General features: G+C 38.9%; 1 protein-coding gene across 1 annotated transcript; it reads right to left on the bottom strand.

Moving 5' to 3' along the window:
- Window positions 1-44,538: 44,538 nt before the first annotated feature.
- Window positions 44,539-58,014, bottom strand: LOC128642501 (up-regulator of cell proliferation-like). The gene is made up of 2 exons (XM_053695280.1): window positions 57,965-58,014; window positions 44,539-49,279 (listed from the first exon to the last, which is right to left on the bottom strand). Exon 2 carries the CDS (start codon window positions 49,236-49,238, stop codon window positions 44,562-44,564), a length of 4,677 nt encoding a protein of 1,558 aa, XP_053551255.1. The 5' UTR covers window positions 49,239-49,279; window positions 57,965-58,014; the 3' UTR covers window positions 44,539-44,561.
- Window positions 58,015-72,089: the final 14,075 nt, after the last annotated feature.

Here is a 72,089-nt window from a genome sequence, read left to right as displayed (position 1 = left end):
ATACATACACATAACTACACACACATACATATACATACATACACAAACATACACATACACACAAACATACACATACGTACATACACATACATACATACATACATACATACACAAAAGATACATACACAAACACATATACACAGTCACACACCCATACATACACAAAAAAAACATAAACACACACATATACACAAACACATACATATACTTACACACACATTCACACACACACACATACATATATATATATATACACACACACAAACACGCACACACACAAATATACATACATACACACACACATACATACGCAATCATACACATACACACACATACATACACACACATACACACATGCACACATATACACACATACAAACACACACACATATACACACACACACATACATAAACAAACATATACATACACATACATACATACATACACACACATACACACACATATATACATAAATACGCAAACATACACACACACATACATACACATACACACATACATACACAAACATACATACACACACATACATACATACATACACAAACATACACATACGTACACACATATACATACAAAAAACATACATACACAAACACATACACACAGCCGCACACCCATACATGCATACACAAACACATAAACACACACATATACACAAACACATACATATACTTACACACACACATTCACACACAAATATACATACACACACACATACACACATGCAGACATACACACATACATATATACATACATACACAATCATACACATACACACACACATAAATACACACATACAAACACACACATACATACACACACGCACACATATACACACATACATACACAAACACACAAATACACATACACACATATACAGACACATATACACACACACATACACACACACACATACATACACAAATATACATACGCAAACATACACACACATACATACAGACACAAACACATACACACACACACACACACACACATACATACATACATACACAAACATACACACATACATACATAAACAAACACATACAGTACATACATACACACACAAATACATACACACATACATACACACATACATACACACACAAACACATACACACACATACATATACAAACATACACAAACACATACATACATAAACACATACACACATAAATACATACATACAAACACACACACACACAAACACATACATATATGCGAGCACACATCATGAAGAGGATTGTGAGAACAGATCATTTCAGAGGAATGGGAACATTAGCAACAAGAGGTTATGAGTATTAGACACAACTAAAGGAAAATAAAAGACAAAAGGAGGATCCTGGAAGCGTGTGGAGCATAGCAGGGGGGGCGGGCTTTGACCTGAGGAGGAGGAAGCCCAGGGATTGGTAGATAGGTAGGAAGAGGAGGAGCAGTGAATGCAGTATATAGGGGGCTGAGGGGGAGGAGCAGCAAGTCACTGTGAAAAATGTTTGTGACAAGCATCTGGACCTGCGTGCTCTTCCCACTCGCAGCATGGCTTCTCTGTATGATTTGATGAGGATGATCAGGGAGGCAGCTGAGAGCAGGGGTCCTACCTGGCTGGAGGCTGAAATGCATTCCATCCTGGAGGTCCGGCGGGAAGATCCAGTGGTGGAGCCGGTGGCGACAAGGCAGAGGTCTTCGAGGCGATCCAAGCCTCCGGTTCAGCTGAGTCCTGATGGAGGGAGAAATGATGGAGGTAATTGCAAGTGCGGCACGAGCGCAGGGAAAAGAGGGACCAGAGCGGAAGTTGCGGCAGGCACGGCGGGTCACGTGGGCCTGCCGGTAGAGGTCGAAGCTGAGGCTGTGAGCGGTGGTGATCTGGAGCTGGATACCATGAGTAGGCAGGCCACCAGGGGTAAGGAAAGGAGCGGTGTGGTGGTGCACGGCCTAAGTGGGCCCGATGTAAGGAGGGATCAGCCTCGAAGGAGTCATGTGAGAGATGATCCAGCTGGGCCTGTTTAGGAGTTTGGGGGGATAGAAGAGGATAGCGGTAGCGAGGGTGAACAGTCATAGGGTATGGGTCAGGAGCAGGAAATTGGGGTGAGAGTTGATGTTGGAGGCCTTTCTGTAGTTAGGGATAGTGAGGAGGTGAACCTGGGTCTAGGTCAGTTAGGGGTAGTTGGGCAATCAGCTAGTAGAGTTTTGGTGAATGAGGGCTATGGTTTAGGTGAAGAGGAGGAATTTGAGTTTGGCTCTGGGGATATGTCCCTGTGTTTAGATTCTTCTGGGGATGAATTTGTTCCCCTTCCCCTGGGGCTCAGAGAGGGTCTAGGGGTAGCTTCAAGGGGTTCTCTGGTAGAGCCTCTTCTGTAGGTAGGCTGGTGAGTTTCCACACCCCTGTTGGGGTCTATGGCTCTTCAGGGGCGGTTGGGGATTGCAGGAAGGGTACCTCACACACCAGTTTTTCTTTTACAGAATATGGAGAGTCACAAGTATGGCCGGGGGATTGTCCTGGCTTATCCATGGCGGCAGAGGAGGGTGACAGCCTGGAACTGGATTCTTTTGGCCTGCACGGTTCTTGGACGGAGTATATTCGTCTGGAACCTGATGAATGCTTAACACAGGAGATCAGGCCTGTTAGTCTCAAACAGTTGAGGTGGCTGGATATGGCCTGGGAAGGGGAGTTGGCTAGGAGTAAGATTGGGGCCAGGTTACCTACGGCCGCTGCTAGGGGTTACAGGGGATGTGATATACGACCGGGGCAGCCTGGGGAATATGAAGAGGTGGCAAGAGGTAGTTCACGAAGGTGTACAAGGCCTAAAGTTGCCTGGGATGGAAGTCTGGGGGTAGTGGCACCCAAGAGGGGGAGAGGAGGTGCTATGGCTGGGGTCTCAGCTAGCATAGGGGTAGACAGGATGAAGAGGCTTTCTTCCCCTGGATATGTGTTCATGTGTCCCTATTTTACAAAATGATGATGCTTTTGTGTGCCACGCAGCCCTTTGAACGGGAGTCGGCGGCCAATCTTCTGAAGGATCACTGCCGATGGTCAGAAAAGGGTTTTGTTTTGCCTACAATGGGAAATTCTATAAGTGAGGGGTCTCATGCAAGTTTAAACACGAGTGCTCTGGACGCGAGGGTTCCCATCACTATGTAAAATGCTTCCAAAGGGTTAGCCTGGTGGAAGCGATGACTTGGTTACAAAAGGGGGCAACCTCAGTGAGGGTAGGAGCGATGGAGTCTTGGCTCGTCCGGTACGCCAGACATCAGGGTTGTAGGGAGAAAGCAGTGTTGTTATTACACGGTTTTCAGTTCGGTTTTGTGATTCCTTCACAAGGGGGGAGTGTGGTTTTTTCGGGGAAATCTGAAATTGGCTAGGCAATGGCCTGGAGTGGTATGGGAAAAGCTCCAAAAGGAGGTATCCTTGGGGCACATGGCTGGCCCATTCTTGGATCCTCCTCTTGCGGATTTCGCTGCTTGGGGTGTTTCCAAAATGGGAACCGGGAAAGTTTCGGATGATCCACCATTTGTCTTTTCTAAAAGGGGGATCGGTAAATGATGGTATTCCGGATGAGTTGTCTTCAGTCAAATATATGTCTTTTGACCAAGCTGTTCACCTGGTTCGTGAGGCAGGACAGTCTGCTTTGTTGGCCAAAATTGACATTGAGGCCACTTTTCGGTTGTTGCCAGTTCACTCGACATCACATCACTTGCTGGATTGTTATGTGGAGGGTTCCTACTATGTGGACCTTTGTCTACCGATGGGGTGTTCCATCTCGTGCTTTCTATTTGAGTGTTTTAGCACTTTCCTTGAATGGGTTGTTTGGGAGAGGTCAGGCCTCACGTCAGTGGTGCACTATATTGACGATTTCCAGTTTGTGGGTCCGGCTGGGTCAGAGGTGTGTCGAAACCTGAGGGATATGTGCGTTTCGTTCCGAAGTTCAGAGCTTCGAATCGATTCGAATTTCCGAATTACCCTAGCAACAAAACTAACGAATAAATCTGAATTAGTTTGGATTTAACCGTTACATTCGAATGGCCATTGACCAATCACAATTACACTAGAATTGTACAGTATATTAGGTTATATCAACCTGCTAGCTCTGTGCAGGGCACTTATGCTGATTCAGATGGGTTACACCTAATATTACAGTGCATAATACTAGTCTAATACACAGAAAATCCCACCTAACACATACTGAACTTCAGAATTTATTAATCCAATCCAAACCAAACTGAATACATCCAAATTTATTCGAATCTGAATAAATCCTAAATGAATACATTCGAATGTATTCAAATTCTAATCGATCAATCAATGGAAGGGTTGGGGTTATCTTCAAGGGATTTTGAGTCCTATTCTTTCAGTTTTAGGGCGGCTTCAGAGGCAGCTGCTAGGGGTCTGAATGAGAGTGTTGTTAAGAACATTGGCAGGTGAAGGTCTAGGAGATATCGTGGGTACATTCGCCCTGAATTGGGAGTGTAAGGTTGGTGTGTTTTAGTTTTGTTTTGTATTTTAGGTTTGGAGCGGCTGTGGTTGGTTGCCCAGTCTTTCATTTATTGGGCCAGGAGAGCGGTGGCTTTGAAGGAGGATGGCTTGCAGTTTGGTTTTCCCAGATCTCAATGGGAGATCCCTAACATAAACTCTGAGCCTAAACACCCCTAATCTGCCACCCCTGACATCGCCGACACCTACATTACACTTATTAACCCCTAATCTGCCGCCCCCAATGTCACCGCCACCTACATAAATTTATTAACCCCTAATCTGCCGCCCCCAATGTCGCCTCCACCTACCTACACTTATTAACCCCTAATCTGCCGCCCCCAACATCGCCGCAACCTACATTACTGTTATTAACCCCTAATCTGCTGCCTCAAAAATCTCCGCCACCTAACTACACTTATTAACCCCTAATCTGCTGCCCCCAATGTCACCGCCACTATACTAAAGTTATTAACCCCTAAACCTAACCCTAAGTCTAACCCTAATGTAACCCTAACACCTACTAACTTTAACATAATTAAAATAATTCCAAATAAAAATTACAATTAATACCTAAATAAATACTATTTAAAACTAAATAAATACTTACCTGTAAACTAAAACCTAGGCTAGCTAAAATATAGCTAATAGTTATGTTGTAGCTAGCTTGTTTTATTTCACAGATAAGTTTGTATTTATTTTAACTAGGTAGATTAGTTATTAAATATTTATTAACTATTTACTAACTACCTAGTTAAAATAAATACAAATTTACCTGTAAAATAAAACCTAACCTGTCTTACAGTAAAACCTAACATTACACTAAAACTAAATAAATTACATTAATCAAATACAATTAACTAAATTACAAAAAAAAATAAACACTAAATTACACAAAATAAAAAAGAAATTATCAAATATTTAAATTAATTACTCCTAATCTAATAGCCCTATCAAAATAAAAAAGCCCCCCAAAATAATAAAACCCCTAGCCTAAACTAAACTGCCAATAGCCCTTAAAAGGGCCTTTTGTGGGGCATTGCCGCAAAGATATCAGCTCTTTTACCTGGCAAATAAAAATACAAACATCCCCCCAACAGTAAAAGCCAATACCCACACAACCAACCACCCCCCCAAATAAAATTATATCTAAAAAAACCTAAGCTACCCATTGGCCTGAAAAGGGCATTTGGATGGGCATTGCCCTTAAAAGGGCATTCAGCTTTTTTACATTGCCCAAACCCTAAGCTAAAAATTAAAACCCACCCAATAAACCCTTAATAAAACCTAAAACTAACCCCCAAAGATCCACTTACAGTTTTGGAAGACCGGACATCCATCCTCATCCAGCCGGCGAAGTCCTCATCCACACGGCAAGAAGTCCTCAACGAAGCCAGGAGAAGTCTTCATCCAAGCGGCAAGAAGTCCTCAACAAAGTCGGGAGAAGTCTTCATCCAAGCGGCAAGAAGTCCTCAACGAAGCCGGGAGAAGTTTTCATCCAAGCGGCAAGAAGTCATCATCCAGGCGGACAGAAGTCTTCATCCAGACGGCATCTTCTATCTTCATCCTTCCGGCGCGGAGCGGGTCCATCTTCAAGACATCTGGTGTGGAGCATCCTTTAAGGGACATCATCCAAGATGGCGTCCCTTGAATTCCGACTAGCTGATAGAATTGTATCAGCCAATAGGAATTAAAGGGTAAAAAATCCTATTGGCTGACCCAATCAGCCAATGGGATTGAGCTTGCATTCTATTGGCTGTTCCAATCAGCCAACAGAATGCAAGCTCAATCCTATTGGCGGATTGGATCAGCCAATAGGATTGAACTTCAATCCTATTGGCTGATTGCATCAGCCAATAGGATTTTTTTCTACCTTAATTCCGATTGGCTGATAGAATTCTATCATTCTATCAGCCAATCGGAATCTAAGGGACGCCATCTTGGATGACGTCACTTAAAGGTACCTTCATTCAGCTTTAATCGTCGGAAGAAGAGGATGCTCTACGTCGGATGTCTTGAAGATGGACCCGCTCTGTGCCGGATGGATGAAGATAGAAGATGCCGTCTGGATGAAGACTTCTGCCCGTCTGGAGGACCACTTCACCCGGCTTTGATGAAGACTTCTCCTGGGGTTTGTGTTAGGTTTTTTTAAGGGTGTATTGGGTGGGTTTTATTTTTAGGTTAGGGACTTTGGGCTGCAATAGAGCTAACTGCCCTTTTAAGGGCAATGCTCATCCAAATGCCCTTTTCAGGGCAATGGGGACTGTTGGGGGGGTTGTCTGTATTTTTTTTACAGGTAAAAGAGCTGATTACTTTGGGGCAATGCCCCACAAAAGGCCCTTTTAATGGCTATTGGTAGTTTACACCCTGTTCCAAATTATTATGCAAATTCTATTTCAGTGTCACAAAGATTAAATATTTTTTTTTTCAGTTTAACTCATGGATGGCATTGTGTCTCAGGGCTCTTTTGATAACTGAAAACAATCTCGGACGCCTGTGATAATTAGATTGCCAGGTGAGCCCAATTAAAGGAAAAACTACTAAAGGAGGGTGTTCCACATTATTAAGCAGAGCACCATTTTCAAGCAATATGGGGAAGAAAAAGGATCTCTCTGCTGCCGAAAAGAGTGAAATAGTTCAATGTCTTGGACGATTTATGAAAACGTTAGATATTTCACGAAAACTTAAGGGTGATCATCGCACTATTAAGAGATTTGTAGCTGATTCAGAGCACAAACGGGTTTGTGCAGATAAAGGCACATTGAGGAAGATTTCTGCCAGATCCATGCATTGGATCAACAGAGCAGCTGCTAAAATACCATTACTTTGCAGCAAACAGATATTTGAAGCTGCTGGTGCCTCTGGAGTCCCACGGACATCAAGGTGTAGAGTCCTCCAGAGTCTTGCAACTGTGCATAAACCTTCCATTCTGCCACCACTAACCAATGCTCACAAGCAGAAACGGCTGCATTGGGCAGAAAAATACATGAAGACTAATTTTCAAAGAGTCCTGTTCACTGATGAGTGCCGTGCAACCCTGGATGGTCCAGATGGATGGAGTAGTGGATGGTTGGTGGACGGCCACCCTGTTCCAACAAGGCTGCAACGTCAGCAAGGCAGTGGTGGAGTCATGTTTTGGGCCGGAATCATGGGAAGAGAGCTGGTCGGCCCCTTTAGGGTCCCCGAAGGTGTAAAGATGACCTCTGCAAAGTATGTGGAGTTCCTGACTGACCACTTCCTTCCCTGGTACAGAAGAAAGAACTATGCTTTCCGTAACAAAATCATCTTCATGCATGACAATGCACCATCTCATGCTGCAAAGAATACCTCTGCATCAATGGATGCTATGGGGATGAAAGGAGAGAAAGTCATGGTGTAGCCTCCATCCTCCCCTGACCTCAATCCTATTGAGAACCTTGGGAGCATCCTCAAGCAAAAGATCTATGAGGGTGGGAGGCAGTTTACATCCAAACAGCAGCTCTGGGAGGCTATTCTGACATCTTGCAAACAAATTCAAGCAGAAACTGCCCCAAAACTCACAAGTTCAATGGATGCAAGACTTGTGAAGCTGCTATCAAATAAGGGGTCCTATGTTAAAATGTAACGTGACCTGTTAAAACGTTTAAAAAGTTAAAATGTTGTTCAAAGTTTAATTGAAATAGCTTTTGATTTCAGTAAATATGCTGCAAACACAACAAATGACCATTTTCAGTTCTTTACAACCTATAAAGTGTTTTGAAACTTACTCGGCTAGATTTACGGCTAGATTTAGAGTTTTGGGCTACCGCTGGTATTTGGAGTCAGTCATTAAATGGTCTAACGCTCACTTTGCAGCCGCGTCTTTTCCATACCACAGATCCCCCTACGCAATTTGCGTATCCTATCTTTTCAATGGGATCTTCCTAACGCCGGTATTTAGAGTCATGGCTGAAGTGAGCGTTAGAAATCTAACGACAAAACTCCAGCCGCAGAAAAAAAACAGGAGTTAAGAGCTTTTTGGGCTAACGCCGGTTCATAAAGCTCTTAACTACTGTGCTCTAAAGTACACTAACACCCATAAACTACCTATGTACCCCTAAACCGAGGTCCCCCCACATCGCCGCCACTATAATACATTTTTTTAACCCCTAATCTGCCGACCGCACACCGCCGCCACCTACGTTATACTTATGTACCCCTAATCTGCTGCCCCTAACACCGCCGACACCTACATAATATTTATTAACCCCTAATCTGCCCCCCTCAACGTCGCCGACACCTACCTACACTTATTAACCCCTAATCTGCCGACCGGACCACACCGCTACTCTAATAAATGTATTAACCCCTAAAGCTAAGTCTAACCCTAACACTAACACCCCCTAAGTTAAATATAATTTAAATCTAACGAAATAAATTAACTTTTATTAAATAAATTATTCCTATTTAAAGCTAAATACTTACCTGTAAAATAAACCCTAATATATCTACAATATAAATTATAATTATATTGTAGCTATTTTAGGATTAATATTTATTTTACAGGCAACTTTGTATTTATTTTAACCAGGTACAATAGCTATTAAATAGTTATTAACTATTTAATAGCTACCTAGTTAAAATAATTACAAAATTACCTGTAAAATAAATCCTAACCTAAGTTACAATTAAACCTAACACTACACTAGCAATAAATTAAATAAAATAACTACAATTATCTACAATTAAACCTAACACTACACTATCAATAAATTATGCCCCAAAGAATTCAGCTCTTTTGCCTGTAAAAAAAACATACAATACCCCCCCCAACATTACAACCCACCACCCACATACCCCTAATCTAACCCAAACCCCCCTTAAATAAACCTAACACTAAGCCCCTGAAGATCTTCCTACCTTATCTTCACCACACCGGGTATCACACCGATCCGTACTGGCTCCGATGTCTTGATCCAAGCCCAAGCGGGGGGCTGAAGACATCCATCCTCCGGCTGAAGTCTTGATCCAAGGGGGCAGAAGAGGACATCCGGACCGGCAAACATCTTCATCCAAGCCGCATCTTCTATGTTCTTCCATCCGATGACGACCGGCTCCATCTTGAAGACCTCCAGCGCGGATCCATCATTTTCTTCCGACGACTAGACGACGAATGAAGGTTCCTTTAAGGGATGTCATCCAAGATGGCATCCCTCGAATTCCGATTGGCTGATAGGATTCTATCAGCCAATCGGAATTAAGGTAGGAAAATTCTGATTGGCTGATGGAATCAGCCAATCAGAATCAAGTTCAATCCGATTGGCTGATCCGATCAGCCAATCAGATTGAGCTCGAATTCTATTGGCTGATCGGAACAGCCAATAGAATGCAAGCTCAATCTGATTGGCTGATGGATGTTCTGCGTCGGCGGGATGAACTACATGGATCCGGAAGAAAGAAGATTGAAGATGCCGCTTGATAGAAGACTTCAGTCGGATCATGAACCTCTTCAGCTCCCGCTTGGATGAAGACTTCAGCCGGATCATGGACATCTTCAGCCCCCCGCTTGGGCTTGGATCAAGACATCAGAGGCTCTTCTGGATCGATCGTGAACCCGGCGTGGTGAAGACAAGGTAGGGAGATCTTCAGGGGCTTAGTGTTAGGTTTATTTAAGGGGGTTTGGGTTAGATTAGGGGTATGTGGGTGGTGGGTTGTAATGTTGGGGGGGGGGTATTGTATGTTTTTTTTTACAGGCAAAAGAGCTGAATTCTTTGGGGCATGCCCCGCAAAGGGCCCTTTTCAGGGCTGGTAAGGTAAAAGAGCTTTTCTATTTTAATTTTAGAATAGGGTAGGGCATTTTTTTATTTTGGGGGTATTTGTTATTTTATTAGGGGGCTTATAGTAGGTGTAATTAGTTTAAAATTGTTGTAATATTTTTCGAATGTTTGTAAATATTTTTTTATTTTTTGTAACTTAGTTCTTTTTTATTTTTTGTACTTTAGTTAGTTTATTTCATTGTATTTATTTGTAGGTATTGTATTTAATTAATTTATTGATAGTGTAGTGTTAGGTTTAATTGTAGATAATTGTAGGTAGTTTATTTAATTAATTTATTGATAGTGTAGTATTAGGTTTAATTGTAACTTAGGTTAGGATTTATTTTACAGGTAATTTTGTAATTATTTTAACTAGGTAGCTATTAAATAGTTATTAACTATTTAATAGCTATTGTACCTGGTTAAAATAAATACAAAGTTGCCTGTAAAATAAATATTAATCCTAAAATAGCTACAATATAATTATAATTTATATTGTAGCTATATTAGGATTTATTTTACAGGTAAGTATTTAGCTTTAAATAGGAATAATTTATTTAATAAGAGTTAATTTATTTCATTAGATTTAAATTATATTTAATTTAGGTGGGTGTTAGTGTTAGGGTTAGACTTAGCTTTAGGGGTTAATACATTTATTAGAGTAGCGGTGCGGTCCGGTCGGCAGATTAGGGGTTAATTATTGTAGGTAGGTGGAGGCGACGTTGGGGGCGGCAGATTAGGGGTTAATAAATATAATATAGGGGTCGGCGGTGTTAGGGGCAGCAGGTTAGGGGTACATAGGTATAATGTAGTTTGCGGCGGTGTACGGAGCGGCAGATTAGGGGTTAAAAAAATATGCAGGTGTCAGCGATAGCGGGGGCGGCAGATTAGGGGTTAATAAGTGTAAGGTTAGGGGTGTTTAGACTCGGGGTACATGTTAGGGTGTTAGGTGCAGACTTAGGAAGTGTTTCCCCATAGGAAACAATGGGGCTGCGTTAGGAGCTGAACGCTGCTTTTTTGCAGGTGTTAGGTTTTTTTTCAGCTCAAACAGCCCCATTGTTTCCTATGGGGGAATCGTGCACGAGCACGTTTTTGAAGCTGGCCGCATCCGTAAGCAACGCTGGTATTGAGAGTTGCAGTGGCGGTAAATTATGCTCTACACTCCCTTTTTGGAGCCTAACGCACTGAAAATGCAGCCATTCTGTGAACTCTAAATATCAGCGGTATTTAAAAGGTGCGGGGGAAAAAAGCCAGCGTTAGCTACGCGGGTCGTTACCGACAAAACTCTAAATCTAGCCGTTAGAGTTTGGCGTTAGCCGTCAAAACCAGCGTTAGAGGCTCCTAACGCTGGTTTTGGGCTACTGCTGGTATTTAGAGTCAGTCAGGAAAGGGTCTAACGCTCACTTTGCAGCCGCGACTTTTCCATACCGCAGATCCCCTTACGTCAATTGCGTATCCTATCTTTTCAATGGGATCTTTCTAATGCCGGTATTTAGAGTCGTGGCTGAAGTGAGCGTTAGAAATCTAACGACAAAACTCCAGCCGCAGAAAAAAAACAGGAGTTAAGAGCTTTCTGGGCTAACGCCGGTTCATAAAGCTCTTAACTGCTGTGCTCTAAAGTACACTAACACCCATAAACTACCTATGTACCCCTAAACCGAGGCCCCACCACATCGCCGCCACTCTATTAAAATTTTTTAACCCCTAATCTGCCGACCACACACCGCCGCCACCTACGTTATCCCTATGTACCCCTAATCTGCTGCCCCTAATACCGACGACCCCTACATAATATTTATTAACCCCTAATCTGCCCCCCCAACGTCGCCTCCACCTACCTACAATTATTAACCCCTAATCTGCTGCCCCTAATACCGCCGACACCTACATAATATTTATTAACCCCTAATCTGCCGCCCCCGCTATCGCTGACACCTGCATATTTTTATTAACCCCTAATCTGCCGCTCCGTACACCGCCGCAACCTACATTATACCTATGTACCCCTAATCTGCTGCCCCTAACACAGCCGACCCCTATATTATATTTATTAACCCCTAATCTGCCGCCCCCAACGTCGCCTCCACCTACCTACAATTATTAACCCCTAATCTGCCGACCGGACCACACCGCTACTATAATAAATGTATTAACCCCTAAAGCTAAGTCTAACCCTAACACTAACACCCCCCTAACTTAAATATAATTTAAATCTAACGAAATAAATTAACTCTTATTAAATAAATTATTCCTATTTAAAGCTAAATACTTACCTGTAAAATAATCCCTAATATAGCTACAATATAAATTATAATTATATTGTAGCTATTTTAGGATTAATATTTATTTTACAGGCAACTTTGTAATTATTTTAACCAGGTACAATAGCTATTAAATAGTTAATAACTATTTAATAGTTACCTAGTTAAAATAATTACAAAATTACCTGTAAAATAAATCCTAACCTAAGTTACAATTAAACCTAACACTACACTATCAATAAATAAATTAAATAAACTACCTACAATTATCTACAATTAAACCTAACACTACACTATCAATAAATTAATTAAATAAAATACCTGCAAATAAATACAATTACATAAACTAACTAAAGTACAAAAAATAAAAAAATATTTACAAACATTAGAAAAATATTACAACAATTTTAAACTAATTACACCTACACTAAGCCCCCTAATAAAATAACAAAGACCCCCAAAATAAAAAAATGCCCTACCCTATTCTAAAATTAAAATAGAAAAGCTCTTTTACCTTACCAGCCCTGAAAAGGGACCTTTGCGGGGCATGCCCCAAAGAATTCAGCTCTTTTGCCTGTAAAAAAAAAACATACAATACCCCCCCCAACATTACAACCCACCACCCACATACCCCTAATCTAACCCAAACCCCCCTTAAATAAACCTAACACTAAGCCCCTGAAGATCTCCCTACCTTGTCTTCACCTAGCCGAGTTCACCGATCAATCCAGAAGAGCCTCCGATGTCTTGATCCAAGCCCAAGCGGGGGGCTGAAGATGTCCATGATACGGCTGAAGTCTTCATCCAAGCGGGAGCTGAAGAGGTCCATGATCCGACTGAAGTCTTCTATCTAGCGGCATCTTCAATCTTCTTTCTTCCGGATCCATGTAGTTCATCCCGCCGACGCGGAACATCCATCTTCACCGACGACTTCCCGACGAATGACGGTTCCTTTAAGAGACGTCATCCAAGATGGCGTCCCTCGAATTCCGATTGGCTGATAGGATTCTATCAGCCAATTGGAATTAAGGTAGGAAAATTCTGATTGGCTGATGGAATCAGCCAATCAGATTCAAGTTCAATCCGATTGGCTGATCCGATCAGCCAATCAGATTGAGCTCGCATTCTATTGGCTGATCGGAATTCCAATCGGAATTCGAGGGACGCCATCTTGGATGACGTCCCTTAAAGGAACCGTCATTCGTCGGGAAGTCGTCGGTGAAGATGGATGTTCCGCGTCGGCGGGATGAACTACATGGATCCGGAAGAAAGAAGATTGAAGATGCCGCTTGATAGAAGACTTCAGTCGGATCATGGACCTCTTCAGCTCCCGCTTGGATGAAGACTTCAGCCGGATCATGGACATCTTCAGCCCCCCGCTTGGGCTTGGATCAAGACATCGGAGGCTCTTCTGGATCGATCGGTGAACCCGGCGTGGTGAAGACAAGGTAGGGAGATCTTCAGGGGCTTATTGTTAGGTTTATTTAAGGGGGGTTTGGGTTAGATTAGGGGTATGTGGGTGGTGGATTGTAATGTTGGGGGGCGTATTGTATGGTTTTTTTTTACAGGCAAAAGAGCTGAATTCTTTGGGGCATGCCCCGCAAAGGGCCCTTTTCAGGGCTGGTAAGGTAAAAGAGCTTTTCTATTTTAATTTTAGAATAGGGTAGGGCATTTTTTTTATTTTGGGGGTCTTTGTTATTTTATTAGGGGGCTTAGAGTAGGTGTAATTAGTTTAAAATTGTTGTAATATTTTTCTAATGTTTGTAAATATTTTTTTATTTTTTGTAACTTAGTTCTTTTTTATTTTTTGTACTTTAGTTAGTTTATGTAATTGTATTTATTTGTAGGTATTGTATTTAATTAATTTATTGATAGTGTAGTGTTAGGTTTAATTGTAGATAATTGTAGGTAGTTTATTTAATGTATTTATTGATAGTGTAGTGTTAGGTTTAATTGTAACTTAGGTTAGGATTTATTTTACAGGTAATTTTGTAATTATTTTAACTAGGTAGCTATTAAATAGTTATTAACTATTTAATAGCTATTGTACCTGGTTAAAATAAATACAAAGTTGCCTGTAAAATAAATATTAATCCTAAAATAGCTACAATATAATTATAATTTATATTGTAGCTATATTAGGATTTATTTTACAGGTAAGTATTTAGCTTTAAATAGGAATAATTTATTTAATAAGAGTTAATTTATTTCGTTAGATTTAAATTATATTTAACTTAGGGGGGTGTTAGGGTTAGACTTAGCTTTAGGGGTTAATACATTTATTAGAGTAGCGGTGCGGTCCGGTCGGCAGATTAGGGGTTAATTAATGTAGGTAGGTGGAGGCGACGTTGGGGGCGGCAGATTAGGGGTTAATAAATATAATATAGGGGTCGGCGGTGTTAGGGGCAGCAGATTAGGGGTACATAGGGATAACGTAGGTTGCGGCGGTGTACGGAGCGGCAGATTAGGGGTTAATAATAATATGCAGGGGTCAGCGATAGCGGGGGCGGCAGATTAGGGGTTAATAAGTGTAAGGTTAGGGGTGTTTAGACTCGGGGTACATGTTAGGGTGTGAGGCGCAGACTTAGGAAGTGTTTCCCCATAGGAAACAATGGGGCTGCGTTAGGAGCTGAACGCTGCTTTTTTGCAGGTGTTAGGTTTTTTTTCAGCTCAAACAGCCCCAGCTCAAACAGCACGTTTTTGAAGCTGGCCGCGTCCGTAAGCAACGCTGGTATTTAGAGTTGCAGTGGCGGTAAATTATGCTCTACGCTCCCTTTTTGGAGCCTAACGCACTGAAAACGCAGCCATTCTGTGAACTCTAAATACCAGCGGTATTTAAAAGGTGCGGGGGGGAAAAAGCATGCGTTAGCTACGCGGGTCGTAACGACAAAACTCTAAATCTAGCCGATAGTGCGTAATAATTTGGAACAGTGCATTGTAAGTTTTTTATTTTGAAAAAAATGCTGTTATCATTAGGAGGTTTGTTCAATAAAATTTAAATTGTATTCTTAATAGTTTATAACATGAGAATTATGCTGACTGTTGTTTACATAAATTATTTAGGTAAATGAGAAAGATATCATTGGCATAATAATTTGGAACAGGGTGTAGTTTGGGCTAGGGTTTTTTTTTTATTTTGGGGGGGCTTTTATATTTTAATAGGGCAATTAGATTAGGTGTAATTAGTTTAAATATCTGTAATTTGTTTTTTATTTTCTGTAATTTAGTGGGGGGGGTTTTGTACTTTAGCTAATTTAATTTAGATAATTGTATTTAATTTAGTTAATTTATTTCATTGTAGTGTAGTGTTAGGTGTTAGTGTAACTTAGGTTAGGTTTTATATTACAGGTACTTTTGTATTTATTTTAGCTAGGTAGTTAGTAAATAGTTAATAACTATTTAGTAACTATTCTACCTAGTTAAAATAAATACAAACTTGCCTGTAAAATAAAAATAAACCCTAAGATAGCTACAATGTAACTATTAGTTATATTGTAGCTAGCTTAGGGTTTATTTTTTAGGTAAGTATGTAGTTTTAAATAGGAATAATGTAGTTAATGATAGTAATATTTATTTAGATTTATTTAAATTATATTTAAGTTAAGGGGTGTTAGGGTTAGACTTAGATTTAGGGGTTCATATGTTTATTATAGTGGCGGCGACGTTGGGGCGGCAGATTAGGGGTTAATAAGTGTAGGTAGGTTGCGGCGACATTGGGGGCGGCAGATTAGGGGTTAATAAATATAATGTAGGTGTCGGCGATGTTGGGGGCAGCAGATTAGGGGTTCATAAATATAATGTAGGTGGCGGCGGTGTCCGGAGTGGCAGATTAGGGGTTAACATTTTTATTTTAGTGTTTGCTATGCGGGAGGGCCTTGGTTTAGGGGTTAATAGGTAGTTTATGGGTGATAGTGTACTTTTTAGCACTTTAGTTATGAGTTTTATGCTACGACGTTGTAGTGTAAAACTCATAACTACTGACTTTTAAATGCGGTAGGACTCTTGACAGGAGAGGGTGTACCGCTCACTTTTTGGCCTCCCAGGACAGACTCGTAATACTGGCGCTATGGAAGTCTCATAGAAAAAAGACTTTACAAAGTTTACGTAAGTCGTTTTGTGGTAAGGCTAAAGAAGTGTGCGGTGACCCTAATCCTTCAAGACTCGTAATACCAGCGGGCGTAAAAAAGTAGCGTTAGGACCTCTTAACGCTGCTTTTTTAACCTAACGCACAACTCGTAATCTAGCCGAAAGTTATTTAAGGAATAAAAAAAAAAAAGGTTATTTATTTAATAAAGGAGCTGCGGCCAAGTTGCACCAAGCAAGTAGTCTAATGTCTATATTCATAAGGAGTGTTAGGATTTGTGGAAAGGTTAAGGTGGAGTATTTGTAGGACCGGAACTTAACGACATAAAAGGTCAATAATTATTTGAAAACAAAGCTTTATCCTATTCATTACTGGTTATGCAGAGTTCCTATCATTGCTAAACCAGACCCCAACCCTAAGGAGACAATTATTAGATGAGTCATGTAGAGGGTTAACAGCTTGAATACTGCAGCATTATGTGCTCTGCTTCTGATGATACTGGGGAACTAGCACACATCTGTGTTCTATAATTATCATGAAACTGACAACAAACGTGCGGTTATAAGTGTCATTAACTAGCTGCTTTATCAGATCACAGAATGCAGTAAACAACGTATCCTGTAAGAACCAAATAATGCCATAGATGTTATACAAACCTCAATATAAACATTAAAAGGACATTGAAAAAAACAAACATTTTTTTAATTATGTGTAGCAAAAAAATACTTTCATTTTTCTGCCTAAAAGAGGCTCTAGTTTATTATTGCAGGATTCCATACCTTGACCCTACAACATTCTATACAGTGATTGCTTGATCAGTTCATTATTTTCATGTCATTATCATGTCATTGGACACAGCAAATGAGAAAATACTTGCGCATATGAGCGCATAACTGTGTGTAATTCTGTGCATGTGAGCGCATATCTGTGTGTAATACTGTGCATGTGAGCTCATATCTGTGTGTAATACTGTGCATGTGAGCGCATATCTCTATGTAATACTGTGCATGTGAGCGCATATTTGTGTATTATACTTTGGCTCTAGTTTATTATTGCAGGATTCCATACCTTAACCCTACAACATTCTATACAGTGATTGCTTGATCAGTTCATTATTTTCATGTCATTATCATGTCATTGGACACAGCAAATGAGAAAATACTTGTGCATATGAGCGCATAACTGTGTGTAATACTGTGCCTGTGAGCTCACATCTGTATGTAAAACTGTGCCTGTGAGCGCATATCTCTATGTAATACTGTGCATGTGAACTCATATCTGTGTGTAATACTGTGCATGTGAGCGCATATCTGTGTATAATACTGTGCATGTGAGCACATATCTGTGTGTAATACTGTGCATGTGAGCGCATATCTGTGTGTAATACTGTGCATGTGAGCGCATATCTGTGTGTAATACTGTGCATGTGAGCGCATATCTGTGTGTAATACTGTGCATGTGAGCTCACATCTGTATGTAAAACTGTGCCTGTCAGCTCATATCTCTATGTAATACTGTGCATGTGAGCGCATATCTGTGTATTATAATTTGCATGTGAGCGTACATCTGTGTGTGATACTGTACATGTGAGCGCATATCTGTGTGTAATACTGTGCATGTGAGCGCATATCTGTGTATAACACTGTGCATGTGAGCGCATATCTGTGTGTAATACTGTGCATGTGAGCGCATATCTGTGTATAATACTGTGCATGTGAGCGCATATCTGTGTATAATACTGTGCATGTGAGCACATATCTGTGTGTAATACTGTACATGTGAGCTCATATCTGTGTATAATACTGTGCATGTGAGCTCATATCTGTGTATAATACTGTACATGTGAGCTCATATCTGTGTGTAATACTGTACATGTGAGCGCATATCTGTGTGTAATACTGTACATGTGAGCGCATATCTGTGTGTAATACTGTACATGTGAGCGCATATTTGTGTGCATGTGAACTCATATCTGTGTGTAATACTGTGCATGTGAGCTCATATCTGTGTATAATACTGTACATGTGAGCTCATATCTGTGTGTAATACTGTACATGTGAGCTCATATCTGTGTGTAATACTGTGCATGTGAGCGCATATCTGTGTGTAATACTGTACATGTGAGCGCATATCTGTGTGTAATACTGTGCATGTGAGCGCATATCTGTGTGTAATACTGTTCATGTGAGCTTATATCTGTGTGTAATACTGTGCATGTGAGCTCATATCTGTGTGTAATACTGTACATGTGAGCTCATATCTGTGTGTAATACTGTGCATGTGAGCTCATATCTGTGTATAATACTGTACATGTGAGCTCATATCTGTGTGTAATACTGTACATGTGAGCTCATATCTGTGTGTAATACTGTGCATGTGAGCGCATATCTGTGTGTAATACTGTACATGTGAGCGCATATCTGTGTGTAATACTGTACATGTGAGCGCATATTTGTGTGCATGTGAACTCATATCTGTGTGTAATACTGTGCATGTGAGCTCATATCTGTGTGTAATACTGTGCCTGTGAGCGCATATCTCTATGTAATACTGTGCATGTGAGCGCATATCTCTATGTAATACTGTGCATGTGAGCGCATATCTCTATGTAATACTGTGCATGTGAGCGCATATCTGCGTATTATACTTTGCATGTGAGCGTACATCTGTGTGTAATACTGTGCCTGTGAGCTCACATCTGTATTTAAAACTGTGCCTGTGAGCTCATATCTCTATGTAATACTGTGCATGTGAGCGCATATCTGTGTGTAATACTGTGCATGTGAGCGCATATCTGTGTGTAATACTGTGCATGTGAGCGCATATCTGTGTGTAATACTGTACATGTGAGCGCATATCTGTGTGTAATACTGTACATGTGAGCGCATATTTGTGTGCATGTGAACTCATATCTGTGTGTAATACTGTGCATGTGAGCTCATATCTGTGTATAATACTGTACATGTGAGCTCATATCTGTGTGTAATACTGTACATGTGAGCTCATATCTGTGTGTAATACTGTGCATGTGAGCGCATATCTGTGTGTAATACTGTACATGTGAGCGCATATCTGTGTGTAATACTGTACATGTGAGCGCATATTTGTGTGCATGTGAACTCATATCTGTGTGTAATACTGTGCATGTGAGCTCATATCTGTGTGTAATACTGTGCCTGTGAGCGCATATCTCTATGTAATACTGTGCATGTGAGCGCATATCTCTATGTAATACTGTGCATGTGAGCGCATATCTCTATGTAATACTGTGCATGTGAGCGCATATCTGCGTATTATACTTTGCATGTGAGCGTACATCTGTGTGTAATACTGTGCCTGTGAGCTCACATCTGTATTTAAAACTGTGCCTGTGAGCTCATATCTCTATGTAATACTGTGCATGTGAGCGCATATCTGTGTGTAATACTGTGCATGTGAGCGCATATCTGTGTATAATACTGTGCATGTGAGCGCATATCTGTGTGTAATACTGTGCATGTGAGCGCATATCTGTGTGTAATACTGTACATGTGAGCGCATATCTGTGTGTAATACTGTACATGTGAGCTCATATCTGTGTGTAATACTGTGCATGTGAGCTCATATCTGTGTGTAATACTGTGCCTGTGAGCTCACATCTGTATTTAAAACTGTGCCTGTGAGCTCATATCTCTATGTAATACTGTGCATGTGAGCGCATATCTGTGTGTAATACTGTGCATGTGAGCGCATATCTGTGTATAATACTGTGCATGTGAGCGCATATCTGTGTGTAATACTGTGCATGTGAGCGCATATCTGTGTGTAATACTGTGCATGTGAGCGCATATCTGTGTATAATACTGTGCATGTGAGCGCATATCTGTGTGTAATACTGTACATGTGAGCGCATATCTGTGTGTAATACTGTACATGTGAGCTCATATCTGTGTGTAATACTGTGCATGTGAGCGCATATCTGTGTGTAATACTGTGCATGTGAGCGCATATCTGTGTGTAATACTGTACATGTGAGCTCATATCTGTGAGTAATACTGTGCATGTGAGCGCATATCTGTGTATAATACTGTGCATGTGAGCGCATATCTGTGTGTAATACTGTACATGTGAGCGCATATCTGTGTGTAATACTGTACATGTGAGCCCATATCTGTGTGTAATACTGTGCATGTGAGCGCATATCTGTGTGTAATACTGTGCATGTGAGCTCATATCTGTGTGTAATACTGTGCATGTGAGCGCATATCTGTGTGTAATACTGTGCATGTGAACTCATATCTGTGTGTAATACTGTGCATGTGAGCGCATATCTGTGTATTTACTGTGCATGTGAGCGCATATCTGTGTATAATACTGTGCATGTGAACTCATATCTGTGTGTAATACTGTGCATGTGAGCGCATATCTGTGTGTAATACTGTGCATGTGAGCGCATATCTGTGTGTAATACTGTGCATGTGAGCGCATATCTGTGTGTAATACTGTGCATGTGAGCTCACATCTGTATGTAAAACTGTGCCTGTGAGCTCATATCTCTATGTAATACTGTGCATGTGAGCGCATATCTGTGTATTATACTTTGCATGTGAGCGCATATCTGTGTATTATACTTTGCATGTGAGCGTACATCTGTGTGTGATACTGTACATGAAAGCTCATATCTGTGTGTAATACTGTGCATGTGAGCTCATATCTGTGTATAATACTGTGCATGTGAGCGCATATCTGTGTATAATACTGTGCATGTGAGCGCATATCTGTGTATAATACTGTGCATGTGAACTCATATCTGTGTGTAATACTGTGCATGTGAGCTTATATCTGTGTGTAATACTGTGCATGTAAGCTCATATCTGTGTGTAATACTGTTCATGTGAGCTTATATCTGTGTGTAATACTGTGCATGTGAGCTCATATCTGTGTGTGATACTGTGCCTGTGAGCTCATATCTTTGTAATACTGTGAATGTGAGCGCATATCTGTGAAATACTGTGCATGTGAGCGCATATCTGTGTATAATACTGTGCATGTGAACTCATATCTGTGTGTAATACTGTGCATGTGAGCTTATATCTGTGTGTAATACTGTGCATGTAAGCTCATATATGTGTGTAATACTGTTCATGTGAGCTTATATCTGTGTGTAATACTGTGCATGTGAGCTCATATCTGTGTGTAATACTGTACATGTGAGCGCATATCTGTGTATAATACTGTGCATGTGAACTCATATCTGTGTGTAATACTGTGCATGTAAGCTCATATCTGTGTGTAATACTGTTCATGTGAGCTTATATCTGTGTGTAATACTGTGCATGTGAGCTCATATCTGTGTGTGATACTGTGCCTGTGAGCTCATATCTTTGTAATACTGTGAATGTGAGCGCATATCTGTGAAATACTGTGCATGTGAGCTTATATCATACATACCCCCCAACTGTCCCGATTTTCGCGGGACAGTCCCGATTTTAGGGGTCTATCCCCCTGTCCCGGGTTGCTAGCCATCTGTCCCGATTTGCCCTAGGCATTAAAAAAAAAATATATATATTTTTTTAATTCTATTGGGCCCATACTCAGAAGCAGCTGGCTTTTCTCTCACAGTGTTAGATACCTGTTAGATTCCCTGTGGAAAAAGAATGGTGTGTGGGTTAAGCAGGAGTAAGAAGGCTGTATACATAGACCACGGGTAATGGTGACCTCTCTAACCTACCTCTGGTAGTGATTATGTCTAACCCCTGGTGATAATACTAGCATGCCTTCAGTTTTATACAATGAGCAGTGCTAATACCAGGGTAACGAACAGTGGCAGCCGCAGACTGCCAGCTAATGTGCTTGCCAACCCCAGGACCCCAGTAGTGTAGTGTGTGTGTCTATCTGTATCCATAACTGTGTGTGTGTATCTGTATGTATAAGTTTATGCTATGTAGTGTGTGTGTGTGTGTGTGTGTCTGCATGTATAAGTATGTATCTGCATGTATAAGTGTATGCTATGTAGTGTGTGTGTGTCTGCATGTATAAATGTAAGCTATGTAGTGTGTGTGTGTGTATCTGCATGTATAAGTATGTATCTGCATGTATAAATGTAAGCTATGTAGTGTGTGTGTGTCTGCATGTATAAATGTAAGCTATGTAGTGTGTGTGTATCTGCATGTATAAATGTAAGCTATGTAGTGTGTGTGTGTGAATCTGCATGTATAAGTATGTATCTGCATGTATAAATGTAAGCTATGTAGTGTGTGTGTGTCTGCATGTATAAATGTAAGCTATGTAGTGTGTGTGTATCTGCATGTATAAATGTAAGCTATGTAGTGTGTGTATGTGTATCTGCATGTATAAGTATGTATCTGCATGTATAAGTGTATGCTATGTAGTGTGTGTGTGTCTGCATGTATAAGTGTATGCTATGTAGTGTGTGTGTGTCTGCATGTATCAGTGTATGCTAAGTAGTGTGTTTGTATCTGCATGTATCAGTGTATGCTATGTAGTGTGTGTGTGTCTGCATGTATAAATGTAAGCTATGTAGTGTGTGTGTATCTGCATGTATAAATGTAAGCTATGTAGTGTGTGTGTGTGTGTATCTGCATGTATAAGTATGTATCTGCACGTATAAGTGTATGCTATGTAGTGTGTGTGTGTCTGCATGTATAAGTGTATGCCATGTAGTGTGTGTGTGTCTGCATGTATAAGTGTATACTATGTAGTGTCTGTGTATCTGCCTGTATAAGTGTATGCTATGTAGTGTGTGTGTGTCTGCATGTATAAGTGTATACTATGTAGTGTGTGTGTATCTGCCTGTATAAGTGTATGCTATGTAGTGTGTGTGTATCTGCATGTATAAGTGTATACTATGTAGTGTCTGTGTATCTGCATGTATAAGTGTATGCTATGTAGTGTGTGTGTATCTGCATGTATAAGTGTATACTATGTAGTGTCTGTGTATCTGCCTGTATAAGTAAGTGTATGCTATGTAGTGTGTGTGTATCTGCATGTATAAGTGTATACTATGTAGTGTCTGTGTATCTGCATGTATAAGTGTATGCTATGTAGTGTGTGTGTATGTATCTGCATGTATAAGTGTATGCTATGTAGTGTGTGTGTTTGCATGTATAAGTGTATGCTATGTAGTGTGTGTGTGTATGTATCTGCATGTATAAGTGTATGCTATGTAGTGTGTGTGTGTTTGCATGTATAAGTGTATGCTATGTAGTGTGTGTGTGTCTGCATGTATAAGTGTATACTATGTAGTGTCTGTGTATCTGCCTGTATAAGTAAGTGTATGCTATGTAGTGTGTGTGTATCTGCATGTATAAGTGTATACTATGTAGTGTCTGTGTATCTGCATGTATAAGTGTATGCTATGTAGTGTGTGTGTATCTGCATGTATAAGTGTATACTATGTAGTGTCTGTGTATCTGTCTGTATAAGTAAGTGTATGCTATGTAGTGTGTGTGTATCTGCATGTATAAATGTAAGCTATGTAGTGTGTGTATGTGTATCTGCATGTATAAGTATGTATCTGCATGTATAAGTGTATGCTATGTAGTGTGTGTGTGTCTGCATGTATAAGTGTATGCTATGTAGTGTGTGTGTCTGCATGTATCAGTGTATGCTATGTAGTGTGTTTGTATCTGCATGTATCAGTGTATGCTATGTAGTGTGTGTGTGTCTGCATGTATAAATGTAAGCTATGTAGTGTGTGTGTATCTGCATGTATAAATGTAAGCTATGTAGTGTGTGTGTGTGTGTGTATCTGCATGTATAAGTATGTATCTGCACGTATAAGTGTATGCTATGTAGTGTGTGTGTGTCTGCATGTATAAGTGTATGCTATGTAGTGTGTGTGTGTCTGCATGTATAAGTGTATACTATGTAGTGTCTGTGTATCTGCCTGTATAAGTAAGTGTATGCTATGTAGTGTGTGTGTATCTGCATGTATAAGTGTATACTATGTAGTGTCTGTGTATCTGCATGTATAAGTGTATGCTATGTAGTGTGTGTGTATCTGCATGTATAAGTGTATACTATGTAGTGTCTGTGTATCTGCCTGTATAAGTAAGTGTATGCTATGTAGTGTGTGTGTATCTGCATGTATAAGTGTATACTATGTAGTGTCTGTGTATCTGCATGTATAAGTGTATGCTATGTAGTGTGTGTGTATGTATCTGCATGTATAAGTGTATGCTATGTAGTGTGTGTGTGTTTGCATGTATAAGTGTATGCTATGTAGTGTGTGTGTATGTATCTGCATGTATAAGTGTATGCTATGTAGTGTGTGTGTGTTTGCATGTATAAGTGTATGCTATGTAGTGTGTGTGTGTCTGCATGTATAAGTGTATACTATGTAGTGTCTGTGTATCTGCCTGTATAAGTAAGTGTATGCTATGTAGTGTGTGTGTATCTGCATGTATAAGTGTATACTATGTAGTGTCTGTGTATCTGCATGTATAAGTGTATGCTATGTAGTGTGTGTGTATCTGCATGTATAAGTGTATACTATGTAGTGTCTGTGTATCTGTCTGTATAAGTAAGTGTATGCTATGTAGTGTGTGTGTATCTGCATGTATAAGTGTATACTATGTAGTGTCTGTGTATCTGCATGTATAAGTGTATGCTATGTAGTGTGTATCTGCATGTATAAGTGTATGCTATGTAGTGTGTATCTGCATGTATAAGTGTATGCTATGTAGTGTGTATCTGCATGTATAAGTGTATGCTATGTAGTGTGTATCTGCATGTATAAGTGTATGCTATGTAGTCACTGTGTATCTGCATGTATAAGTGTATGCTATGTAGTGTGTGTGTATCTGCATGTATAAGTGTATACTATGTAGTGTCTGTGTATCTGCATGTATAAGTGTATACTATGTAGTGTCTGTGTATCTGCCTGTATAAGTAGGTGTATGCTATGTAGTGTGTGTGTGTCTGCATGTATAAGTGTATACTATGTAGTGTCTGTGTATCTGCATGTATAAGTGTATGCTGCATGTATAAGTGTATGCTATGTAATGTGTGTGTATCTGCATGTATAAGTGTATACTATGTAGTGTCTGTGTATCTGCCTGTATAAGTAAGTGTATGCTATGTAGTGTGTGTGTATCTGCATGTGTAAGTGTATGCTATGTAGTGTGTGTGTATCTGCATGTGTAAGTGTATGCTATGTAGTGTGTATCTGCATGTATAAGTGTATGCTATGTAGTATGTGTGTATCTGCATGTGTAAGTGTATGCTATGTAGTGTGTGTGTATCTGCATGTGTAAGTTTATGCTATGTAGTGTGTATCTGCATGTATAAGTGTATGCTATGTAGTGTCTGTGTATCTGCATGTAAAAGTGTATACTATGTAGTGTCTGTGTATCTGCATGTATAAGTGTATGCTATGTAGTGTGTGTGTATCTGCATGTATAAGTGTATACTATGTAGTGTCTGTGTATCTGCATGTATAAGTGTATACTATGTAGTGTCTGTGTATCTGCCTGTATAAGTAGGTGTATGCTATGTAGTGTGTGTGTGTCTGCATGTATAAGTGTATACTATGTAGTGTCTGTGTATCTGCATGTATAAGTGTATGCTGCATGTATAAGTGTATGCTATGTAATGTGTGTCTATCTGCATGTATAAGTGTATACTATGTAGTGTCTGTGTATCTGCCTGTATAAGTAAGTGTATGCTATGTAGTGTGTGTGTATCTGCATGTGTAAGTGTATGCTATGTAGTGTGTGTGTATCTGCATGTGTAAGTGTATGCTATGTAGTGTGTATCTGCATGTATAAGTGTATGCTATGTAGTATGTGTGTATCTGCATGTGTAAGTGTATGCTATGTAGTGTGTGTGTATCTGCATGTGTAAGTTTATGCTATGTAGTGTGTATCTGCATGTATAAGTGTATGCTATGTAGTGTGTGTGTATCTGCATGTGTAAGTGTATGCTATGTAGTGTGTATCTGCATGTATAAGTGTATGCTATGTAGTGTGTGTGTATCTGCATGTATAATTAATGAATTATTAAATGTCCAATTAAGATAAAAATATTTAGGAATGTCTTTGCAAAGGCTAATTAAATACATAGCTCACATAGCCATACCAGTGGTTTGAGCTTGTGTTTGATTTGCTGCCTAAGAATATTAAAATATATGACTTTATTTAGAATTTTATTTATATTACTTTGGTCTTATGATTTGTAAGCCCCGCCCACCACATTTAAATTTTTTTGCCGCGGGGGGGGGGGGGGTGGTGTCCCTCTTTTGAATTTTGAAATGTTGGGAGGTATGTATATCTGTGTGTAATACTGTGCATGTGAGCTCATATCTGTGTCTAATACTGTGCATTTGAGCTAAGGGTAAAACTTTCTATATCTTACCTGCTATGTGATACAATACCCTTATCCCAATAACCCCAATAAACACATGGACACCAGTTATGGGAGAAAAAAAACCTTCCCCGTCCGGGGACAAGGGTTGCATTTATTAAAGGGACAGTCTACACCAGAATTTGTATTGTTTTAAAAGATAGATAATCCCTTTATTACCCATTCCCCAGTTTTGCATCACCAACACAATTATATTAATATACTTTTAACCTCTGTGATTATCTTGTATCTAAGCCTCTGCAAACTGCCCCTTTATTTCAGTTCTTTTGACAGACTTCAGAAAATAGAAAGAAACAGAGGGGCGCCTCATGTGTGTTATCATCAGATGAAAAAGTGCAAAACAAACAGCAATAGAGCCAAATGAGTACTCACATACTCCAGGAGCACACCTATGTGCTAGTAGGGACGGGCTGCAGATTTATAAAGGTGTAGAAGCTCACCTCTCAAACAGTGCTGTGGTGCTGAAAATGAAGTAAAAAACACAAAGAGAAAGCACTACATGTGCAGACCATTAAAGGTATAACCAGCAGTATTTTCTTAGTGATACAGATGGGTACTCGCATACTCCAGGAGCACACTTATGTGCTGGTAGGGACAGGCTGCAAATTTTAGGCAGGTGTAACAGCTCACCCCAGATGTAGTCTCTTGATGCTGTGAGAGCAGCAGTCCAAATAAACTGCACCAGGTTTCAGAAGAACCTCTTGTATATCAACAGAGGCAGTAGGTAGGTAGAGATATCCACTCAAAACGTATTTATAATAAAATACAAATATTTATTAAAAACAAAAGTAAAAAATACACAACACAACAGTTGTTGTAATGAGTGGATAAAAGGGTTAACAATATTACCCCAATATTGCAACGCGTTTCTCGGTTTCAAACCGTTTCATCCGGCATAAAAAAAACAGACTTGCAGTTTAGCCAATCAGTGCCTGCTCCCAGATAACTTCACGTGCACGAGCACAGTGTGGTATCTATATGAAATACGTGAACTAACACCCTCTAGTGGTCAAAAACTGTTAAAATGCATTCTGAAAAGAGGTGGCCTTCAGGTCTAAGAAATTAGCATATGAACCTCCTAGTTTAAGCTTTTAACTAAGAATACCAAGAGAACAAAGCAAAATTGGTGATAAAAGTAAATTGGAAAATTGTTTAAAATTACATGCCCTATCTGAATCATGAAAGTTTATTTTGGCCTAGACTGTCCCTTTAAGCAGCCAAGCACTTAGACAGTGCTCCAATATGTAATGCTTATCCACAAAGGGGGAGCAGAAAGATTTGTAAGCAAGTTGTGCAGACAAAGACAGTGTCTTAGCCCACACTAAGAGACCATATGTATCCAAGTAGAAGTAAGATATTTCCAGAAAACGTTACATATATTTTAACAGTAAACGACCTGTTTTCCAGTGTAACTTCTTTCGAATTACTTGCTCATTATTCTTTTCCCTGGCCCAAAATGAACTCAGTGTCGGTCAGCCACCGGGAGCAGAGTTTCCCCTGCTATAAGCAACCCTCCGGTGTCTGAATCCAACTGTAGGTCCCTGGGGTTTCACATAATCCACCCTCTGCACAAGTCAGTGTGAGGGCTGTTGGCTTTTGCTAGCCAAACTGTGATCAGCGTGACCTTTTATGTCGTCAAGCTCCGGCCCTTTAAACAAACCAACACCCAATCCCAATCTTTTAACACCAACATAAATAACAGACAACAGACTTAGCTAATGGTATAAATTGGCCGCAGCCGTTTATTCAAATAAATAACTTTGTAAAACTTTAATAACTTAATAAAGTGCAAATAACTGTAAACATTTCACACATCAAAAGACAACCCAGCGGTGCTAGTCCTTCCTGCTTTTCTTCAACTCTTACTATGGCCGTAGCTCCTTTAACTGGACCCAACCGTGCAAGTGGTTGGGCCCGTAAACGATCATCCATCTAAGTTTTCTAAGGAACCCCTTGCCCTTAGAAAACCCCATCTTAAAATCCCCCCATGGGAATTCAACATACCACCACACTTGACAATTGGCCATAATATTCTGTAACTTAAGGGCTAGCACCCCCGCCTTCCAACTGCGACAAAACCTAGAATAACAGAAACAAAAAAAGACACTCCTCTCAAGATTAAAAATGGGGACGGGCGGGTGGGGGATGTTTCTTCACCAATGTAATAAACAGTCTGCTGGTTTTCCCGCTCTGCATGCCCTTTTAAAACCTCCCCTAGGGTTCCACCTCTAATCCCTCCTACCTCCCATAAGGGCCTCTTCCTCCCAGGTCACAGCTCCCTCCGACCATGCTTTGCGGTCTCCAGGAGCCCCTTTCCTTTCTGTGCACTTTCCAAGGCAGAGGAGTGTGGAATAAGAATTTCCCGTAATCCGCAGTTGGTTTGTCCCCCTCACGCAGCACCGGTGGGCGGGGGCATTCAGGGCAACCAGAACAGAACAGAATACTGTTTTCAGCTGGTCGATTCTTCTGGACCTTAATGTAGCTTAGGGGTTTGGCGGTTATCTTCTTCGACGAGATTTACACTGGCAGGCGCCGATATTTTTGCTCCACCTTAGGTTCTCCAGAAGGGTGAATATCTCTGCTGCACGTATTGCCGGGTCACAAGGCACCAGAATCATTCGCCTAAGGCTCAGGTGCAGGGTCTTGGGGAGCAGTGCTACGTGACCTGCACTAAGCTCCTCCTCATAGCTCTAGAGCAAATAACCCTCTGCCTCAGTTTTATTAGTCCTGAGATCTTGACACTTGAACCAGAGAGTTTTACAAAGAGCGATTTATTTAAAGATACAGTAAACACTTTGTAATTACAAGAAATTGCTGTTGTGTTGCTATAAAAAAATCAGCCAAGTCTAAACATTTTGAAAATGATTCATATATTGTTTATTGCATTTTATTTCAATAGCCAAGCTCCACCCAGCACTTGCCTCATTTGTAGGAGCCAATCGCGGCTTGACTCTGTAACTGACAAGGCTAGTCATGGTTATTATGTTAGTATAAATTGCATTGTTTTGTTGTCCTTATCAGTAAAATTCAATTAGGGAGAGATATGTAGCAGGGTTAGCATTGGGAAGTTTGCAGGGTGTTTTTTTCAGTTCAAATTTTCCGAGCTAAATTACAACAAAAGGGGGGCATTATAAATAATGAAAGTATATTGCGAAATTATTCCCTATGCAGAATTGAACAGTTTATAATAAAATCTCAAGGTTTTTTTTTTTGGTGTTGCTTAACTCCATATTTTTTTATTAACAAAATTAATATATTTTTTAATTTCATTTTTAAATGCTGGTTAAATAAAAACATTGGTTTCATCAGATTACATTTTATTAAATAACTAATGGTTAATTATCTGCCATTAGGTTTGTGTTTCAATTTAGTATTAGCTGAAATAGAATAATTTATAAAATATGATTTTATCCATCTGTTTTTCTGTCTATCCCTACTTTCTCCTGTCTTGATATATAGCTATCTGCCTTTGTAAACAAGCACTGTCATATTGTTGTCTATGCCGTGTAAGCATCATCTATAGCTAAACAATTCATCTCTTCCCACCATCTAAATACAATCATTAAATGGTTAACTAAAGTAATGTATACAAAGATCTTTAATATGTTCATAACAAAACCCCTAACTTAAAATCAGACATTGGATGTATAACAAGAGGTCCTTACAGTTCTGTGAGATATCAGCGTTGTTTTCTTTTTTTTTTTATAACTTTATTTGTGGTTAGAATCCAATACATACATGGCAAAAAGCACAAACTAATTCAACTTGACATGACTGTGGTAAAATCCATTTCAAAAGTACATCCATTGTCTGGTTGCATAATCAATGACCTGTCTAAATTCACCATGTAGAGGTTCGGACTCACATTTTCTTGTATATAACATAACAACGCATAAAACAAAAACAAACATAAGTACAAACAAAACAAAAATAATACTTAATACATAATAACTTACCTGGAGCCCTCCGGCCTAGCTCGACCACCCCGGACACGAACCAAGGAGAAAGAAGGGTGAAGGGAGTGGCAACAAAGAATGACACCACGAAGGAAGGCTTTAGGAGAGCCAGATTTGTGTATGACTAGGGTATGATTGTCGACTATTCCTGGGGATATGGGAAGGACCAGTTACCTTTAAGGTTCTCATTTAAGATAAAGAGGCTATTTCTGAATGGGTATATGACTTTTTCCCTGACTGCCTCAGGTAGGTGTAAAAGATAAGCTTCCCACTTGGAAATAAAACGTTTGATACGCTTTTCTGGATCTCCTTTCACGTCTGCCTGTTCAATTAACATCTGCGTATGTACACTTCTAAGAAGCCTCGGGAGAGAGAGGGATTTTTTTCCCCGCCCAACTTGCCAAAATAATTTGTTTTGCCAAAACTATGACTATAGATACTAAGTTATCAAAAGGAAGTGGGTTGTCATTTGATATTAGAAAAACTATACGCTGGGCTGAGAGTGCTATCCGAGTCTTTGTTACTTTAGTGAGCCAGTACGAGGTTTTAAGCCAGAAGCTCTTCAGCTTGGGGCAGTCCCATAGCAAATGCAGCCAGTCTGGTGAGATAGAACTGCACTTGGGGCAGGTATCGCTAGCTCCAGGAGTCCATCTAGAACGGAGATGCGGGGTTATGTAGGTTTGCTGTATAAATTTTAGATGTGATTCCCTTAATTTGGCAGAGATAGTGACTGTCTGTATTTTTTTAGACTTAGATAAGCTCTTCATTGACTGACAAGTCGATGAAGCTCTCCCATTTCAATGTGAGTCTGCGCACAGTAGAGACCTCAAAGTGTCTAAGGATGGAGTTGTAGGTGTGTGTAATATTGTATGATCCCTGTTTTGCCAGCGCACAGAGATTGTCAATGTTGGTGGGTTCTCTGGGGAGACGCCCCTCCGCCCTTAATTTAGTGATATAATGCCTGCACTGAAAGTATGCAAAGCCATGGGAATTTGGGAGGTTAAACCGATCCCTTAGATCTTAAAAGGGGATAATTTCCAATGTCAGGGGGTTAAGAAGCTGTTTAATCATGGAGAGTTTTTGGGTGTGCCATATCTGAAATGCCTTTGTAGTGTATCCAGGTAGGAAATTTAGGTTGCCCTGAATTGGCAGATACTTACTCACTGATTTATCTATCCCCCATAGCCTGCACAACTTGGCCCAGGCCCTAAGCGGATCCCTATATAATATATGTTGCTGTATTTGTGACGGTAATGAAGTGAGGTTCGCGTGAGGTAAAAAGGCCAGGGTCATTGGTTTAATAAAATTATCTTCTAAGGTGGGGACAGTAAAACGGTTGTTACCGACCAGCCAGTCTAATATGAGTTTAGTGAGGGTGGATTAATTGAACCAAGAAATATTTGGAAGACGAAGTCCTCCTCCAGTCAGAGACATAGCTAGGTAATCTTTCCCTATCCTATGCTTCTTACCTCTCCATATAAACTGGCCCAGAGCAGACTGTAGTGACTTACAGCTAGATTTAGAGTTTGGCGGTAGCCATGAAAACCAGCGTTAGAGGCTCCTAACGCTGGTTTTGGGCTACCGCTGGTATTTAGAGTCAGTCAGGAAAGGGTCTAACGCTCACTTTCCAGCCATGACTTTTCCATACCGCAGATCCCCTTACGTCAATTGCATATCCTATCTTTTCAATGGGATCTTTCTAACGCCGGTATTTAGAGTCGTGGCTGAAGTGAGCGTTAGAAATCTAACGACAAAACTCCAGCCGCAGAAAAAAGTCAGTAGTTAAGAGCTTCTGGGCTAACGCCGGTTTATAAAGCTCTTAACTACTGTGCTCTAAAGTACACTAACACCCATAAACTACCTATGTACCCCTAAACCGAGGCCCCCCCCCCACATCGCCGCCACTCTATTAAAATTTTTTAACCCCTAATCTGCCGCTCCGTACACCGCCGCCACCTACGTTATCCCTATGTACCCCTAATCTGCTGCCCCTAATACCGCCGACACCTACATAATATTTATTAACCCCTAATCTGCCGCCCCCAACGTCGCCGCCACCTACCTACACTTATTAACCCCTAATCTGCCGACCGGACCGCACCGCTACTATAATAAATGTATTAACCCCTAATCCGCCTCACTCCCGCCTCAATAACCCTATAATAAATAGTATTAACCCCTAATCTGCCCTCCCTAACATCGCCGACACCTAACTTCAAGCATTAACCCCTAATCTGCCGACCGGAGATCACCGCTACTCTAATAAATTTTTTAACCCCTAAAGCTAATTCTAACCCTAACACCCCCCTAAGTTAAATATAATTTTTATCTAACGAAATAAATTAACTCTTATTAAATAAATTATTCCTATTTAAAGCTAAATACTTACCTGTAAAATAAACCCTAATATAGCTACAATATAAATAATAATTATATTGTAGCTATTTTAGGATTAATATTTATTTTACAGGCAACTTTGTATTTATTTTAACTAGGTACAATAGCTATTAAATAGTTAATAACTATTTAATAGCTACCTAATTAAAATAATTACAAAATTACCTGTAAAATAAATCCTAACCTAAGTTACAATTAAACCTAACACTACACTATCAATAAATTAATTAAATAAAATACCTACAATTATCTACAATTAAACCTAACACGACACTATCAATAAATTAATTAAATACAATACCTACAAATAAATACAATTAAATAAACTAACTAAAGTACAAAAATAAAAAAGAACTAAGTTACAAAAAATAAAAAAATATTTACAAACATTAGAAAAATATTACAACAATTTTAATCTAATTACACCTACTCTAAGCCCCCTAATAAAATAACAAAGACCCCCAAAATAAAAAAATGCCCTACCCTATTCTAAAATTAAAATAGAAAAGCTCTTTTACCTTACCAGCCCTGAAAAGGGCCCTTTGCGGGGCATGCCCCAAAGAATTCAGCTCTTTTGCCTGTAAAAAAACATACAATACCCCCCCCCAACATTACAACCCACCACCCACATATCCCTAATCTAACCCAAACCCCCCTTAAATAAACCTAACACTAAGCCCCTGAAGATCTCCCTACCTTGTATTCACCACGCCAGGTTCACCGATCGATCCAGAAGAGCTCCTCCGATGTATTGATCCAAGCCCAAGCGGGGGGCTGAAGATGTCCATGATCCGACTGAAGTCTTCATCCAAGCGGGAGCTGAAGAGGTCCATGATCGGGCTGAAGTCTTCATCCAAGCGGGAGCTGAAGAGGGCCATGATCGGGCTGAAGTCTTGTATCAAGCGGCATCTTCAATCTTCTTTCTTCCGGATCAATGGTCATCCCACCGACGCGGAACATCCATCTTCACCGACGACTTCCCGACGAATGACGGTTCCTTTAAGGGACGTCATCCAAGATGGCGTCCCTCGAATTCCGATTGGCTGATAGGATTCTATCAGCCAATCGGAATTAAGGTAAGAAAATTCTGATTGGCTGATGGAATCAGCCAATCAGAATCAAGTTCAATCCGATTGGCTGATCCGATCAGCCAATCAGATTGAGCTCGCATTCTATTGGCTGATCGGAACAGCCAATAGAATGCGAGCTCAATCCGATTGGCTGATCGGATCAGCCAATCGGATTGAACTTGATTCTGATTGGCTGATTCCATCAGCCAATCAGAATTTTCCTACCTTAATTCCGATTGGCTGATAGAATCCTATCAGCCAATCGGAATTCGAGGGACTCCATCTTGGATGATGTCCCTTAAAGGAACCGTCATTCGTCGGGAAGTCGTCGGTGAAGATGGATGTTCCGCGTCGGCGGGATGAACTTCATGGATCCGGAAGAAAGAAGATTGAAGATGCCGCTTGATAGAAGACTTCAGTCAGATCATGGACCTCTTCAGCTCCCGCTTGGATGAAGACTTCAGCCGGATCATGGACATCTGCAGCCCCCCGCTTGGGCTTGGATCAAGACATCGGAGGCTCTTCTGGATCGATCGGTGAACCGGGCATGGTGAAGATAAGGTAGGAAGATCTTCAGGGGCTTAGTGTTAGGTTTATTTAAGGGGGGTTTGGGTTAGATTAGGGGTATGTGGCTGGTGGGTTGTAATGTTGAGGGGGGGTATTGTATGGTTTTTTTTACAGGCAAAAGAGCTGAATTCTTTGGGGCATGCCCCGCAAAGGGCCCTTTTCAGAGCTGGTAAGGTAAAAGAGCTTTTCTATTTTAATTTTAGAATAGGGTAGGGCATTTTTTTATTTTGGGGGTCTTTCTTATTTTATTAGGGGGCTTAGAGTAGGTGTAATTAGTTTAACATTGTTGCAATATTTTTCTAATGTTTGTAAATATTTTTTTATTTTTTGTAACTTAGTTCTTTTTTATTTTTTGTACTTTAGTTAGTTTATTTCATTGTATTTATTTGTAGGTATTGTATTTAATTATTTTTTTGATAGTGTAGTGTTAGGTTTAATTGTAGATAATTGTAGGTATTTTATTTAATTTATTTATTGATAGTGTAGTGTTAGGTTTAATTGTAACTTAGGTTAGGATTTATTTTACAGGTAATTTTGTAATTATTTTAACTAGGTAACTATTAAATAGTTATTAACTATTTAATAGCTATTGTACCTGGTTAAAATAAATACAAAGTTGCCTGTAAAATAAATATTAATCCTAAAATAGCTACAATATAATTATAATTTATATTGTAGCTATATTAGGGTTTATTTTACAGGTAAGTATTTAGCTTTAAATAGGAATAATTTATTTAATAAGAGTTAATTTATTTCGTTAGATTTAAATTATATTTAATTTAGGGGGGTGTTAGTGTTAGGGTTAGACTTAGCTTTAGGGGTTAATACATTTATTAGAGTAGCGGTGAGATCCGGTCGGCAGATTAGGGGTTAATTATTGTAGGTAGGTGGAGGCGACGTTGGGGGCGGCAGATTAGGGGTTAATAAATATATTATAGGGGTCGGCGGTGTTAGGGGCAGCAGATTAGGGGTACATAGGTATAATGTAGGTTGCGGCGATGTACGGAGCGGCAGATTAGGGGTTAATAATAATATGCAGGGGTCAGCGATAGCGGGGGCGGCAGATTAGGGGTTAATAAATATAATATAGGGGTCGGCGGTGTTAGGGGCAGCAGATTAGGGGTACATAGGGATAATGTAGGTTGCGGCGGTGTACGGATTGGCAGATTAGGGGTTAATAATAATATGCAGGGGTCAGCGATAGCGGGGGCGGCAGATTAGGTGTTAATAAATATAATATAGGGGTTGACGGTGTTAGGGGCAGCAGATTAGGGGTACATAGGGATAATGTAGGTTGCAGCGGTGTACGGAGTGGCAGATTAGGGCTTAATAATAATATGCAGGGGTCAGCGATAGCGGGGGCGGCAGATTAGGGGTTAATAAGTGTAAGGTTAGGGGTGTTTAGACTCGGGGTACATGTTAGGGTGTTAGGTGCAGACTTAGGAAGTGTTTCCCCATAGGAAACAATGGGGCTGCGTTAGGAGCTTAACGCTGCTTTTTTGCAGGTGTTAGGTTTTTTTCAGCTCAAACAGCCCCATTGTTTTCTATGGGGGAATCGTGCACGAGCACGTTTTTGAAGCTGGCCGCGTCCATAAGCAACGGTGGTATTGAGAATTGCAGTGGCAGTAAATATGCTCTACGCTCCCTTTTTTGGAGCCTAACGCAGCCCTTCTGTGAACTCTAAATACCAGCAGTATTTAAAAGGTGCGGGGGGAAAAAAGCATGTGTAGCTAACGCACCCCTTTGGCCGCAGAACTCTAAATCTAGCCGTTAGTGTCTTGTTGAGTAAGGAGGAGAGGTAGCATCTGCAGGGGGTATAAGAGTTTAGGTAACGCCACCATTTTAAAGAGATGAATTCGTCCCGTAAGAGACAGGGGTAAGTTATGTCATCCCGAGAGCAGAAGTTTTATGTTGCGTATAGTATTTGTCAGATTTAGGTGATATAGTTTATTGGGGTTCACATGTACGTGAATGCCCAGATACTTAAAGGATCCGTCTGTTATTTTAAGTGTGGTGTTTGTCAGAATGGTGTGTTGTCTGTTTTGTAACCAAGTAACCTCCGATTTATTAACGTTAACCTTGTAACCTGTAAAGGTACCGAAGTTTTCAATTACTTCCAAGATGGGGTTCAAGTTAGTAGCAGGGTTGCCTATAAATAGTAGCAGATCGTCTGCATACAGCGATAAATGTTGCTTGTGTTCTAGGACGTCTAATCCGTTGCATTTTTGTCGGATGTAACATGCAAGGGGTTCTATGGCTAAGTCGAATAACAACGGGGAGAGGGGGCATCCCTGTCTCGTACCCCTTTGCAAGATAAATGAGGGGTAAAGCTCTCCGTTAACTATCAGAGACGCTTTAGGGGCTGTATATAACCGTTGGAGAAAAGTCGCGAAATTACCCGAGAGGCCAAATTTTTGTAATGACGTATGTAGGTGGTCCCACTCTATCCTATCGAACGCCTTCTCTGTGTCGAGGGCGAGGAGACAGGCGTCCTGCAGGTCAGCAGGGTTAGAGGAGTGGGAGTTATACCAATAATGGGAGGTGATTGCCAATGTTTTCCTGATGTTAATCACCGATGATCTCCCTTTAATAAACCCGGTCTGATCCGTGTGTATAATTGAGGGAAGAACCTGCGCTAATATGTCAGCTAAAATTTTGGTGAGCAGTTTGTAGTCTCCATTTAATAACGAAATTGGGCGATAAGAGGAAGTGTCTGTAGGATCTCTATCAGGCTTAGGGATAAGGCAGATATTTGCCTCTGTAAATCTGGTATCTATTGGAGAAGAGCCTTCTAGATATTCGCTGTATAGGGAGGACAAGGCCGGGGCTATGTCCTCTACAAGGAGTATGTAATACTCTACGGGTAGGCCATCAGGGCCCGCCACTTTTCCAAGCTTGGCTCTGTTTATGGCTTTAATTACTTCCTGAGGAAGGATACTGGCGCTAAGTAGTGAGTTTTGTTCATCTGAGAGGGTTGGAATATTTGTAGTGTTCCAGAAGCTCTGCTTCGCCTCCGGATTAATCTCTTGGCTGGTGTATAGAGAGGTGTAATATTTAACAAATTATGACATTATTTCTTTGTTGTTCGAAGTTAAGTGTGTTTGGGACTTTATAGCCAGTATGTGTGATTTGGGCGTGTATAGCTTAACTAGATTAGCTAGCAGTTTACCTGACTTGTTACCGTGTCTAAAGTATCGTCCAAATTATTGTTTTGTTGGGCTAGGTAGGTGTCCCTAGCCAGTTTAAGATCATAGTAATTTTTTTTAGATATGGGGTAGTGTTAGACCGGTATCCATTGTACGCCTCGGTAAGGTTTGCTAAGAATGCTTCATCAACTCTTTTGATGTTTTTATAGTGGTGTGCTGTAAAGGAGGTTATAATCCCTCTCATAACTGGCTTGGAGGCATGCCAAAACAGGTTTGGGTTGTTTTTGTGTTGATCATTATCTGACGCGTAGTGTGTCCATGCGGTCTTAAGATGCTGACGGAAATTTATGTCATGGTATAGATAGGCTGGAAATCTCCAAGATTTATTTGGAGGTCTAATGGGTGTGGGTTGGAGTATGAAATGAATTGGGGCATGGTCAGAAATAGTGATGTGTTCTATGGTTGGATGCTGAATTTGAGGTGTTATCCCAGAGGAGGTAAGGAAATAATCTATTCTTGAAAGGGTTCTGTGCGTCTTAGACAGACAACTATACTCTCTCTCTAATGGATTCAGTACCCTCCATACATCTACAAGTCCCAATGTGGTTTTTAAGTTGTTTATCAGAGATATCTCTCTTTTGTATCTGGTGTGCGAGTATTTCGAGGAGCTAGCTGAGGTTGGGTCTTTGAATCTGTCCAGGGGAAGGGCCTGAGCCAAGTTGAAATCTCCCCCCAGGATCACAGGAGCAGTATAAGTGGCTAGTTTGGCTAGCAGTGACGACCAAAAGGGAGGGCAAAATTCATTGGGACCATAGACATTACATAAAGTGTATTCAAGGTTCCCCACTTTTAGGATTGCTAGAATAAATCTGCCGTCTCTATCTATCTCCACTTGTGAAAAAGACACTGGAAGGCCCTTTCTTACCAAGACAGCTACCCCTCTCTTTCTACTCTCGGTAGGGGAGTAAAGAATCTGGCCCACCCATCGGACCTTCATTTTTTCGTGTTCCTCAGAGGTTAATTTGTTTTCCTGGAGCAGCGCTATGTCAGTATGTAGTTTTTTAAGCCAGCGTTGTTTTTTTAATGTAAAAACTGTATGATCCACTAGAGGGCGCTAAGGAAACATGCAAGTGTTTTAGGGATGTTTTTCCCCTTTGTATTAGATTTGATTAGAGTTCATACCACAGTTTCAACATACTTTATACTATTTTTAGTAGTGTATTTTTGTCTTTAATACTTGATTTACAATAGTAAGAAAATAAACTATGTATCATTTAAAATATAGAGGTTCCCCTTAGCATAATAGTTTTTTTTAAACCCTTTGGCTATTTCTACAGGCTTCAACCAGTCCCCATATGCACTCTTAATTACCCCGAAACAATAAGCACTCAGGAGCACTCTGCTAATGGCAATAATGCCTTGGATACTATAACCTCTGATTAGCTGCACCAACCACAACTTTTTATTTATTTACTTCTTCCACGACTCGAGGCTACCGCAAATCCCCTTACGTCAATTGCGTATCCTATCTTTTTAATGGGATTTGCTTAATGCTGGTATTACGAGTCTTGGAAGAAGTGAGCGGTAGACCCTCTCCTGGCAAGACTTCTACTGCATTTAAAAGTCAGTAGTTTTATGGGCTAACGCCGGAACATAAAACACTTAACTAAAGTGCTAAAAAGTACACTAACACCCATAAACTACCTATTAACCCCTAAACCGAGCCCCCCCCCCCACATCGCAATCACTAAAATAAATTTTTTTAACCCCTAATCTGCCGACCGGACATCGCCGCCACCTACATTATAGCTATGAACCCCTAATCTGCTGCCCCTAACATTGCCGACAACTACATTATATTTATTAACCACTAATCTGCCGTCCCCAACGTCGCCGCCACCTACCTTTAATTATTAACCCCTAATCTGCCGACCGGACATCGCCGCCACTTTAATAAATGTAATAACCCCTAAACAGCCGCACTCCCGCCTCGCAAACACTAGTTAAATTTTATTAACCCCTAATCTGCTTGCCCTAACATCACCGACACCTACTTACATTTATTAACCCCTAATCTGGCACCCCCAACGTCGCCACTCCTATTATTAAAGATATTAACCCCTAAACCTAAGTCTAAACCTAACCCTAACTTAAATATAATTTAAATTAAACTAAATAAATTTAACATAATTAAATAAATGAATCCTAAATACTTACCGATAAAATAAACCCTAAGCTAGCTACAATATAACTAATAGTTACATTGTAGCTAGTTTAGGGTTAATATTTATTTCACAGGCAACTTTGTATTTATTTTAACTAGGTACAATAGTTATTAAATAGTTATTAACTATTTAATAACTACCTAGCTAAAATAAGTACAAAATTACCTGTAAAATAAATCCTAACCTAAGTTACAATTACATCTAACACTACACTATCATTAAATAAATTACCTAAACTATCTACAATTAATTACAATTAAATTCAATAAACTAAATTACGAGAAAAAAAACACTAAATTACAGAAAATAAAAACAAATTACATGAAGTTTAAACTAATTACACCTAATCTAAGCCCCCTAATAAAATAAAAAAGCCCCCCAAAATAATAAAATGCCCTACCCTATACTAAATTACAAATAGCCCTTAAAAGGGCATTTTGCGGGGCATTGCCCCAAAGTAATCAACTCTTTTACCTGTAAAAAAAAAGTACAATCACCCCCAACATTACAAGCCACCACCCACACACCCCTACTCTAAAACCCACCCAATACCCCCTTCAAAAACCTAACACTACCCCATTGAAGATCACCCTACCTTGAGCCGTCTTCACCCAGCAGGGCACAATTGGTCATCCGATCCTGCCAGAAGTCTTTATCCGATGTGGCAGAAGAGTGTCCTCTTCTGCCCCATCAGATGAAGACTTCTGGCCGGTATAAGTCTTCATCGTATCCGGGCAGAAGAGGACTTACGGACCGGCAGAAGACTTCATCCAAGCGGCATCTTCTATCTTCTTCCATCCGATGAGGAGCGACTCCATCTTGAAGACATCCGGCGAGGAGCATCCTTCCAGCACGACGACTACTCGACGAATGACGGTTCCTTTAAATGACGTCATCCAAGATGAATTAAGGTAGGAAAAATCTGATTAGTTTCTTTAATCAGCCAATCAAATTGAAGTTCAATCTGATTGGCTGATTGGATCAGCCAATAGAATGCAAGGTCAATTCTATTGGCTGATCCAATCAGCCAATTGGATTGAACTTCAATCCGATTGGCTGATTAAATCAACCAATCAGATTTTTCCTACCTTAATTCCAATTGGCTGATAGAATTGGAATTCGAGGGACACCATCTTGGATGACGTCATTTAAAGGAACCGTCATTCGTCGAGTAGTCGTCATGCTGGAAGAAGATAGAAGATGCCACTTGGATGAAGCCTTCTGCCGGTCCGGATGTCCTCTTCTGCCCGGATAGGATGAAGACTTCTGCCGGTCTGGATGTCCTCTTCTGCCCCATCGGATGAAGACTTCTGGCCGGATCGGATGACCACTTGTGCCCGGGTGCGTGAAGACGGCTCAAGGTAGGGTGATCTTCAATGGGGTAGTGTTAGTTTTTTTTAAGGGGGTATTGGGTGGGTTTTAGAGTAGGGGTGTGTGGGTGGTGGGTTGTAATGTTGGGGGGGTATTGTAATTTATTTTTACAGGTAAAAGAGCTGATTACTTTGGGGCAATGCCCCGCAAAAGGCCCTTTTAAGGGCTATTTGTAATTTAGTATAGGGTAGGGCATTTTATTATTTTGGGGGGGCTTTTTTATTTTATTAGGGGGCTAAGATTAGGTGTAATTAGTTTAAACTTCTTGTAATTCTTTTTTTATTTTCTGTAATTTAGTGTTTTTTTTCATAATTTAGTATATTGAATTTAATTGTAATTAATTGTAGGTAGTTAATGATAGTGTAGTGTTAGGTGTAATTGTAACTTAGGTTAGGATTTATTTTACAGGTAATTTTGTATTTATTTTAGCTAGGTAGCTATTAAATAGTTAATAACTATTTAATAACTATTGTACCTAGTTAAAATAAATACAAAGTTGCCTGTAAAATAAAAATAAATCATAAGCTAGCTACAATGTAATTATTAATTATATTGTAGCTATCTTATGTTGTATTTTATAGGTATTTAGTTTTAAATAGGAATAATTTATTTAATTGTAGTTATTTTATTTATATTTATTTAAATTATATTTAAATTAGGGGGGTGTTAGGGTTAGGGTTAGACAGGTTTAGGGGTTAATAACTATTATAGTTGCGGCGACGTTGGCCGCGGCAGATTAGGGGTTAATTAATTTAATATAGTTGCGGCAATGTTGGGGGGGGAGATTAGGGGTTAATAACTATAATGTAGGTGTCGGTGATGTTGGGGGCAGCAGATTAGGGGTTTATAAGTATAATGTAGGTGGCGGCGGTGTCCGGAGCGTCAGATTATGAGTTAATAGTATAATGCAGGTGGCGACGATGTCGGGGGCGGCAGATTAGGGCTTAATAAGTGTAAGATTAGGGGTTCATGTTAGGGTGTTAGGTGCAGACATATTTTTTCTTTCCCCATAGGAAACAATGGGTCTGCGTTAGGAGCTGAACGCTGCTTTTTTGCAGGTGTTAGGTTTTTTTCCAGCCAGCTCAGCCCCATTTTTTCCTATGGGGAAATCGTGCACGAGCACGTTTAGCCATTTTACTGCTACCGTAAGCAACGCTGGTTTTGAGGTGAGATGTGGAGCTAAATTTTGCTCAACGCTCACCTTTTTGCGGATAACCACAGGTTTAAAAAAAAACTGTAATACCAGCGTTGGCAAAAAAAGGAGTGTTAGAGCCGCAAGCCTTACCGACAAAAACTCGTAATCTAGCAGTATAACATTAAACATGTTTTCAAAAAAACAATGTAATCTCTTGTAGGTAAAAGGGAACATAAAGATATTTAGAGAACCTTATTTTCTTTAACAGAGAATGAGACTATGCAAAAAACTGTGATAATGAATCAAACTCCCAGCGTAACACACACAAGCCACAAATATTTGTCAATTTTCTAGAACACAGCTCAGATTTTTAAATATCCATTTTTACATGTTTAGATTATGTTTCTTAAGCGGTATTAGCAATTGTTACACTTTTCATTTGTTTCTCTCTATTATGTTGAATATTCACCACCCAGAACTAACATTTTTTTTCCAGTTATAATCATTGGAAAATATTTATGTTAAGCAAGCTTTACCCCACAGCAATCATGCAATAAATTATATACCAATGTATGAAATGCTGCTTAGTTTTAGTTGCAGAAACAATTATCTCATCAACTGAGAAAAAAATATATATACTGTACATTTATTTAGACTATAAATGATTAAACAATTGTGTGTTGTGCAACCAGACTCAGGCAAATATAAATGGGTAACCCCTAGAGCTGATTTATTTTGCAATATAAAAAGTCACTGTAAACTAATTTTATATGATCGGGTTGATTGACACCCCCTGCTAGCGGCCGATTGGCCGCGAACGTGCAGGGGCGGTACTGCACAAGCAGTTCTGGTGAACTGCTTGTGCAATGATAAATGCCGAAAGCGTATGCTGTCGGTATTTATCGATGTGCAGCGGACATGATCGTATCATGTCTGCTCGTACTTTAATAAATATATCCCATGGAATCATTAAATTCACAATTGTGCTTTCAAATAAATCATAAATCAGGGATACTGTAGTTTTGATTAATGCTATAACTTTTGCAACAAAACTAAAGTAGTTAGTAGGAAACAAATATTTTTAAACAATTTAGTACAAATTGTTTTTAAATTATCTAAAACCTCATCAGTGGAAATATGGTGCCTGATTAGATTTTGTGTGCTCTATCCCATAGAAGAGTTGTAGATTAATTATTTTGGTGGACAGAAACATGCCCCGCAAAAATAAAATAAAAATATGCAGTGTTTTTATTAATGGTTTTTTTTTTTATCAGTACTGGATTATTTTGATCACAACAGAAAAAATTGTAATACATTTTAAAAAGTCCCCTTTTAGATGCAACAAAGGGGAAAAGTGACTTTAAAGGACCACTAACGAAAAAAATAGATGTTTTTGATTCTGATAGAACACACAATTTTAAACAACTTTCCAATTCACGTCCATTATAAAAATAGGCACAATCTTTTATTATACTAATTTTCTTTGGCACCAGCTCCTACTGAGCATGTGCAAGATTCACAGAATATAACTATATGCATTTTGTGATTGGCTGATGGCTGTCACATGATACAGTGGGAAGGAAAAAATAACAGTTTGAAATTAGTCAGAAAGAAATCTACTACTCATGTGAAATGCAAACTAAGTGCTTTTGCATTATCTGTTTGTTATGCATGTATTGCGTATATTATTATATTGTGTTTACCGGTCCTTTAGTGTCCCTTTTACTTCACGTTATAGATTTTCTTCAAACTTTGGAGAGCATGTTTTTGTGTAAGACTTTGCCATTCATCTGGAATAGAAGCTGGTTCAGCATTGTAGTGCTTAGCAAACTGTAGGTTAAATGCTTTAAGTACATATTTCCAATAGTTTGAGGAGTTTGAGCTTTTTTCAGGGTGAATGGTCCATTCAGGATAAATTTTGCGATAGTCTTTGTAGGAACACCATTGTCCTTCTGTTTCTGGAGTGGAAAACATGTCATTGCAGAGGATATCCGTGGAACATACAGAATTACAGAGAGCATTACTGTTTGCCCATGTACATTGTGCTAATCCCTTCGGTCGATGAGCAGATACAAAGTGATTCTTATGGTGCGCACCTGCTGCTTCGCACGGAGCATTGCAAAATGGACATTTTCGGCCACATCCAACTATTTTTTCAAGCAACTCAATATGAGGTTTCAATGTAAGATTGGAGATAATGGACTCAAAGCTTAAGTTTTTCATTATTGACAAAATTTCTTCCTCCATCTTTGTAAGGAAAAACTCAACATCGGTGGAAAACTTGCAGATCTTTACATTGTTTTGGAAAGCTATTGCTTTCATTCCATATGGGGCAAACCATAAGTATCTGTTTAAAATAGTACAAAAGCTATCCAGAAATTCTGTTATATTTTGGCCCTTTTGGATATTTGGGTGTTTGAGAGCAAATCTAATTTTGTTTGTAACTGAAGACAGAAGCCCTGATAGTAAATTCATCAAGTCTTGAGAATTTTTATATTTCTTTAAAATGTTGCTCAAAATCCATTTTTCCAAAAATCTCTCATATGTACTAACGTATTCTAGATAGTTTTCAAACGTATTAATTTCAAGAAGCTCTTTGAGAATAACATACTGAAAATAACTCCGATTCTTGTATATGTTGCCATCAGCACTTTTCAAAACATCATTGATAATTTCATACCCAAGGGTTTGATTAATATTTTCAACTATTGCAGGCTTCAGACATTCCTCACAAAATTTCTGAGCTCTGAGTTTGGATTCATCGTGTTTTTGGAAAGTGTTTAGAAATATTGAGAAATACTGTTGTTTTAATTTGTTAAGAAGTAGTCTGGGATCATTATTTTGACCAAACTCATCATGCATCTTCTGAAACTGAGGAGCCGCTTTGCCCAAAATGTGTAGTTTTATTTTCAACTCTAACAAAGGAGTAGGGTGTAGTTTTTTAATATCATCTTTAGCTAGTCTATCATTAATCATATTAAGCAATTGTTGAGTATACATTTCATTGTAATCCTCTTTTTTGCCAATTATGTGTGAAACATAATTTTCACAATTAACTTGTAATGCTAACACAATGTTTTTTATTTGTGTACAATGTCTGCTTGTGAAGGTATGCGTAACATATCCTACAAATCCTGATGAGAAAAGCTTAATATTAAGGTCGTTTTTTTCTACATCAAATGTCCTTTGGGCATATTCTGCTAGTCGTTTTATACTTTGCAATTTCTGATTGACGGCCGGCCCTCTATCTTTCATTTCATTTTTAAGTTGATCCAACATTTCCTCCTCTACAATATGCTTATCCAACCGTTTAACGTGTAAATCTGACAAAAAACTGTTCCACAAAGTATCAAATTCTTGTTTCACCTCCGCATCACTCATCTCACGGGATTCCCATTTGCGATTTTCCAAATAAATGGAAAACTTCTCATCAATAATTTGAAAATTATTATTCTCAATGTTTTTTATCTCCTCTTTCCCCTTCTGAATACGATAAGCTTCAGTACATTTCCTGGAAATTAAAGCTTCCTGTTTCATTCGGAAACATTTGACGCTATTTATGAAGTCTACTCTGTATTTTTCCACGTAATGAACATTGTTACATCCACTGTCAAAGTAATCTGTTAACTGCTTTATCATTTGGGCCTCCTCTTTGTCTAGTATTTCATTCATGGATTTTTCCAGAATTTCAGAGCAAACCTCTTCTAGCTTGTTTATTGGTTGATTCTTAATGAAGGTCTCTTTTTCAGTCAGCCACAAGTGGACCTGTTGTTTGAATTTCCATTCCAGCTCATTGTATTTCGTGGACAGTTGTTCATATGCTTGGGCTACCAGGATATTCATGAAATTAAAAATAAATGTCTCATGTTTCACAGCATTCCACAAACTTGTTATCCATTGAATTAATGAACTGATATTCTGAGGACCCGGAGACTTTCTTCCTTTCATTAACTGAAACAAAAATGTTTTAAACTTTGAAACCTGTTCACTATATCCAAGGTTTACAGGATCCATGGGAGGTCCACCACGCCACAAACCTGGAATGTACCAGCTGTGTGTGTCTGGGTTATAATCAATAATATCAGAAAATGTCATAGGTTTGTTTATTTTCTCCATTTTTGCAGCTACCGTGGTCATTTCATTTAATTCTTGCAAAAGTGTATCTCTGTTTCTCTTATTTTTGTCATGAGCAGCAACATCACTAACATTTTGATGAACAATCTGACAAATGGGTTTCTTTCCAATTTCATTCATTCTAAGGAACGCATGGACCACAATCTGCAAAGTGTTCTTCATTTCTGTTGTGTTTTCCATTGAGATGTTAACTATGGTAATGTCACTCAACCCAACCACCAGTGTTGCCAACTCATTGTCATGTTCATAACTGTCCTCCAGAGAAGCCAGTTCTGGAGCTTTCAAACCTTCAGTGTCAATCACCAGAATAAAGTCACATCCCAGCTCCATTTTAAAGTTCTCATTCACTCTAATAAGTGTCATGAAGGCTCCTCGTGTGCATCGCCCACTGGCCACAGGAAATTGCAAGCCAAACATGGTATTCAGCAGGGTAGATTTTCCTGAGCTCTGCACCCCCAACACAGTTATTACCCTGAGCTTGCACCCTCCTCCAGTCTTCTTGTCCATCTCAGTTAGGACATCAGATATCCATTGTATGGGAATGTTGGAGGCATCTCCATCAATCAGCTCCAGTGGGAACCCATCCAATAGGATATCTGCTGCTATTCCTGGAAGCTCATTAAATTTTCTCTGAGTCTTATTCAGTTTTTCCTGCTTAGTTCTGAAATATTCTGCTTCGTAAAACTGTCCAATCTCACGCAAGAAGTGTTCAACCCCTAAGGAGCTATCAGACATTTTCTGATATAGTTGTTTTTGTTGACTTGGAGTTTTGCATTTATCTTTATGTTGAGCTTGTAGCATTGATAGATTCTTTCTAGCAATTGAATCCAGATACCATTTTATCCATTTTAGGAAAAAGTGTTTTCCTTCCTGAGATGCACCAGTTATTGCATTTATAAAATTACTTATACCAACGGGAATGGGAATACAATGCTGATATTGTTGGCCACGCAACTGTACACATTTTTTCTCTAGCTTAGACCTGTAAATACTGCCGTTATTGTTACCTTGCATTCTCATTCGACACATCTCTTTTTCTGTTTTGGACAACTCTTTCCAGAGCTCTCCTTGCAGTTTCATTTTCTCTCTTTTGTATGTTAACACATCCGTTATCTCTTTGACAACTCCCCAAGCACGTTCTCTCATTTGCTGAGATTCTACCATATTCTCATCTATATTAATGCCATGAGCACTGGCTGTGTCGACCATTTCCTCCAGTTTAATATTCCTACCAGGATTTTTTATAAAGTCAACAATAATGTTTTGGATTTTCCTCACCAAGTCTGTGACATTTCTAGAATTCTTGGCAAATAAGAAATGTTTCATATTTAGTTCTGGGAAGAGCTTTTTCAGATAACCAACTGTTCTCTGATAAATGTGTTTTTCAGCACTTGAGTCTACTATGAAGTAGTAATTAGCATTTCCATCTCTGCAATTAGTTAGCAAGTCATACTCCTTCTCAGTAAGATTTTCAGCAAATATAAAAACAGCTGATGATACTTTTGTTAAAAACATGAACTGTTTCCAGTTAGATACCAGGTCTCCACGTAGATTTGTTATTGCAATGGGTTCTGGATAATTGTCAGAGCCAGTTACACTTCCAGGAAAATACCAAGATATTTCCACTAAACCATTAGATATTTTTCTAGGAATATTTCCACACTCCATGTCAATATTCACAAAATAATCATAGTGTGACTGAGTCTGACTAAGCAGTAGATTTAGAATTCTTGATTTGGAAAGGTTGCATTTCCCTATTCGGACAAAAGAGAAGGTTGGCATAGAGATTTGCACCAAGCTGTGTTCCATAAATCCTTTAGACTCAGCTAACGATTGGGGCCTCCATGACTTTACAATCTCTCTCATTGCCCACAGCATGAGGGTGAAGTTTGTGCCATCACTAGAAGGGAGCAGCAGAGGGACAGCAAACTGGCACATGCACATTTTTGTTACAATTTCCTGTTGTAAAAATGCATCTGAGCAATGCAGAAGAACGCACAGAACATCCAGGGGGTGTAAGGAATTTGATGTGTTAAAATCATTTTCACAATATAGATCCTGTTCAAAGCCAGAACATAATAAATCCTCATCATAATCACATTGGATCAGTGTTGTATTTCGTGCCTTACTATTAAGAGCCATAAGTTTCTGTAGGAAATACCATGGGGTATTTTCAGGTATCTGAAGTTCTATGTCCAGTAGAGTGTCTTGTCCAATACATAATACATCCTTAAGAGTAAGTTTTTTCCTTCCATAATTCTCCATCTTCAGCTGTGACAAAATCAACTTAAAATCCTCACTTGTACCTAGAGAGAAATATAATTTGTTCCTTGTATTATTGCAATACTAGTATTCATATACATTGTAAGAATTGATATGTACTAAAACATTTTATTTAAAGGAACATAATGGTCAAACTGAATAACTAAGGTCAATTCCAATCTTTCTGATAGCGTTCTTCGGCTATTTTATTACTACCAATACAACATTTCCATGGGTTAAACACTTAGTCATATGCAAGCAATAGTAATACAATTCTCCCATTGGATAGTTCTTTTTTACTTTTACCCTTTTAAACAAGACAAAGTGAAACAGAGTTGGAGAAGAATTTAAGGGTTTTTATAGACAACAAACAAAAAAGTAAAAAAAGTAATGATCAATGTCAGGCAGCAACTTCCAATGCAAATAAGATAAGTGCATAAAAAGATTATATGGATACACTAGATGACAGCAAAGTGCTGTCCCTATATAAATCTCTTGCAAGGGTTCACCTTAAATATGGAATACAGTTTTGAACACCAATTATTAAGAAGTACAGGCATACTATCAGTGCCATTTGTCCAACATATATACATATATAAACACATAAATACACATGTATACACATATATACACATATAAACACATAAATACACATGTATACACATATATATACACATAAATACACATTTATACACATATATACATATATAAACACAAATACACATGTATACACATATATACACATATAAACACATAAATACACATGTATACACATATATACACATATAAACACATAAATACACATGTATACACATATATACACATATAAACACAAATACACATGTATACACATATAAACACATAAATACACATATATACACATAAATACACATTTATACACATATAAACACATAAATACACATGTATACACATATATACACATATAAACACATAAATACACATGTATACACATATATACACATATAAACACATAAATACACATGTATACACATATAAACACATAAATACACATGTATACACATATATACACATAAATACACATGTATACACATATAAACACATAAATACACATCTATACACATATAAACACATATAAACACATAAATACACATGCATACACATATATATACACATATATACACATATATACACATAAATACACATGTATACACATCTATACACATATAAACACATATATACACATAAATACACATGCTTACACATATATACACGCATCTATATATGCACACCACCAGCAAAAAGATTATGACTTACTGAAGGCTCAGATGATGGTTAGCATTTTTTAGCAATAATGTATTTTTTAATTAAGGTATGTATACTGTTTTTCTATTGCACACTTAAAGGGATACTAAACCCAATTTTTTTCTTTCATGATTCAGATAGAGCAGTAATTTTAAGCAACTTTCTAATTTACCCCTATTATCAATTTTTCTTTGTTCTCTTGTCATCTTTATTTGAAAAAGCAGGAATCTAAGCTAAGGAGTCCGCCAATTATTGGTTGAGCACCCTTGATAGCGCTTGCTGATTGATGGCTACATTTAGCCACCAATCAGCAAGCACAACCCAGGTGCTGAACCAAAAATGGGCCGGCTCCTAAGCTTACATTCTTGTTTTTCAAATAAAGATAGCAAGAGAACAAAGAAAAATGTATAATAGGAGTAAATTAGAAAGTTGTTTAAAATTACTGCTCTATCCGAATTATGAAAGAAAAATGTGGGTTTAGTATCCCTTTAATAGATTACAGTAAATTGTAAATATAACTTTTATATGCACTGGGAAACAAAAACTTAGTGTGACTCACTTTATTGCTATATTTGTTTTATTGATGTGGTCTGGAACGGAACCCACAATATATGCGATATATGCTTCTATATTGCAGCAGTGGTCTCTCCAGGACTTAATTATTGGGGGGTACTTTCCAGGAGACCACTTATGTTTGGTGGGTGGGGCCATCAGGTTCATGGGAGGGACCTTGGATTACATGGGTGGGCCAGCATTCTGTGGGTGGGGCCTGGTATAGTGCGGGGATTCTGAACAGAGAGATTATTATTATTACCAGGTATTTGTAGAGCGCCAACAGATTCCACAGCGCTATAAACATAGGCGGTATACAAGATAACATTTATAGGGGTCAAATGGGTAGAGGGCCCTGCAGAGAGTTGCACTGTTGTAGTCGGCTCTTATGAAGGTCGGACAGATAGCTCAACATGCTAAGGCCCTGTGGCTGAGCTCTGTAGCAACCCAAGGGTTTCAGGTTCGATCCCGGCGAGATCCACTCAGCCTTTCATCCTTCCGAGGTTGATAAAATGAGCAGCACCTTGAGACCCTTACGGGTGATTAGCCATGCTTTACAAGTACCCAATACATACATACAAGGTAATCTACAAACAGCTAGGCTCATAGGCTTACATGCTAAGGGGTTCAAGGATGGAGTTAGGAAAGGCTAGTGTATGTTGTATGCATCCCTGAAAAGTAAAGTCTTTAGGGAGTGCTTGAAGCTTACAAAACTAGGGGGGGGGAGTCTTGTAGAGCGAGGCAGAGAGTTCCACAAGATGGGAGCCAGTCTGGAGAAGTCCTGTAAATGGGAGTGTGAGGAGGTAATAAGAGAGGAGGAGAGTAGGAGATCATGAGCAGAGCGAAGAGGGCGGGAGGGAGAGTATCTAGAGACAAGGTCTGAGATGTAGGGGGGAGCAGTGCAGTTGAGGGCTTTGTATGTCAGAGTGAGAATTTTGTGTTTAATCCTAGAGGCAAGAAGAAGCCAGTGAAGGGATTGGCAGAGAGGTGCAGCAGATGAAGAGCGACGTATAAGGAAGATGATCACAGTTGAGTGGGAACATTGGGGGACAGCTGTTATGTTGGGGGGCAGTGCTCCCCTAGAGACATCACTGCCTTAAAGACTTAGAAAAGGTTCAAAGAAGGGCAGTTTTTGATAGAAAGGGCAATCAAACTATGGTGTTTTTGCCAGAAAATGTCATTTTTGTATATTTTGTGTATTACAAGCTTAGAAGTATAAAAAAATAAATTTATCTAAAAGATCTTGGGCGAGATGACATATACGGCGCAGGCTTCAGTGCAACTGCTGAAAACTGCGCCGTCTGTAATTTCACCTCGCACATCGGGGTATCACATAAACGGCGCTGGCAGTTTATAAAGTGCCGTAAGTCGGATAAACTAGCTATGTGCAGATGAGCATAAATACAAATTTCTGGAGTCGCCAGTGACTTACGGCACTTTAGAAACTGCCGGTGTCTAAGAAAATAAAAAAATAAAATAAAATCTCCCATAAAAGTCTAACCCGCCTCCCAAAAATAAACCCGACACGTAAATCCCCTATATCCTCCATCAAACCCACATCGCAATAAACCTAATAAAAGTATTAACCCCTAATCCGCCATTAACCCACATCGCAATAAACCTAATAAAAGTATTAACCCCTAATCCGCCATTAACCCACATCGCAATAAACCTAATAAAAGTATTAACCCCTAATCCGCCAAGCCCCCACAACGCAAATAACTAATTAAATTACTAAGCCCCCTAAATTAACCCCAATTACCTAAATTAAAAAATACTAAATTACAATCACCTAGATTACGAGTTGTGCGTTATGAGTCAAATAGCAGCGTTGTGGCCAATAAAGCATCATTTTCCCTTACGCAGCCATTACAAGTCTTGCCGGTATAGGTGTACCGCAAGCCTTTTAGCCTGTAATGCAACGTCAGTCCCGCACTCATAAAAATTACGTTTTTTCATGGGATTCCCATAGCACTGGTATTGCGAGTTTTGCGTTCTGTCTAAAAAGCGAGCATTACAGCCTAAAACGACAATATCTGTAACGCCATCTAAAGTCAGTAGTTATGAGCTTTATGCTACAAAGCTGTAACATAAAACTCATAACTAAAGTGTTAAAAAGTACACCCATAAACTACCTATTAACCCCTAAACCAAGGCCCTCCTGCATCGCAAACACTACATTAAATTTATTAACCCCTAATCTGCCGCTCCTGATATCACCACCACTTTAAAAAGATAATAACCCCTATTCCGCCGCTCCCTGACATCCTCACCACTATACTAAAGTTATTAACCCCTAAACTGCCGCCCTCCCACATCACAAACACTATTTAAATATTATTTTCCCCTAATCAGCCGTCCACCCACATCGCCCCCACTATACTAAAGTTATTAAGCCCTACACCACCGCCCCTATAATAAACCTATTAACCCCTAAACCGCAAGCCCCCCTCAACAAAATATACTCAACTATTAATCCCTAAACCTTTAGCCCTCCATATAGAATTAAACTAAACGTAACTATTCACCCCTAAACCTAACGCTCCCCTAACTTTATATTAAATTTACAATTTCCCTATCTTAAATTAAATTAAAACTTACCTGTCAAATTAAAAAAACTAAGTTTAAACTAATATAATTATTAAACTAAAATTAAACTAACTACCAAGAAAATTAAACTAAACTACACATTAAAAAAATCCTAACACTACAAAGTATCTAAATACAAAAACAAAAAAATACTAAATTACAAAAAATAACAAACATAAATAATAAATAAATAAATAAAAAAGCCCACCCAAAATTAAAAAAAAAAACCTAGCCAATGATAAACTACCAATGGCCTTTTAAAGGGCTTTTGTGGGGCATTGGCCCAAAGATATCAGCTCTTTTACCTGTAAAAAAACACAAAGAACCCCAACAGTAAAACCCAGCACCCAACCAACCCCCCATGATAAAAAACCTAATTCTAAAAAAAACTAAGCTACCCATTGCCCTGAAAAGGGCATATGTATGGGCATTGCCCTTAAAAGGGCATTTAGGTCTTTTACTGCCCAGACCCTAAACTAAAAAAAAAAAAACACCCAAAAAAGCCTAACACTAACTAGGGATGGGCGAATGTTTTGCAACATTCGAAAAACGGCGCAAATTTTAACACATTCGTTCATTCTAATCGAATTTCGAATGTATACATAACATTCTAACATTCGATTTTCGAATGTTCGGTTTCGAATTTTATGATTACATTCGAAAATATTCTTTTCGAAAAATTTGAATTTAGATTGTAATAGTATTTTTAATGCTTTCTTTAAATGTAATATTCAAATTATGCAATATTCTATATAGAAACATTCGAAATGATATATTTGTATCTATTATGTATCAGTTTACTAGATTCCCTCCCTACCACATGAACTATTGAACTTCTAAATAGTATTTGTTAAATAGAATGTTAAATTCGAAATTTCGAATGTGGACATTCGATATAAGTATAAACATTCGAATTAGAAAGTGACATTCGAAAACTGCAAATAACATTCGATTATAGAATTTTTAAGAATATTCGTTCTTATGAACATTCGGATTTATAATTCGAATTTCGGTAATAACATTAGTTCTACATTCGAAATTCAAAAATGTACACATTCGCCCATCCCTAACACTAACCCCCTGACGATCCACTTACAGTTTTTGAAGTCCCGCTTGAATTGAAGTCCTGATCCAGGCGGCGAGAAGTCTTCATCCAGGCGACCTCTTCAATCTTCATCCAGGCGGCAGCTTCTATCTTGATCCCGGAGGGGCGGAGCGGGCCTATCCTGAAGACATCCGGCGCAGAGCATCCTCTTCATATGGTCGCCGCCGTACACTGAATCTTCAATGCAAGGTAGGCGATCCAAGATGGCGTCCCTTGCATTCCTATTGGCTGAAAATTTTGAATCAGCCAATCAGAATTAGAGCTGCTAAAATCCTATTGGCTGTTCAAATCAGCCAATAGGATTTAAGCAGCTCTAATTCTATTGGATGATGAATCAGCCAATAGAATGAGAGCTGCTTAAATCCTATTGGCTGTTCAATTTTTTTTTTAGCAAAAGAGCTGTTTAACTTAGGGCCATGCCCTACAAAAGGCCATTTTAAGGGCTCCCCAAAAGGTCCTTTTAAGGGCCCTTGGTAGTTTGGGGGTGGGGGTTTGTATAGTGTTAAAGGGTGTTTGTATATATTTTGGCTTAAAAGAGCTGTTTAACTCAAGCAATGCCCTACAAAAGGCCCTTATTAAGGGCCCTTGGTAGTTTATTCTAGATTAGGCTTTTTTTATTTTGGGGTGTTTTTTTTTTTTTTTTTTAAAGGGTATATAGCAATAATCTTTTTTTTTTTTTTTTTTTTTTATAATTTTGTGGGGTTTTTGTAATGGTAGGTTTTTTTTATTTTTTGTAATGTTAGGTTTTAGTGTAAGGCAGGTTAGGTTTTATTTCACAGGTAAGTTTGTATTTATTTTAACTAGGTAGTTAGTAAATAGTTAATAACTATTTACTAACTAGTCTACCTAGTTAAAATAAATACAAACTTACCTGTGAAATAAAAATAAAACCTAAGCTAGCTGCAATATAACTATTAGATATATTGTAGCTAGCTTAGGTTTTATTTCACAGGTAAGTATTTAGTTTTAAATTGGAATTATTTAGTTAATAATTGTAAATTTAATTTAGATCTAATTTCATTATGTTAAAGTTAGGGAGTGTTAGGTTTAGGGTTAGGGTTACGTTAGGGTTAGGTTTAGGGGTTAATATAGTTTAATTTAGGTTGTTGCGATGTGGGGGGGGGGGTGGTTTAGGGGTTAATAGGTTTTTTTAGTGGTATTGATGTGGGAGGCCAGAGGTTTAGGGGTTAATAATAATTTAGTTGCAGCAATGTTGGGGAGCAGCGTAATAGGGGTTAATAACTTTAATATAGTTGCGGTGATGTTGGGGTGCTGCGAAATAGGGGTTAATAACTTCAGTATAGTGGCGGCGGTAGCACATTAGGGGTTAATAATTTTATTTAGGTGGCAGCGATATCGGGACTCGTTCAAAACTCGTAATCTAGGTGAATTAAAATAAAAAAGCTAACATTACTTAAAAATAAAAAAAACTAAGATTAACTTAATCTAAGATTACAAAAAACAAAAAGTCTAACATTACAGAAAATAATAAACCAAATTATCAAAAATAAAAAAATTAAACCTAATCCCTATGAAAATAAAAAGCCCCCCAAAATAAAAACACCCCCTAATCTAATACTAAACTACGAATAGCCCTTTAAAGGGCCTTTTGTAGGGCATTGCCCTAAGTTAAACAGCTCTTTTCCTTAAAAAAAAAACTAAGTCCCCCCTCTAACAGTAAAAAACCCCCACCTACTAAACCCCCCAAAATAAAAAAACCTAATACTAAAAAATCCTAAACTACCCAATACCCCTAAAGGGGCATTTGTATGGGCATTGGCCTTAAAAGGGCATTCAGCTCTTTTTTTACTGCCCTTAAAAATCCTATTGGTTGTTCAAATCAGCCAATAGGATTTCAGTAGCTCTCATCCTATTGGCTGATTTTAATTTGAAGAACCAAATCAGCCAATAGGAATGCAAGGGACACCATATTTAATCACGTACCTTGAATTCACTATTCAGTGTACGGCGGCGATCGTGTGAAAAGGACCCTCCACACTCCATGGCTCTGTGGTCGCCGGTCCTGCTCAGCGCTCATCTCCGCTCCGGCTTGGTCCTGGATGAAGGAAGAGGTCCCCGCTTGGAAGAAGATGTGGGCCGATTGGAAGAAGACTTTACCGTCTGGAACAGGACCTTCTCCGCCAAACTTCAGGAACGGGGAGTACCTATTTGGGGGAGTAGACTTAAACTTTTTTTGGGGGGGGGTTGTTTTTTTTTAGATTAGGGATTTCTGGGCACTCTAAAAAGAGCTGCATGCCCTTTAAAGGGCAGTAAAAGAGCTGAATGCCCTTTTAAGGGCAATGCCCATACAAATGCCCCTTTAGTAAGTAAGTAAGTAATGTTAGCTTTATTATTTTAATTGTAACTTAGTATTTTTTTAATTTAGGTAATTGGGTTTAATTTATGGGGTGTTAGGTTAGGGGGCTTATTAATTTAATTAGTTATTTGCGTTATGTGGGTTTGGCGGATTAGGGATTAATAGTTTTATTAGGTTTATAGCCATGTGGGTTAAGGGCAGATTAGGGTTTAATATACTTTATTAGGTTTATTGCGATGTGGGTTAATGGAGGATTAGGGGTTAATTTACTTTTTATTAGGTTTATTGCGATGTGGGTTAATGGCGGATTAGGGGTTAATATACTTTATTAGGTTTATTGCGATGTGGGTAAATGGCAGATTAGGATTTACTATACTTTATTAGTAATTGCAGTTGACAGGTAGATAAATATTGCGCATGCGTTAGGTGTTAATTATTTTCAGGAGGTAGATAGATATTGCGCATGCGTTAGGTGTTAGTTAATATTTTCAGGCAGTTATGGAAGTTACAGTGCTCACATACTCAGCGCAAGGCTTGCTGCGCCTGCCTATGTGTGGCGAGGTGAAAATGGAGTAAAATTTCTCACGTCCTTGTGCTGAATATGTGATACCGATTTGCAACGCGGTTCTATGTTAGCTTATGGAAGTAAAATTTGCAGCCGAACGGGTGAAATATACGCGGCGAATTTATATGCAGCGCTGTATATGTGATACCAAAACCATGTAAAAACTGGCGCCGCCGGCTTTTGCGAGCACCGCTGCATATGTAATCTTGCCCCTTGTGTTTTGTATATATTTATATTTATTCCTGGATGTAATAAACAACTTATATTGCTATTTAAAAGTATAAAAGTATTAAATAAATGACATAAAGCTGTCTCACCTTTATGAATATCCTTGTTCTTTTTAATCTCCAAGGAAGACTCTGGCTGCTTATTGGTTGGCTTTTGTTGCTGTGGTGTCTGGATGTGCAGAGAGGAAATATATTAATTCAGAAAATGAACCATTAATCCATAAGTGTAGCAATTCAGCAATTAAAAGTAATGTACTATTTAAATATGGTTTAAAGGGGCACACAGCCCAAATATTATCTTTCACGATTCAGATAGACCATGTGATTTTAAAAAACTTTCCAATGTACTTTAATTATCTAATTTGTTTTGTTCCCTCTTTATCCTTTGTTGAAAAGGATACCTAGGTAGGCTGAGGAGATGCTGATTGGTGGCTGCACATATATGCTTAATGTTATTGGCTCACCCAATGCATTTAACTAGCTCCCAGTAGTGCATTGCTGCTTCTTCAACAAAGAATACCAGGAGATTGAAGCAAATTAGATAGAAGTAGATTGGAAAGTTGTTTAAAATTATATGCTCTGTGTAAATCATTAAAGAAAAAATATCATGTCCCTTTAATTAGCGATGTCATTATTTCTTGGACCTCAAATTTGGAACCCTTTGAATGGTCAAATTTGAAGAATATTCTAAATAATTACAGAAGGAGCGATTCATTGTCAAAATAAAAACCCTTATTGGGGTCAATTTATCAAACTGCGAGTGGACATGATACGATGTAGCGTTTAATGTCCACCGCACATCAATAAATACCGACAGCATACGCTGTCGGCATTTATCATTACACAAGCAGTTCTTGTGAACTGCTTGTGAAATGCCGCCCCCTGCAGATTCGCGGCCAATCGCCCGCTAGTAGGGGGTGTCAATCAGCCCGATCGTATAGGATCGGGCGGATTGAAGACTGCAGCCTCAGAGGCAGCGGACAAGTTATGGAGCAGCGGTCTGAAGGCTCACACGGAAACCGAGGCATCAAGCTCCATTCGGAGCTTGATAATTCGTCCCCATAGACTGCTCTCAGTCATTTCTTTACAGCTACTATCTGTGCACAGCATATATTCATACCTAGTGCTTACAAAACCTAGTTTTTACTGTAAGAGTTTTGTCCCAGTTTCCATTCATAAATAACAGAGATAATTTGGGCATTTTTTCTCAATGGCTTCACCTTAATTTCCCTCTCTCATTTTAAGTGCCCACATACATATTATATACAGTTATTTAACACACAAACAGGCCTTCTTGAGATACCCTATATATGTACATAACACAGAAAATAGGATTTTAAATACTGAAAAATGGGGCACAAATGAAAAAAGTTTTGTAGTTTTCTTTTCAACAAAACTTGTGTAGCTAAAGAAAAATACGTTCATATGAATTCATTACGTTGTCCTGATTTTAGGTTATACCCCATATGTCTAGGCTTCCAAGTAATTTATAGCAAATAAAGGCCAAATGCAATATAGATGGAATTATTGTATTAACAATAAAATTTGCTATGTTAGGCCTGTAAGCGAAATAGTGGTCACCCAGAAAATAATATATTTGTAGAATTTAGACACCCCAAGGTATTTATCTAGAGGTATTTTGACATATTCGGCTAGATTACAAGTGGAGCACTATTTTAAAGTGATAGTTTAGTCAAAATGAAACTTTCATGATTCACATAGCGCAGCAATTTTAAGCAACTTTCTAATTTAATCCTATTATCAATTTTTCTTTGTTCTCTTAGGATCTTTATTTTAATGTAAGCTTAGGAGCCGGACCATTTTTGGTTCAGCACCTGGGTAGAGCTTGGTAATTGTTGGCTACATTTAGACACCAATCAGAAAGTGTTACCCAGGTGCTGAACCAAAAATTGTCCGGCTCCTAAGCTTACATTAAAATAAAGATAGCAAGAGAACGAAGAAAAACTGATAACAGGAGTAAATTAGAAAGCTGCTGCACTATCTCAATCATGAAAGTTTAATTTTTGACTAGACTATTCATCTAAACTTACCAGTTTACGCCCACACGTTAAATAAACCGCCATCACAAGAGGTTGGTTAATACTCCCGCAAGCTCGCAGGAGCACTTTGCGCTTAGTGCAATTAACCAGAGGTCAGACCTCTGGTTAATAAAAAAAAAGTTGCCCTAATTTCCCCCCAAATAAAGTGGAGAGTTCCTTTACATAAAAAAAATTATAAGCATTTTTACTTTTTTAATAAAACTCTACACAATGCAGTTATAAGGCGTTAAAATCAGGGGATGTGGGAAGTTTGAAGAAAAAAAGGTGAATGGGGGTCTGTGTTTTTACTAAAAAGATATATTTATATGCTTATTTACATATATATTTATGTGTTAATAATATACAGATATAAAAACATAAACATATATATATATTCATTCTTTTGCTACCCAGCGCTGTGCGAATTGCCCCCTGCGCTGCGCTAGGTACTTTGTCATGTCATGAGAACGAGCCTCTCATTGGAGCCTATGGAAGCACGCTCTTGTGAGTTCAAGGCTTCGAGGCAAACCTAGCTTGTAATATGTGCGCTGGTATTAATGAATGGAGCGCAAATATCGAGCACGTGATATCGCATTTTGTGCTCTACTTGTAATCTAGACCCTTATGTTGAACCCTTTAATCACCAAGGACAGAAAATAAAATTAAGGTGTCAAAAAAAAAAAACAGAAAAAAAACACTTTATAGAAAGAATAAACTTTTTTTAAATAAATGTAATATTTTGTATTTTATGCATTCACTGGGACAGAAGGGGAGAGGCCAAGAAAAGTCAATGTTAACAAACTTGTAATTTTTGAAATGTTACAGCCAATCATAATGATCACATGACCATGGACCACTTTTTTGTACATCAATTCTGATGCATCCAGTGATTGGGCACTAAGCCTTATAGCAGAATGCATTTTACAAATGTCCTTAACAAATTAACGCTGTCAAAATTAGGCTGCACCAATGACCCAAGGACTAATCTTAAACAAAACGAAATCATTGTTTTCATAAGAAATAATTTGTATAAAACATTTTTTTTACTATATTTTTACATTAGTAGTTAATAAATAATATCTATATAATTACAGACGTACCCTTACAACTTCTGATGGGTTCAGGGGGTTCTTAGACCTGGTGATCTGCGATGGTAAAGGAACTTCATATCTTTTCTTTGTTGAACTCACCTCTGTATAGGAAACATTTAATGTGCAGTTATTATGTAAGAGAGACACAATACTCAGATATTTTCATTGTTTCATGTAAAAGAGAATATATAGAACAGCGGTTTGTGTTATAAAACATGGATGCTCCTATGCTTAATAAACCAACTATGGTCTCTGTGGGGGTTGTTCTGAATAGCCAGTGAGAAGCAGAGTTAACCATTATTAGTTAGGGACCCGTACCCAGATGGGACTTGTTACCTGCTGTAATAACAAAGTACAGTCATACCCAGATGTGTCTTGTTACCTGCTGTAATTACACTGTACAGTAATACCCAGATGTGACTTGTTACCTGCTGTAATAACAATGTACAGTCATACCCAGATGTGTCTTGTTACCTGCTGTAATTACACTGTACAGTAATACCCAGATGTGACTTGTTACCTGCTGTAATAACAATGTACAGTCATACCCAGATGTGTCTTGTTACCTGCTGTAATTACACTATACAGTAATACCTAGATTTGACTTGTTACCTGCTGTAATTACACTGTACAATCACACCCAGATGTGACTTGTTACCTGCTGTAATTACACTGTACAATCACACCCAGATGTGACTTGTTACCTGCTGTAATAACAATGTACAGTCATACCCAGATGTGACTTGTTACCTGCTGTAATAACAATGTACAGTCATACCCAGATGTGACTTGTTACCTGCTGTAATAACAATGTACAGTCATACCCAGATGTGACTTGTTACCTGCTGTAATTAAACTGTACAGTCATACCTAGATGTGTCTTGTTACCTGCTGTAATTACACTGTACAGTAATACCCATATGTGACTTGTTACCTGCTGTAATTACCCTGTACAGTACTACCCAGATGTGACTTGTTACCTGCTGTAATAACAATGTACAGTCATACCCAGATGTGACTTGTTACCTGCTGTAATTAAACTGTACAGTCATACCTAGATGTGTCTTGTTACCTGCTGTAATTACACTGTACAGTCATACCCAGATGTGACTTGTTACCTGCTGTAATTACACTGTATAATCATACCCAGATGTGACTTGTTACCTGCTGTAATTATACTGTACAGTCATACTTAGATGTGTCTTGTTACCTGCTGTAATTACTGTACATTCATACCCAGATGTGACTTGTTACCTGCTGTAATTACACTGTACAGTAATACCCAGATGTGACTTGTTACCTGCTGTAATTACACTGTACAATCATACCCAGATGTGTCTTGTTACCTGCTGTAATTACACTGTACAGTAATACCTAGATGTGACTTGTTACCTGCTGTAATTACACTGTACAGTAATACCCATATGTGACTTGTTACCTGCTGTAATTACCCTGTACAGTACTACCCAGATGTGACTTGTTACCTGCTGTAATTACACTGTACAGCCATACCCAGATGTGACTTGTTACCTGCTGTAATTACACTGTACAGTAAAACCCAGATGTGACTTGTTACCTGCTGTAATTACACTTTACAGTCATACCCAGATATGACTTGTTACCTGCTGTAATTACACTGTACAGTAAAACCCAGATGTGACTTGTTACCTGCTGTAATTACACTGTACAGTCATACCCAGATGTGACTTGTTACCTGCTGTAATTACACTGTACAGTCATACCCAGATGTGACTTGTTACCTGCTGTAATTACACTATACAGTAATACCTAGATGTGACTTGTTACCTGCTGTAATTACACTGTACAGTCATGTGACTTGTTACCTGCTGTAGTTACACTGTACAGTCATACCCAGATGTGACTTGTTACCTGCTGTAATTACACTGTACAGTCATACCCAGATGTGACTTGTTACCTGCTGTAATTACACTGTACAATCACACCCAGATGTGACTTGTTACCTGCTGTAATTACACTGTACAGTCATACCCAGATGTGACTTGTTACCTGCTGTAATTACACTGTACAGTAATACCCAGATGTGACTTGTTACCTGCTGTAATTACACTGTACAGTAATACCCAGATGTGACTTGTTACCTGCTGTAATTACACTATACAGTTATACCCAGATGTGACTTGTTACCTGCTGTAATTACACTATACAGTTATACCCAGATGTGACTTATTACCTGCTGTAATTACACTGTACAGTAATACCCAGATGTGACTTGTTACCTGCTGTAATTACACTATACAGTAATACCCAGATGTGACTTGTTACCTGCTGTAATTACACTATACAGTAATACCCAGATGTGACTTGTTACCTGCTGTAATTACACTATACAGTAATACTCATATGTGACTTGTTACCTGCTGTAATTACACTGTACATTCATTCCCAGATGTGACTTGTTACCTGCTGTAATTACACTATACAGTAATACCCAGATGTTACTTGTTACCTGCTGTAATTACACTGTACAGTCATACCCAGATGTTACTTGTTACCTGCTGTAATTACACTGTACAGTCATACCCAGATGTGACTTGTTACCTGCTGTAATTACACTATACAGTAATACCCAGATGTGACTTGTTACCTGCTGTAATTACACTGTACAGTAATAACCAGATGTGACTTGTTACCTGCTGTAATTACACTGTACAGTAATAACCAGATGTGACTTGTTACCTGCTGTAATTACACTGTACAGTCATAACCAGATGTGACTTGTTACCTGTTGTAATTACACTATACAGTAATACCCAGATGTGACTTGTTACCTGCTATAATTACACTGTACAGTAATAACCAGATGTGACTTGTTACCTGCTGTAATTACCCTGTACAGTCATACCCAGATGTGACTTGTTACCTGCTGTAATTACACTGTACAGTCATAACCAGATGTGACTTGTTACCTGCTGTAATTACACTGTACAGTCATAACCAGATGTGACTTGTTACCTGCTGTAATTACACTGTACAGTCATGTGACTTGTTACCTGCTGTAATTACACTGTACAGTCATGTGACTTGTTACCTGCTGTAATTACACTATACAGTAATATCCAGATGTGACTTGTTACCTGCTGTAATTACACTGTACAATCATACCCAGATGTGACTTGTTACCTGCTGTAATTACACTATACAGTAATACCCAGATGTGACTTGTTACCTGCTGTAATTACACTATACAGTAATACCCAGATGTGACTTGTTACCTGCTGTAATTACACTGTACAGTAATACCCAGATGTGACTTGTTACCTGCTGTAATTACACTGTACAGTCATACCCAGATGTGACTTGTTACCTGCTGCAATTACCCTGTACAGTCATACCCATATGTGACTTGTTACCTGCTGTAATTACACTGTACAGTCATACCCAGATGTGACTTGTTACCTGCTGTAATTACACTGTATAGTCATAACCAGATGTGACTTGTTACCTGTTGTAATTACACTGTACAGTCATACCCAGATGTGACTGGTTTCCTGCTGTAATTACACTGTACAGTCATACCCAGATGTGACTTGTTACCTGTTGTAATTACACTATACAGTACTACCCAGATGTGACTTGTTACCTGCTGTAATTACACTGTACAGTCATGTGACTTGTTACCTGCTGTAATTACACTATACAGTAATACCCAGATGTGACTTGTTACCTGCTGTAATTACACTGTACAATCATACCCAGATGTGACTTGTTACCTGCTGTAATTACACTATACAGTAATACCCAGATGTGACTTGTTACCTGCTGTAATTACACTGTACAATCACACCCAGATGTGACTTGTTACCTGCTGTAATTACACTGTACAGTCATACCCAGATGTGACTTGTTACCTGCTGTAATTACACTGTACAGTAATACCCAGATGTGACTTGTTACCTGCTGTAATTACACTGTACAGTAATACCCAGATGTGACTTGTTACCTGCTGTAATTACACTGTACAGTAATACCCAGATGTGACTTGTTACCTGCTGTAATTACACTGTACATTAATTCCCAGATGTGACTTGTTACCTGCTGTAATTACACTGTACAGTCATACCCAGATGTGACTTGTTACCTGCTGTAATTACACTGTACAATCACACCCAGATGTGACTTGTTACCTGCTGTAATTACACTGTACAGTCATACCCAGATGTGACTTGTTACCTGCTGTAATTACACTGTACAGTAATACCCAGATGTGACTTGTTACCTGCTGTAATTACACTGTACAGTAATACCCAGATGTGACTTGTTACCTGCTGTAACTACACTATACAGTTATACCCAGATGTGACTTGTTACCTGCTGTAATTACACTATACAGTTATACCCAGATGTGACTTATTACCTGCTGTAATTACACTGTACAGTAATACCCAGATGTGACTTGTTACCTGCTGTAATTACACTATACAGTAATACCCAGATGTGACTTGTTACCTGCTGTAATTACACTATACAGTAATACCCAGATGTGACTTGTTACCTGCTGTAATTACACCTATACAGTAATACTCATATGTGACTTGTTACCTGCTGTAATTACACTGTACATTTATTCCCAGATGTGACTTGTTACCTGCTGTAATTACACTGTACAGTCATACCCAGATGTGTCTTGTTACCTGCTGTAATTACACTGTACAGTCATACCCAGATGTGACTTGTTACCTGCTGTAATTACACTATACAGTAATACCCAGATGTGACTTGTTACCTGCTATAATTACACTGTACAGTAATAACCAGATGTGACTTGTTACCTGCTGTAATTACACTGTACAGTAATAACCAGATGTGACTTGTTACCTGCTGTAATTACACTATACAGTAATACCCAGATGTGACTTGTTACCTGCTGTAATTACACTGTACAGTCATACCCAGATGTGACTTGTTATCTGCTGTAATTACACTATACAGTAATACCCAGATGTGACTTGTTACCTGCTATAATTACACTGTACAGTAATAACCAGATGTGACTTGTTACCTGCTGTAATTACACTGTACAGTAATAACCAGATGTGACTTGTTACCTGCTGTAATTACACTGTACAGTCATAACCAGATGTGACTTGTTACCTGTTGTTATTACACTGTACAGTCATAACCAGATGTGACTTGTTACCTGCTGTAATTACACTGTACAGTCATAACCAGATGTGACTTGTTACCTGCTGTAATTACACTGTACAGTCATGTGACTTGTTACCTGCTGTAATTACACTGTACAGTCATAACCAGATGTGACTTGTTACCTGTTGTTATTACACTGTACAGTCATAACCAGATGTGACTTGTTACCTGCTGTAATTACACTGTACAGTCATACCCAGATGTGACTTGTTACCTGCTGTAATTACACTGTACAGTCATAACCAGATGTGACTTGTTACCTGCTGTAATTACACTGTACAGTCATAACCAGATGTGACTTGTTACCTGCTGTAATTACACTGTACAGTCATGTGACTTGTTACCTGCTGTAATTACACTGTACAGTCATAACCAGATGTGACTTGTTACCTGTTGTTATTACACTGTACAGTCATAACCAGATGTGACTTGTTACCTGCTGTAATTACACTGTACAGTCATACCCAGATGTGACTTGTTACCTGCTGTAATTACACTGTACAGTCATAACCAGATGTGACTTGTTACCTGCTGTAATTACACTGTACAGTCATAACCAGATGTGACTTGTTACCTGCTGTAATTACACTGTACAGTCATGTGACTTGTTACCTGCTGTAATTACACTGTACAGTCATGTGACTTGTTACCTGCTGTAATTACACTATACAGTAATATCCAGATGTGACTTGTTACCTGCTGTAATTACACTGTACAATCATACCCAGATGTGACTTGTTACCTGCTGTAATTACACTATACAGTAATACCCAGATGTGACTTGTTACCTGCTGTAATTACACTGTACAGTAATACCCATATGTGTCTTGTTACCTGCTGTAATTACACTGTACAGTAATACCCAGATGTGACTTGTTAACTGCTGTAATTACACTGTACAGTCATACCCAGATGTGACTTGTTACCTGCTGCAATTACCCTGTACAGTCATACCCATATGTGACTTGTTACCTGCTGTAATTACACTGTACAGTCATACCCAGATGTGACTTGTTACCTGCTGTAATTACACTGTATAGTCATAACCAGATGTGACTTGTTACCTGTTGTAATTACACTGTACAGTCATACCCAGATGTGACTGGTTTCCTGCTGTAATTACACTGTACAGTCATACCCAGATGTGACTTGTTACCTGTTGTAATTACACTATACAGTACTACCCAGATGTGACTTGTTACCTGCTGTAATTACACTGTACAGTCATGTGACTTGTTACCTGCTGTAATTACACTATACAGTAATACCCAGATGTGACTTGTTACCTGCTGTAATTACACTGTACAATCATACCCAGATGTGACTTGTTACCTGCTGTAATTACACTATACAGTAATACCCAGATGTGACTTGTTACCTGCTGTAATTACACTGTACAGTAATACCCATATGTGTCTTGTTACCTGCTGTAATTACACTGTACAGTAATACCCAGATGTGACTTGTTACCTGCTGTAATTACACTGTACATTAATTCCCAGATGTGACTTGTTACCTGCTGTAATTACACTGTACAGTCATACCCAGATGTGACTTGTTACCTGCTGTAATTACACTGTACAATCACACCCAGATGTGACTTTTTACCTGCTGTAATTACACTGTACAGTCATACCCAGATGTGACTTGTTACCTGCTGTAATTACACTATACAGTAATACCCAGATGTGACTTGTTACCTGCTGTAATTACACTATACAGTAATACTCATATGTGACTTGTTACCTGCTGTAATTACACTGTACATTCATTCCCAGATGTGACTTGTTACCTGCTGTAATTACACTGTACAGTCATACCCAGATGTGTCTTGTTACCTGCTGTAATTACACTGTACAGTCATACCCAGATGTGACTTGTTACCTGCTGTAATTACACTATACAGTAATACCCAGATGTGACTTGTTACCTGCTATAATTACACTGTACAGTAATAACCAGATGTGACTTGTTACCTGCTGTAATTACACTGTACAGTAATAACCAGATGTGACTTGTTACCTGCTGTAATTACACTATACAGTAATACCCAGATGTGACTTGTTACCTGCTGTAATTACACTGTACAGTCATACCCAGATGTGACTTGTTACCTGCTGTAATTACACTATACAGTAATACCCAGATGTGACTTGTTACCTGCTATAATTACACTGTACAGTAATAACCAGATGTGACTTGTTACCTGCTGTAATTACACTGTACAGTAATAACCAGATGTGACTTGTTACCTGCTGTAATTACACTGTACAGTCATAACCAGATGTGACTTGTTACCTGTTGTTATTACACTGTACAGTCATAACCAGATGTGACTTGTTACCTGCTGTAATTACACTGTACAGTCATAACCAGATGTGACTTGTTACCTGCTGTAATTACACTGTACAGTCATGTGACTTGTTACCTGCTGTAATTACACTGTACAGTCATAACCAGATGTGACTTGTTACCTGTTGTTATTACACTGTACAGTCATAACCAGATGTGACTTGTTATCTGCTGTAATTACACTGTACAGTCATACCCAGATGTGACTTGTTACCTGCTGTAATTACACTGTACAGTCATAACCAGATGTGACTTGTTACCTGCTGTAATTACACTGTACAGTCATAACCAGATGTGACTTGTTACCTGCTGTAATTACACTGTACAGTCATGTGACTTGTTACCTGCTGTAATTACACTGTACAGTCATAACCAGATGTGACTTGTTACCTGTTGTTATTACACTGTACAGTCATAACCAGATGTGACTTGTTACCTGCTGTAATTACACTGTACAGTCATACCCAGATGTGACTTGTTACCTGCTGTAATTACACTGTACAGTCATAACCAGATGTGACTTGTTACCTGCTGTAATTACACTGTACAGTCATAACCAGATGTGACTTGTTACCTGCTGTAATTACACTGTACAGTCATGTGACTTGTTACCTGCTGTAATTACACTGTACAGTCATGTGACTTGTTACCTGCTGTAATTACACTATACAGTAATATCCAGATGTGACTTGTTACCTGCTGTAATTACACTGTACAATCATACCCAGATGTGACTTGTTACCTGCTGTAATTACACTATATAGTAATACCCAGATGTGACTTGTTACCTGCTGTAATTACACTGTACAGTAATACCCATATGTGTCTTGTTACCTGCTGTAATTACACTGTACAGTAATACCCAGATGTGACTTGTTAACTGCTGTAATTACACTGTACAGTCATACCCAGATGTGACTTGTTACCTGCTGCAATTACCCTGTACAGTCATACCCATATGTGACTTGTTACCTGCTGTAATTACACTGTACAGTCATACCCAGATGTGACTTGTTACCTGCTGTAATTACACTGTATAGTCATAACCAGATGTGACTTGTTACCTGTTGTAATTACACTGTACAGTCATACCCAGATGTGACTGGTTTCCTGCTGTAATTACACTGTACAGTCATACCCAGATGTGACTTGTTACCTGTTGTAATTACACTATACAGTACTACCCAGATGTGACTTGTTACCTGCTGTAATTACACTGTACAGTCATGTGACTTGTTACCTGCTGTAATTACACTATACAGTAATACCCAGATGTGACTTGTTACCTGCTGTAATTACACTGTACAATCATACCCAGATGTGACTTGTTACCTGCTGTAATTACACTATACAGTAATACCCAGATGTGACTTGTTACCTGCTGTAATTACACTGTACAGTAATACCCATATGTGTCTTGTTACCTGCTGTAATTACACTATACAGTAATACCCAGATGTGACTTGTTACCTGCTGTAATTGCACTGTACAATCATACCCATATGTGACTTGTTACCTGCTGTAATTACACTGTACAGTAATACCCAGATGTGACTTGTTACCTACTGTTATTACACTGTACAATCATACCCATATGTGACTTGTTACCTGCTGTAATTACACTGTACAGTAATACCCAGATGTGACTTGTTACCTACTGTTATTACACTGTACAGTCATACCCAGATGTGACTTGTTACCTGCTGTAATTACCCTGTACAGTCATACCCATATGTGACTTGTTACCTGCTGTAATTACACTGTACAGTCATACCCAGATGTGACTTGTTACCTGCTGTAATTACACTGTACAGTCATAACCAGATGTGACTTGTTACCTGCTGTAATTACACTGTACAGTCATACCCAGATGTGACTGGTTTCCTGCTGTAATTACACTGTACAGTCATACCCAGATGTGACTTGTTACCTGCTGTAATTACACTATACAGTAATACTCAGATGTGACTTGTTACCTGCTGTAATTACACTGTACATTCATTCCCAGATGTGACTTGTTACCTGCTGTAATTACACTATACAGTAATACCCAGATGTGACTTGTTACCTGCTGTAATTACACTGTACAGTCATACCCAGATGTGACTTGTTACCTGCTGTAATTACACTGTACAGTAATACCCAGATGTGACTTGTTACCTGCTGTAATTACACTGTACATTAATTCCCATATGTGACTTGTTACCTGCTGTAAATACACTATACAGTAATACCCAGATGTGACTTGTTACCTGCTGTAATTACACTGTACAGTCATACTCAGATGTGACTTGTTACCTGCTGTAATTACACTGTACATTCATTCCCAGATGTGACTTGTTACCTGCTGTAATTACACTGTACATTCATTCCCAGATGTGACTTGTTACCTGCTGTAATTACACTGTACAGTCATAACCAGATGTGACTTGTTACCTGCTGTAATTACACTGTACAGTCATACCCAGATGTGACTGGTTTCCTGCTGTAATTACACTGTACAGTCATAACCAGATGTGACTTGTTACCTGCTGTAATTACACTGTACAATCACACCCAGATGTGACTTGTTACCTGCTGTAATTACACTATACAGTACCACCCAGATGTGACTTGTTACCTGCTGTAATTACACTATACAGTTATACCCAGATGTGACTTGTTACCTGCTGTAATTACACTATACAGTACTACCCAGATGTGACTTGTTACCTGCTGTAATTACACTATACAGTAATACCCAGATGTGACTTGTTACCTGCTGTCCATAAATTACCTATTGCCAACAAGTTTTTAGTCTCCCACATCTCAGAAATCTTGGGAACGTTATGCATTTATCTGCTACTAATATTCAGTCATTGCCATTTCCACCATACTGATGGCTAGATTATGTGTTTTACGTTAAGAGTGAAAAAGCAGCGTTATGGGCTATAATGTTGCTTTTTCTTGAGTCTTGTCAAAAATGCTGCCCCGCACACTTTTTTGGCCGTAATGCAAATTAACTTACGCAATTTGCGTAAAGTCTTTTTTTTTGGGACTTACATAGCGCCGATATTACAAGCTTTTTCTGGGAGGCCAAAAAGTGAGCGGTACAGCCTATACCGCAAGATTCATAACGCAATCTAAAGTCAGTAGTTATGAGTTTTACGCTACAAACCTATAGCATAAAACTCATAACCAAAGTGTTAAAAAGTACACTAACACCCATAAACTACCTATTAACCCGTAAACCGCCGCACTCCTGCATCGCAAACACTAAAATAAAATTATTAACCCCTAATCTGCCGCTCCCGACATCGCCGCCACTATAATAAACATATTAAGCCCTAAACCGCCGCACTCCCGCATTGCAAACACTAGTTAAATATTAACCCCTAATCTGCCGCCCCCAAAGTCATCGCCACCTACCTAAATTTATTAACCCCCAATCTGCCGCCCCCAACGTCGCCGCCACTATACTAAATTTATTATCCCCCTAAACCTAAGTCTAACCCTAACACCACCCCTTAACTTTAATATATTTAAAATAAATCTAAATAAAAATTC

This window comes from Bombina bombina, chromosome 11 (assembly GCF_027579735.1).
Source record: "Bombina bombina isolate aBomBom1 chromosome 11, aBomBom1.pri, whole genome shotgun sequence".
NCBI lineage: Eukaryota > Metazoa > Chordata > Amphibia > Anura > Bombinatoridae > Bombina > Bombina bombina.
This window is presented reverse-complemented; position numbering and strand designations above follow the sequence as displayed.

Excerpts from the sequence above, each read along its gene's own strand:
- LOC128642501 (XM_053695280.1), bottom strand. The coding sequence starts at position 49,238 with ATGGAGAATTATGGAAGGAAAAAACTTACTCTTAAGGATGTATTATGT.